We start from the raw sequence: 56,154 nt of genomic DNA on the forward strand, positions 1-56,154 counted from the left end.
TCATTTATAGGACAACCCAGGCAACACGCTTCGCATTCATCTAATCTTTTATTATGAGTTGCTGACATCCAGTGGCTGACACAAGTACCTACAAGTGGTCCCATAAAACTGGGAATAATTGCGTACATAAATAGGGTCTCAAAATGCCACCTCCAGTTGGTGAGAAAAGTTTATATATGCTCAGATCTAGCTACCAAAGTCTCCTTAAGTGTAGTTTGTCGAAATCTGAGAATTATTAATCTGTTGAAATGCATTTGTCTTGTACAGTGTGTGTGTGTGTTTGTGTGTGTTGGTGTGTGCGTGTTTGTGTGCGTGTGTGTGTGTGTGTGTGTGTGTGTGTGTGTGTGTGTGTGTGTGTGTGTGTGTGTGTGTGTGTGTGTGTGTGTGTGTGTAATCACCCATATCTGAATGTATCAAAACCTCTGGAGCATTTTTAAACAATCAGACCTTTAATGTTTACAGTCTTTAAGTAATTAAGTAAATCCTTGGAAAATGAACTTGCTCATTATTGAAGTGGTCAAAATAATTATAAGTACTCAAATATTTAAGAGGCTGGGCAAAGGTGTAGACAGGGAGTCAGTCACATATCTGTGAAAATTAATGCAAAGTGGTCCTTGCAAATCCTGAGACCATGTGACTTTGGATGTAAAGTTTGGCACCAACTCACAATCTTTATCTTAAAGTAACATGGTGTTTTTATTAATGTAGGCATAGTACTTTAGAGTGACCTTTATGCTCCATTACATGCTTAGGAAATGATATGGTGATCATGGGGATGTCAGACTGAAGCAGGTGAGTGGTTGAGCTTATGTAGCAGTGGTTGGTTAGGGAGTGGTTTGTTAGAATAAACCTCCTCATTCACTTCCTGGTGGAACTCTAGCTGCCCAAAAGTTGTGGCAGCCTACAATAGACTCAGAGGATCCAAGAGCAAAGCCAGCATCCAGATATGCCAGGGCTTCAGGATACTCCTCTGGTAAGTTACCTTTTTTTAGCACAAAACATGGCATCAGGTGTTGTTTAGAAATTTCTGATATTTTTCTTAAAATATAGCTATAAAGTAATAGAAAAGATTCAAAGAAGGAATCACATGAATATAGAAAATTAAACATAATTTATTTAGTAGACATAACATACAATTTTGAATTATTCATCATTAGTACATTGGTACAAAATGTAAAGACAATGTTTAGGACCTCTAGATTTATTTTATTATTGTCCAGTTATCTGACATTTGCTGAAGACACTTCAGACTATCTTCTCACAAAATATCTTATAACAAGAAAAAAAAAGAGTTTTTGTAAAAAACATCAAATAATGATGGATTTAATTTTTATACTAGTTAAATGATGTAGTGAAACAAGTAATTGCATATTTACACATGTTTTATTGTGTTCGCATGTCTGTTTCCTGACAGATTTAATGTATTTTCTATGTGTGTGTGTGTGACTTTTAATGCAAATTATTGTGTTTGCATGCTGCATTTTCTATGGCATTTCCCTCTCTAATTTTCCCCATCCCCCTAGTCAAATCATGGCCGGCTCCTGCACCTCTTTTCACACAACCACCCACCCACCAACACACACACACCCTCTCTCTCTCTCTCTCTCTCTCTCTCTCTCTCTCTCTCTCTCTCTCTCTCTCTCTCTCTGTCTCTGTCTCTCTGTCTCTCTCTCTCTCTCTCTCTCTCTCTCTCTCTCTCTCTCTCTCTCCTGACAGTGCTTCTTGTCTTAGTTAAAACGTAACTCTTACATACATTTGCAATTTAGTACAAAAAAAATTAAAATAAAGAATTACAATTGTAACAAGAATTGCATCACAGAATTAGATTAGAATATCATTATAGATGAGGTTCTATAGCTTTATGTGAGAGTAAAAAAATAGCAACATTTTCAGGCAAAGGTTTCACCTCTGCAGTGGATAATGAGTAGATGTAGAAGAGATAAATTCATTACATAGATATAATTATATTACTACAAATGAGTTGCTACTGTATATCCTATAAGGAATTTCCACTGATGAAACAAAAAAATCACATTAAATGATGCATTATTGCTGATTGGGAGTATCCGCTTGCTTTCTGATCAAAACTAGATTGTGTCTCTTGAAGTTTGGTGTCTATTGTTTGGAAATGTAAAATAACAATGAAATGAATGGCAGTCTTTAGGAAACAGAAGGTAATTGAATAAAAAGACCTGGCATTAAGCATGGTGAAAAAAACATCTGTTATAAACCATCCTGGCTTGAAAGAACCTGATAGTATCTGAATAAAACCTCGATGATTGAAACAAGATTAATCAGCACAGTCAGATTTGATGACATCAATTATATTGTTAACTGCCTCAGAGGCTTTTGTCTGCATTACACTTCTCTTCTAGACTTGTTTTACTATTACTCTTTCTGTCTGTGCCTCTTCAACCACATGAGGCAAACTGACCTAGAATCACTGTTGACCAAAATGCAAATAGTCAATAGCCGGCAATTACACTTGCGATTAATCATCTTTGCCTGCTATTTGCATTCTCCCTTAGTTTACATGTTAGATATACATAGTTTTACGATTGTTTTATAATGTTTATTCACATTTCCATATTCAGTTCATTTCAGGGTCTTTCCATTCTCCATCAATTTATCTCAAGTGGGTAAAAAGAACATAGGCTTCCCAGTTCATCAGCACCTCAACCTCGGGAGGGCGTTTTTACTTGAAGAGTGAAAATGAAAATAGTCTCTGCTTTATATAAAGACATCCAACAATTTAAAGTGCCCTAACCTCACTGAATAGAACAGCAGCATTTGCTAAAATTGATTGGACAGTGATGCAGATGTCATTTACTGCGATTCTGTCCCTAGGGGGTGTTACGGCAGGGCAGGAGATGTGTGCAATGTGGGGAACTGGTGAATGAGACCCAAGAACACAGGTGAAACTGGTGGCATCACTTATTGAAAAACAAAAAATCGTGGAAGTTTCTGCTGTGGGGTTGTGGTCTGCTCTGTAATAGATTGGAAGTATAACTACTTGTGTCACTGTAAATGTGCAGTTCTCTGAGAAGATGTCAGTGTTACGACCGTCTTACCGAGTCTGTTGTTCGTGTGGGCGAGAAGGGAGATGAGAGATATACTAAACCCCACTGGACGGCTGGACGTATGGGAGATATTGATTTTACCGGTACCAGTCGGACAAGAGGCAAGGTATGTTAAGACAGATATGTTTACATATAAATGTATCATTTGATAGACAGATATTTTTGGTGTATTGTTATTGTTCTTGATGAGTTAGTTATTGATTTATTTATTTGTCAATCTAGTTTGTCAGGGTGATCAGCTCCACAGATCCAGCTGAGATCTATGAGATTTTGACGAAGCAGTGGGGTCTTGCTCCTCCTCATCTGGTGGTGGCACTAGTGGGAGGTGATGAGGTGGCTCAGATGAAGCCCTGGCTGAGAGACACAGTTAGGAAAGGCCTTGTGAGGGCTGCTCAAAGCACAGGTGGATAAACTCTACTTGATTCAAAAATACAAAACCACAGCTCCTTTTTGGCTGTCTCTGACCTCTGACTTTTGACCTACATAGGTGCGTGGATCCTCACCAGTGGTTTGCGCTTTGGCATCACCAAGCACCTGGGTCAAGCCGTAAGAGACCACTCGCTCGCTAGTACTTCCTCCAAAGTGCGAGTGGTGGCCATTGGGATTGCACCCTGGCACATGATTCAGAGCAAAGAACTGCTGCTTTCTGCAAAGGTGACAACTTCCTAGTCAGTCCTTTTCTTCTCAAAAGATTTATTTTCTGTTCTGCCACATTTACATGATTGGCAGCATGTGGCATGTTAGCAGCACTGAGAATTTAAACGAATAGTTCACAGAAAAATCTCCCTCATTTTGTTCTAGACCCATATGACTTTTTCTTCCATGGAACACAAAATTAGATTTTAGACAGCATTTAATTCTTAGTCACCATTCACTTTCATTGCTGCGTTTTTTCCCCCATACAATGAAAGTGAATGGTGTATGAAGCTGTCATTTTGCCTTAAATCTCCTTTTGTGTTTCATGGCAGATAGAATGTCATATGAGTCTAGAACAAGATGAGGGTGAGACAATGATGACAGAATGTTAATGTTTGGGTGAACTATTCCTTAAAATATTCCTTGTCCTTTTAAATGGATAGTTCACCCAAAAATGAAAATTCTCTCATAATTTACTCACCCTCATGATATCCCAGGTGTGTATGCTTTTCTTTCTTCACCAGAACACATTTGGAGAAAATTTGAAAAATATCAGTAGGTCCTTAAAATGCAAGTGGATGTTGATCTGAATTTTGAAGCTCACAAAGCTTAACAGAGAGTCAGCATAAACGTCAACCATTCTACACCAGCTGTTAAATTAATGACTTCTAAAGTGTTACAATCGCATTTGGTGCAAAAGATCAATATTTAAGTACTTTATAACTCTAAATTTTCGATTTTGGTAAGCTTCAAGAGAGGGAAGAATTCAAGCAGTCTCTTGTGTGACGTATTCGAGTTGCCATGATACAGACGTAATGTCACATTCTCCACTCGGATGAGACATCCAGGATGAGCACACAAACGCACCATTGTGAGTAAAGAAACAGATAAATACAGATCTAAACAATAATCAACCAAGCTGCTTGTACAGCATTCCTCCTTCTCACTTGTAAACAATGCTGCTCTCCGGCTATGCCCTCAGTTCTTGCATGTTTCAAATGCCAGTGTGATTACATTACACATGCATTCCGCTGCTGAACAGAAGCATTATTTAAAGTTAAGAAAAGTACTTAAATATTGATATTTTTGCACCAAACTGATCGCGTCACTTTAGAAGGCATTAATTTAACAGCTGGTGTCGTATGGATGACGTTTATTAAAAAAGCAGATCACCATCCACTTACATTTTAAAGTCCTACTGAGCTAAGATATTTTTCTTCAAATGTGTTTTGATGAAGTAAACAATGAGATAATTTTCATTTTTGGGTGAACTATCCCTTTAAGGAGGCATGTATTAATGTTGGTTTATTAATATTTTTGTTTAGCCTGATCATCCAGCAGCATACCCAACTGAGGATCTCCCCCATGGTGCAATGTATTCCCTGGATTGCAATCATTCTCATTTCGTCCTTGTGGATGAGGAGTCCCAAAGACCTGGGGCCACTGCTGAGATGAGAGTCAAGATGCTCAAGCACATCTCTGAACAGCGCACAGGGTATGGAGGTGGGTTGAGACACTTTTCACTTTAAACTGTCTTTCAATATTTACCTAATTTTCTTCTTCTCATGGTCTGAGATGTTTATCAAATCTATTATATGTACAAACAGGTACAGGAAGTATAGAAATCCCTGTTTTGTGTCTTCTGGTTCATGGAGAGCCAATGATATTGCAGGTTACTCTTAACATGTTATTCATACAATATATCATATGAATTTATATTGTGTATAATGTTTATTTAGAGTTTTGGAGAAAATGAAATAGTGTTTATTGTTGCAGAGTGTGCTGTCAGTTTGGTTAAATCCTATTTTATTCCATTCTTACAGAGAATGTACAAGAACATTCAGAATTCTATACCGTGGCTGATTTTGGCTGGTTCAGGAGGAGTTGCAGATATTTTAGTGACCCTGATGACCAGAGGATGCTGGGATGCTGACATGGTCCAAGAGCTTCTGATTAATACCTTTACCAATAGCCTACACAGCGCTGAAATCCCTTTCTGGGTCAAATTGGTATTTGAGATTTTATACAATATGTACATTAGCACAATTAACATAAAAACAGTCATTTGTGTAAAGACATTTCATAAATACATTTTTGACCATTAGATCCAGAGAATATTGGACCATGGTCACTTGTTGACAGTGCATGACCCAGAACAGGACTCAGAACTGGACACAGTAATTCTGAAAGCTCTGGTTAAGGGTGAGTGGCCATGACTTTACAACTCAAGCAATACTATAAAACCACCTATTTATTGACATACATGGGAAAATCTTCCCTGTCTTTCTCGTTTGAATGCTTTTAGGGAAAATTGATTTCTGTATAATGATGTCAGTAAGTTTAATGTTGTTTTCCTCTTTGTCTGGGCTCAGCGTGTAAGAGTCAGAGTCAGGAAGCACAGGACTTTTTGGATGAGCTGAAACTAGCTGTGGCCTGGAATAGGGTGGACATCGCTAATAGTGAGATCTTCAGTGGAGATGTGTTATGGAGTGTGAGAATTAATCTTGTGTTTTACTTGTTTGGAAGGTGCTGTAAGCATTTCTGAATGCCATACATAAAATGTCCCTTCTACCTGACAGATATCACAAATGTGTGTCCTGAGAAATCACTCCTGTATTTGTGACAGACTTTTTAAACAGCCATAAAAAAGCCAATCAGAAAACCAGCACATCAGAAAAGCTCTCTGTCTCTGAATAATTTTGTACAGTCTAATTTGTTGATATCGGTTTTACTGACATGTCACAGGGTTTTGGAGGGGGTATGTGTAAATTAGATGAAGTTAACAAATGTGCTGAAATCGCTTACAGCACCTTTAATGTATGACAGATTTCACATCCTCGTTGCCTAATTGTGACTCTATTTCAAATTATGTGGTTTACTAATTTCAGCAAGCAATTATATATTAGCCTACTTTGAATTAGTATTATGTAAATATATTCTTTTTACTTGTTAATCTTTTTTATATATGGATTCTCACTATACATTTATTTTTTTCATGCTCCCTTAGCCACAGGATCTGGAGGAGGTGATGATGGAGGCATTGATTAATGACAAGCCTGACTTTGTGCGTCTGTTTGTGGATAACGGAGTGAACATGAATGAGTTCCTAACTTATGGTCGTCTTCAGGAACTCTACTCCTCTGTGTCTGAGAAAAGCCTCCTTCACACGCTGCTTATGAAAAAACTTCAGGAGAAACAGGCTAATTTGGCCAGTACACGGGCGTCTGGATACCCAAACACTGATGCAGGGCCTCGTTTCACCTTCCATGAAGTATCCAAAGTCCTAAAAGACTTTCTACATGACATCTGTAAGGGTTTCTACCAAAAACTTCCAGCGGTGAGTCTTTAAAACCTTTAAAGAAATGTTGTAAACAGCTTGAAATAAGTTGTGGATAAGGCCTGAGTGGCTCAAAATATATATATATATATGTGTGTGTGTGTGTGTGTGTGTGTGTGTGTGTGCGCGTGTGTGTGTATATTTCTTTTTTGCCCAAAACCATTCGAGTGGGTGAGCAAATACATATGTGATATAGCCAACTTAATACAAAACCCATCATGCAACTACATTTTGTGTAACTGCTACAGGAGAGGGTGGGGAAAGGCCGGCTTTTCCACAGTCAGAAAGACCTCCCAGACATGGACAGACGTTGTGAGTACCCTTGGAGAGACCTCTTCCTCTGGGCTATCCTGCAGAATAGGCAGGAAATGGCAAACTACTTCTGGGCGATGGTGAGGCTATAAAACAGTTTGAGTGATGAGCTAATTTTCATAAACCACGTCCATTTACATGTTCACATTTTGTTTTGTAGACGCCCATCTTATTAGGAAGCTAGTACCTGAAACCCAATAGTTACCATTACAGTCGTTTGACCTCAGCAGCAGGGTTTACAGATCAGACTTTATAAGGGTCAATGAACGAAGAGCCTGCTCTCTACTTCTCTTCTATAACTGCTGTTCCAATTTGCATGACCAAAAAGGAACTTCTTTTAATACACTGAATATATCAACTTTGTCTTGCATCTTTGCTTTCTTCCTGTTCATAATTGTGCTTGTTTATAACTTAGGTACAGTACTTATTCAGTGCATAATTCAGTGTTTAACCACTCTTTGTATGACTCAGGGCCCGGAGGCAGTGGCTGCTGCTCTGGTGGGCTGTAAGATTATGAAGGAGATGGCTCATTTGGCTACTGAAGCAGAGTCTGCTCGCAGTATGAAAAATGCCAAGTATGAGCAATTTGCTATCGGTGAGAATCACACCACAAACAGTTGTCTAGTAAACAACCAAAGCACTCATTACTCAAAGTGCATTAGCCAATTTTATGTCACAACACTTGAGAGGTGACTAGATAATCAGATTTAGATAATCTGAAAAGCCTATCATCCATTCTGATACCTGCTTTATTCTATTGACAGATCTCTTCAGTGAGTGTTATTCAAACAGTGAAGACAGAGCCTACTCCCTTCTTGTGAGGAAAACATGCTGTTGGAGCAAAGCAACTGTCCTGAATCTCGCCACTGAGGCAGATGCCAAATGTTTTGTTGCTCACGATGGGGTCCAGGTAATAGATTATATCTAATTCTTGCATTAGCATTCATCTACCTGCCATCACTGTTGAAAAGACCAGCATTGTTGGTCACCAACATATGCTGTGTTTCACAGGCTGGCTCCGGCATGAGTTTCTGGTGTCCCCATCAGGCTTCTAACTTTCTTAATCAGCAAGATTTACCTAGACCATGATAGAAATAGATGACTGTGGGAAGTGGTGGCTCAGTGGTTAAGGCTCTGGGTTACTGACTGAAAGGTTGGGGTTCAAGCCCCAGCACTGCCAAGACCACTGTTGGGCCCTTGAGCAAGGCCCTTGACTCTATCTGCTCCAGGGGTGCTGTTTCATTCATGACAATGTGCTCTGACCCCAGTTTAGTTGGGATATGTGAAAACAACTGCATTTCATTGGCTCTGTACACTGCACAATGACCATAAAGTTGAATCTCAATCTTAACTAGTATTCTAACTAGAAAAATAGTAGACAAGAAATCTGACAACTTGTTTGTTCAGCATATTTGTCATGCTTACATTTTATTTTGTAAGTCTTTTGGCTAAATGATGAGAGTTTATTTTTCCTCTAAACACTAGAGATAAGTATAAGATATTATATCCATGTGTTGAAATTAGATGCACACATAACTCAACACTTCACACACAAACCTCAATCACAGTGAAAAGCAACAAACATAATTAGGTAAAAATATTAACTCTGAACCATGTGACAAGTAACTAACAGTGACAATAAAAACAACAGCAGAAGCAGCATACATAAAGCCAGCCAACATTAAAACATTAATCCCGTAATAGTAATCACATAATTGAACTGAAATGTTGGAACTTGCACACCCATTGTGAAATTCATGTTTGAATAAGCTGGTCTTTTCAGAAAGGACATCCTCATGGCTGGCTTTAATATTTGTGTGTGGTTTGAATATTCTTGCACAGGCCCTGTTGACTAAAGTCTGGTGGGGAGCCATGAGGACCGACACTTCTATCTCTAGACTCATGCTCATATTCTTCATCCCTTTCCTCATGTGGACCCGTCTCATCAAGTTCAAGTGGGTACATTTGGCAATATTAATTCCACGTTTTAATTGCTAAACTGTTTTTTGATTAAGTGACCATCAATATGTATGTCTATGTGTCAAAGTGATAATGAACAAGAGAGTAAAGGTGAAGGGGAGCCATTTGATGAGCTAGACAGTTTGGAAACAGAGCAAGCACTGTTGCTCACAAATGAGGATCCAGTGTAAGTCGTTAGTTTATATTTGAATAGATACAATCTACATTAAAGTTCAAAGATCCTTTTGAAGACATCAATAAAACTATTTTGATCTTTCTTTCTTAGCACTGCTGAAGGTGGGAGTGACCCTGCAGCGCAGAGCTGCAGTGATACCTTTATTCGCGTTGTATTGCGGCGGTGGAACCGTTACTGGTGCGCTCCAGTCACTGTGTTCTTTGGAAATGTAATCATGTACTTTGCATTCCTCATTCTATTCACTTACGTGCTCCTCCTGGACTTCCGGCCCCCACCACCGCATGGCCCATCTGCAGCTGAGATCATCCTCTACTTCTGGGTCTTTACACTGGTGTTGGAGGAACTTAGACAAGTAGGATTAAATGTCTGATAACTGATTTTTTAATGTGTGTGTCTTTTGACAATATCTGTGGTATTCTCTTTTGATATAACTTAAATAAAAAGGTTATCTAAGAAAAAGTCACAGGATAAGCGGTTGACGATGGATGGATGGATGGATCTAAGAAAAAGCATAATTATGTTGTCTAAGAGAGAATTTCAGTTGTTGAAATTGCTCTAGACATTAAACACAATTAAAAATACATTGCAATATAAAATCCAATATACAATACAGTGCAATAAAACATACTCATCATACAATACGGTATAATACGATATGGCATAGTTGCCTACAATGCAGTACAATACAGTGCTGCATACTAAACACAATATACAATACACAATGCAATACAATTAGCCATGTAAAACACACATGCAGGGTGGAGTTTAGGGGAGAGAGAGTTCATCTGAAATAACAAATACAAATGCAGGACTGTGAAGTGGCCAGCGTGCTCAAGCAGCTGAACAAACAGTGCCAACAATAGGAACATGGTGTATATGCACTTCTGGGAAGCTGTTGTTGTTTATGTTGTTGTTGTTTATGAGAGTGACAGTCCAAGAGAAAATACTGCTCTTTTTTTATTTTGATGGGTCTGAAACATTTATTTGTGGGTTGAGATTCAAAGATGTGGTGGCCAGGGTGTGAGGGTTCATTGATGTATCACTTCCTAGATTTTGATTCATAGTCCCAATTACCCTTTCTGATGAATGGACAATGCAGAGGTGTGGCTTGTGGTGATGCTAGAAATGTCATAGCAGACAGTTGAGGATGAGGTGGGGACAGATTAAATGATAGATGAGTGGAACTGGTTCATCAGGGCCAGTGCTGTGTAGATTACTTCAGAATTGTAATCAAGTACTGATTGCTAATATTCTGTTGAGTGAAATAAAAAGGTACTTAAAGTGTCATGAAAAAAAACACATTTTAACTTATAAGAATTATGTATAAACATACATATTTAGAAGAAGAAAAACATTCATTTCTTATGGAAGTTTCTAGAATTATGGACAGGTTATTTTGGCATTACAAATGCCATACATATGAGGTAACAGATCAGGGCTGCGTTTCCCAAAAGAATCAAAACTATGGTAAGCCTATCAGATCAAACTAATGTCAATACACCACATTATCTCCCCCCTTTAGTTTAAAGGAAACTTAAAATATTGCTTCACTGGAAAAACACTACTACACTTTACACCACTACAGTGCATTGACAATGATCATTATTACTATGAATATCAACCTTATACACATGACTCAATTAACTTTACTGAATGCTGGTAACTCCTTCAAATATTTAAACTGTGAACCTGTAATAAACCAAATCAGCAATCAGTCTCTCAGAGCCTCTTAGCACCATACTCAGTCCTGGTAATGCTGCGGCAACTTTGGGGTACGTTGAGAGCGCCTCAAAGTTACTGAAATGGGGTCAGGTGGTTCAGGTGGTTTTACCAGTTCTAATGCTGAGGGTTCTGCTCCAGAACAGTCCTCTACCAGCTCTGGCAGTTGAGTTGTTTCCTCATCAGCCCGTTGATCAGGAGGCCCTGGAGTGCGACCAGCGAGGTCTCAGCTGGTCTCCGTGGCGTTGGTACACTTGGTCAGATGTTTCCCCTTGCACCTTGTATGACACCGGTCCAGTCTGCTGCTTTACTACTCCTGGAATCCACCTTGGAGTTTCTCCTGCTGTATTACGCAGATAAACATGTTCATCTACATCAAACTGTCTCTCAGCAGCCCGCTTGTCATGTTCTTCCTTCTGCTGATACTGCTTCTTCCTCACAGCCTCTTTGATGCTTGGTTTTAGGAAGTCCAATCTAGTACGCACATGTCTCTTCAAGAACAAGTCAGCAGGCATCTCCCCAGTTGTGCTGTTGGGAGTTGTGCGATAGCGCAGCAAAAAGTGAGAAACTTTGTCCTCTATGCTTAGATCTTCCATTCTCAGCTTTTTAATGCCATTTTTAAATGTTGCAACATATCTCTCCGCTAAGCCATTTGTGGCTGGGTGTCTCAGAGCACCTGTTGTGTGCAGGATTCCATTTCTCCTTACAAACTGCTGGAACTCATCTGATGTAAAAGTTGATGCATTGTCTGTGACAATTTGCTCTGGAACTCCATATGATGCAAACAACCTCTTCAATCTTGTGATGGTTGCTGTGGAAGTTATTTGGGTCATTTTGTACACTTCCAGCCATTTTGAATATGCGTCAACTATGATCATGAACATGCTACCCATGAACGGCCCTGCAAAGTCAACATGAAGTCTTTTCCACACATCCCCAGGGAATTATGGACAGGTTATTTTGGCATTACAAATGCCATACATATGAGGTAACAGATCAGGGCTGCGTTTCCCAAAAGAATCGCAAGCTTAAGTTGATCTTAGAGACCATTGGTGCCAAGGGTTTCTACGATCTATTTAGGCTTACGATGCTTTTGAGAAATGCAGCCAAGACATATTTGTGAATCAGAGTCACAAAAAAAGGTTTCGTAAAAGCACATTTATTTACATTTTTTAAGCTAACCCATTTTTATAAGTCTGATGGACAAACCCTTTCCAAATATATAGTGGCTCATGGTTCTATGACAGAGAGGATAATAATTAAAATGTGTTAATCAGGAGTTGGTTAGGCATGTACACCTTCAAATGTTTCAGTAGATCAGACACAGAAGTGGACAGGATATTTACCTTTTTGATGTTTAAATTTCTCAGTAATGTTTTTGTCCAATGCCTCCTTAAAAGTAAAATAATTTTTGTCAATCCAGTGGTCAAATGCTGAGAGAAATGCGCCATCTTCAGTGTTATAATTACCTACTGATACTAGCCAGTGGCTAGTATCAGGCCTGTGTTTGCAATTCTACAACCCTCTTCCGAATACACTTAAGGATTTACCGAATATAAATCAGCAGCAGGCTGAATTAGAATGGAACATTTTAATAATAAGAATTAGGGGAATCGATATATTATGAACTATTTACTGCCATTTTCTTAATAACACATGATCACGTAATCCAAACAAAGGTAATTTTAATCTGATTTACAAGTATTTTTAAATGCCATTTACTCTAATTATAAGTGCTTGATTTTTGTAATTTTATTATGTAATCCAGATTACATGTAATCAGTTACTACCCAGCAATGATCAGGGCCTGTGGAGGATTCTTTCTGTGATGTAATTCTAGTGTTTGCTTCAGTGTTCCTAGAAACCCAAAGGATTCAATCATAGTGGCAGTTAAAGGGATAGTTCAACCAAAAAAAATTAGTAGGGGGTCTATGATAGCTTGAGGTAGGCCAGCACATGTTACAATCATGGGTCTGAAGTTATCAAGCTTGTTTTTTTCTCTTTTGGGGGGACTGGAACAATGGTTGAAATCTTAAACTACGTAGGAACCATCCAGAGATCAAACAGTAGGTATGGTGCAAATTTAATATGCAATTTATCAGTTAAATGATTTTCAACACTCTCTGTAACACAGAGCTTCTTTACGGATGAGGACATGAGTATTCTGAAGAAGTTCAAGCTTTATATGGAGGACAACTGGAACAAGTGTGACATGGTGGCCATCTCTCTCTTCGTGATGGGGGTGTCATGCAGGTATAATAATTAAATGGTGCTACTGTATGAGCAACATCAAGAGTAGCATTGCACTTCATCTTAATCCTCATTTTGTCCATAGGATGGCAAATAGCACCTACGAGGCTGCACGCACAGTTCTCGCTTTGGACTTCATGGTTTTCACCATGAGGCTCATTCACATTTTTGCCATCCACAAGCAACTCGGGCCCAAGATCATCATTGTGGAAAGAATGGTGAAACTGAACATCATCTCATTCAAATATATGAGTCATAACCATAAGAAACATATTTTAACCCCATGTGTTTCTTTATGGTTTTACAGATTAAAGATGTGTTCTTCTTCCTTTTCTTCCTGACCGTGTGGCTGATAGCGTATGGAGTGACCACGCAGGCCCTCCTGCACCCAAATGACCCACGCATTGACTGGGTCTTCCGCAGAGCACTTTACCGCCCTTATCTCCATATATTTGGACAGATTCCTCTGGAAGAAATTGATGGTACTACACTGTCAATATTCCTCTTGTTTTAAGCACAATGTTTGCAAGAAACAAGCTGTATAAATAAGGCTTAGTTTGCTTGAAGCTAGTACCAATAACTGTTCCAATTTGCCCTAGATATCAGTTGTGTTTAATAGTTAATTAATGGAAAATGTTGTGGTCTGTGGGCCCAATCAGACAATTTCCATCAATGGACCCTTTTCACAGTCTGTAATGACACATTTCCACCTTAATTTAGCTGGGTAAATCCAAAAACTTTTTTTATTTTAAAACTATTTTATGTACTAGCTCATTTTAATCAGTGCAGTTTGTGTTATATTACCCTGGCATAAAAGTCAGCACTGTTGCCATGGGGATGGGAACGCAAATGGGAATGCAAATATAATATTTGCTGTGGTCAGGGATGGGCATGTATTTGAAATACGTATTTAAAATACAAAATACTATTTGTACTTTGTATTTTAAAGTCTTTGAAAAAAATCTAAAATAATTTGTATTTAACTACATTTAAGTTTGGTATTTGTGTTTTCAAAATACATCAAGTATTTTGTGCCAGTCAACCTCTTTGTTAGGGTGCTGATTTTCTGTATCAACTAGTTCAGGTATGCCCCCCACCCCAACCTTCAAGCATGCCAGCTGCAGATGTCAGAGAGAACGGCTCCATCTAGCATCGGGGTGAGCGAAATTTCTGCATTCCTGCAGAGAAATATGGAGTCATGCTGCATTACATTTAACTCGGATGTGGGATATTCCTACTTGATATCTCCGATCTCTGACCATAAAGGTATTCCATTGCCAGATGCTCAGAAGATGACGCTCCTGTTAAATTGCTGTTCGACTGTCACCAGAGGCGTTTCCTAGCAACCTAATTGATAAACAATGCTGCAATGCTAGCATTTGTGCTGAAGGTGTACAGTTATCAGAAGATAGTTTATTATACCAGGTTTTATACACCGGTTTCTGCAGGTGTTTGTTAAACAAGCTTTAAAATCTTGTAATGTAGAAACGTTGACTCAGTTATTGATATTACTTAATAAAAGTGAATGTTTATCACTTACTTTGTAGATCTTCCCTGGTGCCGACATGTTTGTGTTACATCATGCACTTGCATCTCGGTGAAATCAGTTGCTGCCTTCAAGTGCACCTAGTAAGCTCTTACCTAAGAGTTGTGCATTCGTTACAACGACATGTCACGCTTTCATGTGGGAAACAATATATGGAAGAAGCCAAACTTAACAATTACGCAATGAACAACAGCAAATTCCCATTTTCTGTTGTACTGATGAATTAACATTAGTGAATAAACCTGCATCACTTATAAATGGCATATACGATTTATTAATGCATGGTATCTAACATATTATTAATTAATTTGCTTAAAACAAACCATGAAGGGTGTGTGATTAGTTGACTGTCATATATAACAAATTAATATTATTGAAATAAATTACAGAAGTTGAAATAATTTAGCTAAATCATTGCTTTTCATCTTCTTTCATGTCAACATTACCCTTCCAACTCAAAAACTCTCATCTACAATTCCAAGTTTCCCAGTTGTTAATACATCTTCTTAGGGTCATTCATGTGCTCAGAACTCATTTACAATATTTCCGACTCCACTTGAAGGGCACATGTGTTGAAAACATTCCGCATGAGTTTCCTAGCTGGAATTCCACTTTGCTTTTTTGGGGGGGAACCCAACTTGATGTGATGGTCAATTCTATTGTTGCAAAAAACAATAATTGCTGGCAACTGTTATTTAATTTCCATTAAAATATTTAGGTAGCTATAATACTTCTCGACAGCCAATGCAATGCGTGCCAACAGTGAGGAAATCAAAACTAGTCAGCAGCCAGCTAGTAAGATCAAGTAATAAGTTTACTAGCTATCATTAACTAGATCGTTAGCTAGCAAGCAAAAATGGAACATCATTCAGATTTGCCTTCAGTTAACATGAAAGAATAAAAGAGCACTGGCGAGGGGAAAATAGTGTTAGCACTAGTACTGGACATTAGCGCTAGTTTTACATGTATTTTGTGTATTTTCAAGTTTCTTTTATTTATTTATTTTTTATAATTTTTTCCACTCAGTATTTGGTATTTTATTTTGATACATTTAAACTGAGGTATTTTGTATTTTTACTTTAAATACATTTTCATGTATTTGTGCCCATCACTGGCTGTGGCCTCCCATGTTCTTCTATAGTAGTAGTTCACTTCCACTTTCCAAATACAGGAATGTGAAAAGGGTACATTTGTTTTTCATTCACGTGAATTTCTAGATATTTTATGGATTTTACCTCAAGGTGTAGCTATTGCACTTGCAACAGGAATAAATGTACTCTATTTTACTGTTTATCTTTACAGCGGCCAAGATGCCAGATGGTAACTGCACTAATGACGTGGAGGAGATCATTTCAGGCATTCTGCCACCCTGTCCAAATATCTATGCCAACTGGCTGGTCATACTGCTGCTTGTCATCTATTTGCTGGTCACGAATGTGCTGCTGCTTAACCTTCTAATTGCCATGTTCAGGTCAGAATGCCTTTGTGTACTGTGGTATATTTTCATAAACGAGACGGCTGCACACGTTTTAGACTTTTACTAACAAACACCGTTAACACAGCACTTACACAGGCATGCTTCATACTACGTATATTCAAGGACTAGCACCGTACACATTAACTCAAAACTACGGTAAGCCTATCAGATCAAACTAATGTCAATACACCACATTATCTCCCCCCTTTAGTTTAAAGGAAACTTAAAATATTGCTTCACTGGAAAAACACTACTACACTTTACACCACTACAGTGCATTGACAATGATCATTATTACTATGAATATCAGCCTTATACACATGACTCAATTAAATTTACTGAATGCTGGTAACTCCTTCAAATATTTAAACTGTGAACCTGTAATAAACCAAATCAGCAATCAGTCTCTCAGAGCCTCTCAGCACCATACTCAGTCCTGGTAATGCTGCGGCAACTTTGGGGTACGTTGAGAGTGCCTCAAAGTTACTGAAATGGGGTCAGGTGGTTCAAGTGGTTTTACCAGTTCTAATGCTGAGGGTTCTGCTCCAGAAAAGTCCTCTACCAGCTCTGGCAGTTGAGTTGTTTCCTCATCAGCCCGTTGATCAGGAGGCCCTGGAGTGTAGCGAGGTCTCAGCTGGTCTCCGTGGCGTTGGTACACTTGGTCAGATGTTTCCCCTTGCACCTTGTATGACACCGGTCCAGTCTGCTGCTTTACTACTCCTGGAATCCACCTTGGAGTTTCTCCTGCTGTATTACGCAGATAAACATGTTCATCTGCATCAAACTGTCTCTCAGCAGCCCGCTTGTCATGTTCTTCCTTCTGCTGATACTGCTTCTTCCTCACAGCCTCTTTGATGCTTGGTTTTAGGAAGTCCAATCTAGTACGCACATGTCTCTTCAAGAACAAGTCAGCAGGCGTCTCCCCAGTTGTGCTGTTGGGAGTTGTGTGATAGCGCAGCAAAAAGTGAGAAACTTTGTCCTCTATGCTTAGATCTTCCATTCTCAGCTTTTTAATGCCATTTTTAAATGTTGCAACATATCTCTCCGCTAAGCCATTTGTGGCTGGGTGTCTCAGAGCACCTGTTGTGTGCAGGATTCCATTTCTCCTTACAAACTGCTGGAACTCATCTGATGTAAAAGTTGATGCATTGTCAGTGACAATTTGCTCTGGAACTCCATATGATGCAAACAACCTCTTCAATCTTGTGATGGTTGCTGTGGAAGTTATTTGGGTCATTTTGTACACTTCCAGCCATTTTGAATATGCGTCAACTATGATCATGAACATGCTACCCATGAACGGCCCTGCAAAGTCAACATGAAGTCTTTTCCACACGTCCCCAGGGAACTCCCAGGGGTGTAGCGGAACTTGGCATGGCATGCGTTGCTCTAGCTGGCACGTCTCACACTCTTTGCAGACATTTTCTATGCTCATGTCGATTTTAGGCCACCAAACATATTGTCGTGTGATTGCCTTCATCTTTACAATGCCAGGGTGACCGCTATGGATTTCTTTTAACACTGCTGCTCTCAGTTTTGCTGGTGTAATCACTCTGGTGCCCCACAGAACACACCCTTGCTCCACAGAGAGTTCATCCCTCTTTTTGTGATACACTCTCAGTTCCTCAGGAATTTCTTTTGGCCATCCTTCCATGATGTACCTGTACAGCTTTGAAAGCTCTTTATCGTTCCTTGTGGCTTTGGCGATCTGTCTTGCACTCAGTGGCGCACCCTCTAGGTGCTCGCATATCAGTGCGTCGATGTAGGCTGACATCGCTTCTGTTCCAGCATCTTTGATCTCAGACAGCGGTACGCGTGACAGCCCGTCAGCGTTGCCATGCTTTTCTGATTGGCGGTACTCTATGTGGTAATCATACGCAGACAGTATGATGGCTCACCTCTGGATACGCGCTGCCGCCATGGTAGGAAGTCCCTTGTGTTCTCCAAACAATGTCAATAGTGGTCTATGGTCTGAGATCAAATTGAACTGTCGTCCCCACAGATATTGGTGAAACTTTTTTACGCCATACACTAGGCTCAATGCCTCTTTTTCTATCTGCGAATACTTCTCTGCTGGGGACATAGTTCTCGAAGCATAGGCTATTGGATGTTCTTCCCCATTTGGCGTTGTGTGCTGAATAACTGCTCCGATTCCATAAGCAGACGCGTCACATGCAAGGGTAAGTGGCAGGTTTGAATCATAATGCACTAACACTTGGTCACTTGTCAACAGTTCTTTGCATTTTTTGAATGAATCCTGCTCAGCTTTGCTCCATCTCCAGGTGGTTTGGTCTTTTAGGAGTCTATAGAGAGGCGCCAGCACTGTGCTCTGCTGTGGCACAAAGCGGCCATAGTAGTTCACCAACCCTAGGAAGGCTCGTAGCTCTTTGATATTTGTGGGAGCTGGTGCATCATGTATAGCTCTCACCTTGTCTTTAGATGGGTACACCCCCTTACTATCCAGCACATGGCCCAGATATTCAATTTTGGTCCTGCCAAACTCACACTTGGACTTATTCACTCTTAGCCCATTTTCTTGTAGTCGCTGCAGAACTCTGTCTAGGTTTCTCAGATGCTCAGACTCGTCTTTGCCCATCACAAGGAGATCATCAAGATAAACCACAACGTTGAGGTCCTTCATTAAGTTCTCCATGATTCTCTGGAAGATACTGACAGCAGAGTTTACACCAAAACAGAGGCGATTGTACACAAATAAACCCTTGTGAGTGTTGATTGTAGTGTACTTTTTTGAATCTTCATCAAGGAGTACTTGTTGGTAAGCTGAAGCCAAGTCTATCTTTGAAAACAACTTCCCACCACTGAGTGTCGCCAGCACCTCTTCAATGCGTGGTAGTGGGTATATATCAGTGTTAGTAAACTGGTTCACTGTTACCTTGTAGTCACCGCACAAGCGGATTGTACCATCCCGCTTGATTACAGGGACTACTGGAGCGGCCCACTCGCTATGCCTTACGGGAGAGTTGATATTCTCCTTTTCTAGTCTATTTAGCTCTTCTTCCACTCGCACTTTCATTGCAAATGGCATGGGGCGGGCTTTGTGGAATCTTGGAGCGGCATTGGGTTTGACTGAAATTGTTGCTTTAATGTCCTTTAATGTTCCCAGTTCATCCTTGAAAACATATCTGTACATTGCCAGCAATTCCGAAATGGACTTGGGAGAGGGCACTTTTGTGATTTCACTGACCATTTTAATCATTTTCCAGTCCAATTTAATTTTTTCAAGCCAGTTCCTGCCGCAAAGTGAAGGTCCATTACCTTTAACTATAATTAGTGGCAAGTCAGCGGACTGATTTCCATAGGCCACCCTGGCTAGGAACTGTCCTTTTACTGGGATAGCCTGGCCTATGTAAGTCTTTAGCGTGACACTGCTGCCCTCTAGTGGTATATGTGCGAATGACTTTTTGTACGCAGCCTCCAAAATAATGCTAATGGCTGCTCCTGTGTCTATTTCCATCGGAATCTTTTCTTCATTTATTTCAAAATTGACTTTGAATGCCTTTGAATGCCTTTTGAATGCCTTTGTCTGTCCATTTCACTTACACTAAGCACCGCTTCGTCTGCATGAACATAGCCTGTGACATTTTGCTTGCTTTTTCTCTGCTTTCCCCTTTTGCCATGCGCTGGCTCGCCAACGCTAGCCCTAGACGCCTTTCGGATATGCCCAAGCTTATCACATTTATGGCATTTACTGTTCTTAAAGTAGCATTCATTGGTGCTATGATTCTTGCCTTTGCATCTGTAACACTCCGCTGATGCTGAGTGAAAATTTTTTTGCTTGTGGAATACCTTATGAACAGAAACGGCAGGATCCTCACTTTGTCTCAACTGTTGTGTATCTCGGTGAGCCGTTTCCAAATTAAGCGCGATCTCAAGGGCTCTTGCAAAAGTCAGTCCCTCCGTTGAGAGTAATTTGCCCCACTTACAAAGCCATCGCGCAAAGCCTCATCCAGCTTTTCCCCGAAATCACACCGCACAGCTAACTGCTTAAGCTCGGCAGCAAAATGAGTCACTGTTTCGTTACTTTTCTGAACACATTTCCGAAACCTGAAGCGTTCAGCTATGACCAACGGTTTGGGCTCATAATATCCAGTCAGGACATCCACGATATCTTTAAAAGTCTTGTCTTTTGGCTTTTGGGGTTGAACCAAGTTACGCAAAAGACTGTATGTCGAAGCACCCACAGAACTCAATAGAGTTGCTACCTGCTTATCCTCTGCAACATCATGTGCCACGAAAAAGAGTTCCACACGCTCCACGTAGGCTGACCACTGTTCATTTTCAGGCTTGAACTCGTTGGGTCTAGCAAAGTTAGCCATCTTCACTCACTTCACTGCTCACTACAGTAAAATCCAATTTTCCTCGTCGCCAATTATGTGGTATATTTTCATAAACGAGACGGCTGCACACGTTTTAGACTTTTACTAACAAACACCGTTAACACAGCACTTACACAGGCATGCTTCATACTACGTATATTCAAGGACTAGCACCGTACACATTAACTCAAAACTACGGTAAGCCTATCAGATCAAACTAATGTCAATACACCACATGTACTAGTATGTATGTGAGTATACTTGTGCTATCATGTGTTTCTGTTTTGTCTTGTTTGTTTTTTCTCTGCCTGTTAATGTTTTGTTGTAAATTTTCAATAAAATTAATGTTTAAAAGTGTTCTGTTCATTAAGAATGACATGTAATTTGAAATTGAACCATGTATATAAACCTCTCCACAGCTACACCTTCCAGGTAGTGCAGGAGAATGCAGACATCTTCTGGAAGTTTCAGCGTTATAATCTTATCGTTGAATACCACAGCCGTCCTGCCCTGGCCCCACCCTTCATCATCATCAGCCACATCTCTCAGGCTCTCCTCAGCCTTGTTAAAACGACAGAAGCCAAGCATGATCTTTTGGGTAAGGCATACTGCCTGTATAGCTCCTGCACTGATTATTATCTTTTTAAAGGTTTCAGATCATGAAAAGTCAAATTTACCTTGATCTTTTAAGATGGTGAAAGTTTGCCTTACCTTGTGCTATTTCTGGCTGCATGTAGCATCTGCTGCTCTGCAAATGCTCCTTAAGTATCCTAATATTAGAAGCTAGACTTTCTTTTAAACTGATCATTGTAGTGTGATCTTATTGGTTTGTGTGGCAGATTTCCCCGCAAATTGTTTTGTGACCCTGTAAGGTGGGCTTTGCAAAGAGGCTGCTATTGAGGGATGGGGCAGTTAAATTAATTGGACTGGACATAAAAGCAAACTTGCAGCCAGTGTATATGTGCACTGTAGAACAGCCCTATTTTAATTTTTAAATATATATATATATATATATATATATATATATATATATATATATATATATATATATATATATATATATATACAGAAACAATGAAAAATGACCTGTCAAAAATTACAAACTAGATAAAAAACACAGGACCGCATGGGACAATATGGAAAAAGGCAGGAAAGGCAAAGACAATATTTAAAAATTTGTGGTGAAATGTTTGTTCCTCTTTTCTTTGTGTTTAGAGAGGGAACTGCCAGTTGGCCTGGACCAGAAGCTAATGACATGGGAGACGGTGCAGAAGGAGAACTATCTGGCTAAACTGGAGCGAGAGCATAGGGAGAGCAGTGGAGAGAGACTGAGATACACTTCCTCTAAGTGAGTTTCAAGTTAGTCGGTTAGATATAGACCATTTCAAGCATATAAACAATAATGAAGGAATTCGAACGCAACTATTCCTGAAGCACTTCCGGTATCATTAACAGATCCTTTAAATAAGGCTCTGAGTTAAACTATTTTCCTCAAATAACATCAAACATTTACCTGAAGTGACTTATTCAGGCGTGTTGTTGATACTGAGCATCTACGCAATTAAATTGTATCATAGTTTAGATGCTAACAATTATTTCCTCAGCGGAAAGATCAGGAATATTGGATCGCTCCTATTATAAATGAAGCCATTCAATAAAGCTGTCTGCATGATCTGCGGACAAGGTAAGGATTTCTTTTTTTGTGTGTTCCTAATTTGTAAGTCATTTTGGATAAAAACGTTTGCTAAATGACTAAATGTAATAGTAAATTACTTGTGCAGCTTCATTCTTTATAATAGGAGCGATCTATAGTCACTTTTAGAGCTCTAACTATCTATCAAACTTACAATTAGTTGGCATAAATTTCGTTCACCTACCAGTGATAAGATGTGTGCTACAGTTGTTAGCTGCATGTATCCAGCCATCTAACTTCACTGCTGCAGTTCATGCATCCATTTGTCGTTGCTTCTTTGGACACCTGGGATCTCATTTCCATTAGATCCCAGGGAGCATCCAGCCACCAAACAAGATGGTCCACATTTTAACAATGACATTTTATGACATATTGTTAATGTTAGTAACGTTAATCGTCACTTTTTGAATGAGTTTGACAACTAGCAGGAAATGTTCAAGGAACAAAAAGACATCACTTCCTTAAACCATCTTGAAATGCTCAATAGGTGTGCAAAAAGGCTATTTGAGAAGATTAAGAGCGTTGTTGCGCTAAACATTATTGGGGGCTTTTATTATGAAAGGGCGACGCGCTCACGAGCTCAGAATAAAACAATTCCTCACAGAGCAAAGCATATCTCCTCAGATGGCAGTTATCCCATCTAAAGGCGCTGGAAAAGACGAATAACATTGGTTATCAGCCTCGGATCAAGTGTATATTGTGCTTCTGTGCGTCTTATAAGAGGAAACCACACATCAATACCAGCACAATTCGTATGTTACACTCCCATCAGATCAAGGCTTGGCACCCACTTATATAAGCAGTGACATTACTCCATTTCTTCGACCACATGTGCCTCTTGTGCTCACATCTCCATGATTGCTTGTTGGTTTGACACTATTCCAAGGACTCACGCCAACTATAATTTCCTCTGAGCTCTTTAAACACCCTGGATTGCGCTAAAGGAGGCCCGAATGATTGCAGTCCATAAGCCGCTGCCTCAGTCCCTGGAAGTTATTGATTAAAGTGTATGTTAGTGGTTGGCTCCCCCCTCCGATGTTCATCTTTACATACTTGCAATAATAAACTAGTTCAAGTTGATTACTTGCATCTCTGTCGTGTTCTGACCGACACACCTGGTACACTGCTAACACACCTGAAACCTGCCCATATCATCTTATAAGGTAGCCTTCACTACAATAGGCATGCACTTGATGCACTCGTGATGAAATGATAATTGTGCTAAATGTGAGTGTTAACTGCAAATGAATGAATGAGCTTGTGTATGTATGTAGGAGTGGTGGTGGCGTAATGGACTAAAGCACATAAATGTTAATCAGAAGGACGCTGGTTCGATCCCTACAGCCACCACCATTGTGTCCTTGAGCAAGGCACTTAACTCCAGGTTGCCCTGTAATAAATGCACTGTAAGTCGCTTTGGATAAAAGCGTCTGCCAAATGCATAAATGTAAATGTACAGTATATCCATCTCTTTTTGTAAATCCAGAGGTCAAATGCTGAGTGAGACAAGTTCAGTGTTATAGTTACCTGGGCAGTGGCTAGTATCAGGCCTGTGTTTGTAAGGAATACTACAAAATGAAAATACTGTTAAAATGTACTCACCCTCATGTTGTTCCAACCCCGTTTTAATTTCTTTCTTATGCGGAACACAAAAGGTGATGTTCTTGTTTGAATTTGCGTGGAATTGTGAGCAAGCTTCTCTAATAGATTTCATAAACGTGCAACGGACTAATATTTTGGCTGAAAAATTACTTACATATGTGGGTTCTTTCTTGACAAAACCTGTATGAAGGTATGACTTCAGAATACTTGGAATATGACACACAAGTTGCTTTCATGATGCTTTTGGGTCCTCTTTAAACTTTAAAGCGAGTCTCTATCCACTGCTGTTGCATTGAAAAGACAGAACAGAATATTCATTGTGTTGCACAAAAGAGAGAAAGTAATATGGGTTTGGAAAGACATAAGGTGAGTAAATAATGACAGAAATTTGGGTGAACTATTTCCTTTAAGCTCCTTTTTGTGTGTAACACTTCATAGGGTGCAGAGTTTGCTGAGGACTGTTGGGGTTTTGAAGGAGCAAGAAAAACGCATGGCAACAGTAGAGACTGAGGTGAAGTGAAGGTGTAGCACCTGATTTAATATCTATTGAGATACACAGCCAAATGACTTCATTTAATCTTGATCTGCAGGTGAGGTATTGTGGAGAGGTGCTGTCTTGGATGGCAGATTGTTTTAGCAGAAGTACTCTAAAGTGTGACAGAGATGCACCTAAAATCCCACGTGAGACTTCCTTTACTACTATGCTTATTTCATTCTCTCCCCCTCCCTTATATTGCCTGTTCCTCTTACTTCCTTTTCTCAGTTTCTGACTTGCTGTCTCTCTTAGGGCTGCTACACCCTAGAGCAAGATATTGTGGAGCATTTGACAGACAGTAATGCTAATTTAAATACTGTATTGATGATGTGAATAAAGCTGTGTCTGTTTGAAATAAAGCAGGAGTAAAGCGGAATGGATTTCACAAAAGCGGGACCTGCCTCTCTGACATTCTCTTTGATCAATGGAGGCCTACGTCCAGGGGTGGACTGGCTGTTGGGAGCACCGGGCATTTTCCCGGTGGGCCGCTAGGTCATTTGGGCCAGTCCATTGCTCTGCAAGTATGGGCCCGTCCTCCAGGCGATATATGCGGCCACCCTGGGCTTCAACATGCCCGCACAGACCCTATTACATATTAAATATTCAAAAGACTCTGAAAAGTCAAACTAAAAGAATTACTTTTTTTTTTTTGTAATTATTTACATATCGTAGCATGTTTCTGCGTGTGTGCAATAACTCTGAAGCTCGCGTGGACCTCATAATTTGACATACAAACACAATAATAGTGACAACCAAAGATAACATATTACGTATAAGATGTGCTCTAAATAATCATAAAATGGCATATAACGAATCGGTTACCTAACGTAACCTCGGTTCTCTCTAGATGAGGGAACGAGTATTGCATAAGCTAGCTTACGCTAAGGGAAAGATTAATCTTTTCTGAGATATTGAAGCCAAAAAATTATCCTTAATTTTGTATCATTTGTCAACGCAGTGCAGCAACTGCAGACCTTGAGCGGGCTAGCTAGCGAGCTCAATGGTTGCTCTGCGGCAACTGCTGCAGCCTATAGACGAACTTGGGCGAACTCGCGTCCAATGAGAGGCGTCCGCGCGCTTACTGCATCAAAGCCCGCCAAAATGGCCGTGGCTAGAGTGCATATAAGTGTAGTTCGTAGGCTGGAACCCTGGTTTTCATTGAATGAAGCGAAAGTCGCTCCTGGCGCGAGCACGGCCGGCTACGCAATACTCGTTCCCTCATCTAGAGAGAACCGAGGTTACGTTAGGTAACCGATTCGTTCTCTTACGAGAGGTTCTCTCGTATTGCGTAAGCTAGCTTACGCTACGGGAACCCATTGTCAACGCCGTGCGCGCCAAGCATCCACTGCATGAGCCCCTGGGGTGGGGGGACCCGGGGGAGCCCTTGTGAGTGGGGAAATAATATTTGGCCGGCAAGAGTGCGGGCCAGTGTGTGTGTGTGTAATACATACGCACATAGTGGGAAGGGAACGACAGAGCGGCGGTGCCGGTCTGTGTGGAATGAGTCCCATCAGTGCAGCTCACCAGGGGAGCTGTAGCGTATTAAACCGCTAGTAGTTTTGCCTGCAGGGCGGGCACTTCCAGATTGTAAAATCTGACAAAGGTGGAGGGGGAAGCCCAGCCCGCTGCCACACATATGTCGTGAATGGAAATCCCGCTGGACCATGCCCACGATGAGGCCATGCCTCTAGTGGAGTGAGCCCTAATGCCCAACGGGCATGGCAGGTCTTTTGACACGTATGCGGCAGCAATAGTGTCCACTATCCATCTAGACAGTGTCTGTTTCGAGGCGGCGAGACCTTTGGTGCGCCCTCCGAACGAAACGAAAAGCTGCTCAGAGCGTCTGAAAGAGGTGGAGCGCGCAGCATACAATCTCAGTGCTCTGACTGGGCAAAGGAGATTGGCGTCGCGTTCGCTATCGGATGCTGGCAGCGCCGATAGGGAAATGACCTGTGCTCTGAAAGGAGTACCGATCACCTTGGGAACATAGCCGTGTCTAGGCTTTAAAATGACCTTGGAGTCACTTGGTCCAAACTCAAGACACGCAGCGCTGACAGACAGCGCGTGAAGGTCTCCCACACGTTTGACTGATGACAGGGCAGTCAGAAAAACGGTTTTGAGTGAAAGGTATTTCAAATCCATGGATTGAAGCGGTTCGAAAGGGGGGGGCTTTCATAGTTTCGAGAACTATAGAAAAATCCCAGATAGGAACCGATGGGGGGCGCGGGGGGTTCATCCTTCTAGCTCCCTTGAGGAAGCGGATGACCAGCTCGTTTTTTCCCAGTGACTGGCCGTGCAGGGGTTCAGCGAACGCCGCGACGGCCGCCACATACACTTTGAGCATGGATGGGGATCTGCCCTTATCCAGCAGCTCTTGTAAAAACACGAGCAGCGACGACACCCCACATATCCGTGGGTCCAGGTCTCTGTCGGTGCACTATTTTGAAAACACAGACCATTTTGACGCATAGAGTCTTCTCGTGGAAGGGGCTCTAGCGTGTATGATGGTGTTTATTACCCCTTCTGGCAGAGCGACGGGTAGTCGTTGATCACCCACGCGTGCAGCGCCCAGCGCTCTGGGTGGGGATGCCAGATCGTGCCGCGAGCTTGAGAGAGGAGATCTGCTCTCACTGGGATGGGCCACGGCGCTGTCAGTGACAGCTGCGTAAGCTCCGGGAACCATGTCTGATTCTCCCAACGTGGGGCTATGAGGAGCACCGAGTGACGCGTTTCCCTGATCCTCTGCATTACCTGTGGCAATAGCGAGACGGGAGGGAAGGCGTAAAGCGGGCGGTTGGGCCAGTCCTGGGCCAGCGCGTCCTCGCTTTTCGAGAAAAATATTGAGCAGTGAGAGTTCTCTTCTGACGCAAGAGGTCTATCTCTGCTCTGCCGAATATGCGCCATAACTTCTGGACTGTTTGAGCGTGCAGGGACCATTCCCCTGGAGGAATATTGTCTCTGGACAGTCTGTCTGGGCCGTCATTCAGGTGGCCTGGCACGTGCGTCGCCCTCAGCGAGCGCAGGTGGCACTGGGACCAACTCAGTATGCATTTCGTCAGATGGAAGAGGTTACTGGATCTGACACCGCCCTGACGGTTTAGGTAGGATACCACAGATCTGTTGTCCGAACGGACCAGGACGTGGTGACCCTGAATGACCGGGAGAAAGCGCACTAGCGCGTACTCGACCGCTATCATTTTCAGACAATTTATGTGAAGGAGCTTTTCCTGAACTGACCATAGGCCAAAAACCGGAGAGCCCTCGCAGACCGCGCCCCAACCTGTGTTGGACGCGTCTGTCGAGATGACTTTTCGGCGAGATACAGCTCCCATCGTCACTCCCCGCTGATACCATTCGGCCACTGTCCAGGGCTGCAGAGCTGAAATACAGGTCTGAGTCACCTTGATCGGCCGGCGGCCTGTGGCCCAAGCCCGGCGAGACGCGCAGGTGTTTAGCCAATGCTGAAGCGGGCGCATGCGCAGTAAACCCAGCTGAAGTACTGCTGCGGCTGAGGCCATGTAACCTAGCACTCTCTGAAATTTTTTCAGAGGCGTGAGGCTGTTCATCTGAAAGGACGCGGCTAGTCGCTGAACACGGCGCGCGCGCTGTGTAGATAAGCGAGCCGTCATTGCCACGGAGTCTAGTTCTATTCCAAGGAAGGAAATTGCCTGACTGGGCTGTAGTGAGCTCTTGGTCCAATTGACTGCAAGACCCAAACTGTTCAGATGGCTGAGGAGAACTGTTCTGTGAGACAGAAGCTCCGTATGTGACTGTGCCATAATCAGCCAGTCGTCCAAATAGTTCAGAATTCGCAAGCCCTGACTCCTGACTTTGAGTGCAGGCAAGCGGGCAGTATCACCGGCTTGTTGGCTGCTGAATCCACCACTGTAGTAGCCTGAGAGAGGGGAACTGACAGGGGGCGAAGCTTTGACGGTGGTCCGGCAAAAGCTTTGACGGTGGTCCGGGACTGAGCCGTCGTTTTTTCAACAAGGCTAGGAGGACTTCGGTTGCTCAGGTTTCAGCGCAACCTTAGACCGAGGCCCGCGGGGGGGGCGGCGGTCTGCGGCGGCTGTCTGAGCGCGATCGAGGGCGGCCGCCCTGTCGACGCTGAGAAGTCTGACTTTGTTGAGCTGGGCGCTGTGAAAAGGCTCGTGCAGGAGGCTGGTCACGTGGGCGGCCTGCAGAGGAGCTAGCGCGACGCGGCAGGAAGAGGTTCATGGCTTGGGTGGCTTTCTGGACTTCTGAAAAGCGGTCAACAATGCCACTCACCGCGGAGCCGAAGAGACCGGTCGGAGAGAGCGGTGCGTTGAGGAACGTGGAGCGCTCTGCTTCTCCCATGTCGGCTAGCGTTAGCCACAGATGTCTCTCGGTCACAGTCAGCGAGGCCATGCACTTCCCTAGAGCTTGGGCTGCAGCTTTGGTGGCGCGAAGGGCGAGGTCCGTCGCGCTTCTTAGATCTGTAACAGCCTCTGGGTGCCTGCCTTTCTCATCCCACTCCCGAAGAAGGTCCGCTTGGAGGATCTGTAAGACGGCCATGGAGTGCAGAGCAGATGCGGCTTGGCCGGAGGCGGAATAGGCGCGGCCAACATAGGCGGAAGTCGCTCTGCAGGCCTTAGACGGGAGCACTGGCTTAGACCGCCATCTCGCGGAGGGCAGGCAAAGGTGTGCTGCTACCGAATCCTCGACCAGGGGGATGGAGGAGTAGCCCTGGAGTGTGGAGTTCCGGCAGGAAGGGAGCGGCCCAGGCCGCGGGTGTTGCGCGGCAACGGCTCTGAAGAAAGCAGCCGTCGAGTCTGTTGGGAGCCTGCTCAGGGGGCAGTGACCACTCGAGCCCGAGGCGGTCGACGGCCTGTGTGAGGAGGCGTGTTAGTTCCCCTTCGACTCCGGCGCGGGTCCTGCTGGATTCCTGGGCCGAGGAGGAGGCGTGGGAGCCTGACCACTCCTCGCTGTCCGAAGCCATGATGGAACAGCCCTTATCCTCCGCCTCGTCCTCCAAGATGGCAGCAGTGCGGCCGCTGGGCGGCAACTGCGCGTCCCGGGGGGGCGGGGAGGGTGAGAGCGATGCTCGAGGGAGAGGCTCCGGCGAGGCAGTCGCTTCTATCACTGGTTCTGGCAGCCTTTGGGAGCGGCACTTTTTCCTGCGCGGCAGAACGGAAGGTGGCGCGGCGGCTTCGGTTCTGAGCGCTTTGAGTCGAGCCCGCAGGGTCGACATCGGAAGCTCTTCACAGAGGTCGCATCCGCCTTCAGCGAGGGCGAGCTCTGCATGCCCCAGTCCCAGGCAGAGAGCGCAGATGATGTGGCGGTCTCCGGCGCTGAGAGGGGCGCGGCATGAAGCGCAAGTGGTGCGAGGCATCTTAAAAAAGACGCTTGTTACTCTTTTGTGAAGTTCGTTAAGAACTAGCTTGCTCTAAAAAAGGATACGTCGCCGGATGGCGTAGCTCGCAGGATGGCTGAAGGTGGCGGAGACGGCCGGCTTCTTCGAGCGCTGTCCAAGCTTGCTAGATGCCCCTCGAGCATCCCCGCGGCTTCCAGTTCAGAGATGCGAAGAGCTTCGCTGAAGAGATGAAAATCAGGGTTCCAGCCTATGAACTACGCTTATATGCACTCTAGCCACACCCATTTTGGCGGGCTTTGATGCAGTAAGCGCGCGGACCCCTCTCATTGGACGCGAGTTCGCCCAAGTTCGTCTATAGGCTGCAGCAGTTGCCGCAGAGCAACCAATGAGCTCACTAGCTAGCTCAAGGTCTGCAGTTGCTGCACTGCGTTGACAAATGATACAAAATTAAGGATAATTTTTTGGCTTCAATATCTCAGAAAACATGAATCTTTCCCGTAGCGTAAGCTAGCTTACGCAATACGAGAGAACCTCTCGTAAGAGAACTGCAATTTACAACAATAACAGCAACATATATAAAATCTGCAAACAGTAAAGCTATGAGCAGTACATAGTCATTTGCATAATTTATTCATACCACAGGGAGCTGAAATGCAGCTTGCTGAATAATGCTCACGCCTAATAAAAATGCAGAACATAAGTCATGAAAAATATTACTTTGTGGCTATTTGAGTCTTTGAGGCATACATTGTTTAAAGGATAGCAGAAACAGCACTTGTCAAAGCATAAGACTTTTCACTTTTTTCAAGAATAATCTGGGGAAGGAATTAAAATACTACAGAAATAAAGATACAACAAACTCACAGAGTGAGTATATGTTAATCTGCAAAATATTTGCAAAGTTCTACACTTTAAGAGTCATATATTTATATTTGCTTATATTCATATATGTGCATATTCTGGCCAACTTTGTTTTCAAAAACTGTTTTTAAAATAAACATATACGCATACTTATGTGAAGAAATTACATGAAATTTTAGGCATTGTCACCAGTGTCCTTCTGTGTGACACTTCTGTGTGGCACTTTCTTCATCTATTTTAAACATTTTATATTCTTGTATAGCTATATATACACACTTTATATAATATACTTTTATTATACTTGTTGTTTATTATAGTTTATTTGCTCTTCTAAAAAAAATTGAGAGGTGATTAAGATCTTTAAAAACTTTGAAAAAATGCTGAATTATCACAGCACCTAAAATGCACACTTTCCCTTGTACTTTCATGTACATTTTAACCTAGCATCTGTATGCTAGCAGACATGTTATTTGTCTTAATTATGAATTGTTAGTTATAAAGTGCTTATTTTAGTGCTTTCTCTAAAAAGAACCCACTCATCACATTTACAGTGGTTTTATATATTTTAAAGTTATGAACTGTGGGGCCTGTCATAACTAGTTTTTTTTGTTTTGTTTTTTTAAACACAAACATTTGAAATTGAGCCAGAAAATTAAAACAATGAGCTTGTATCTTATGGTGTGTTGCGGGCCGGGTTTGGAAGGCCGCTCTGGGACAGAAAGTCCAGGGCCACTTTTTAGTCCCAGTCCACCGGAAGCAACAGCCCTTTTGAGCTGTTAGAGTCAGTCGTGCTGAAAGCCCTCTCCTTGAAGACGGCCCTCCTGATTGCGCTTACCTTCATCAAGAGGGTTGGGGTCCTGCAAGTGTTCTCTGTCAGCAACACTTGCCTGCAGTTTGGTCTGGCAGATTCTCGCGTGATCCTGAGACCCAGGCCAGGCTGTGTGTCCAAGTTTCCCACGTCCCCCTTCAGGGATCAGGTGGTGAGCCTGCAAGTGCTGCACCGGGAGGAGACAGACCCAGCCCTGTCATTGCTGTGTCCAGTGCATGCTTTGCGCATCTACTTGGATCGCACGCAGTGCTTTAGACGCTCTGAGCAGCTCTTTGTCTGCTTCGGCAGACAGTGGAAAGGGAACGCTATCTCCAAACAGGCTTGCCCACTTGATCGTGGATGCCATCGATTTGGCATACCAGGTCAAGGCTGTGCCTGCCGCTTTGGGAATACAAGCACACTCTACAAGGAGTGTGGCATCCTTGTGGCCACTGGCCATTGGCACCTCTCTAGCAGACACCCAAAAATATTGGGTGTTGCCCGGGCTGGGCAATACTCAATACCTTTGAGAGATTTTACAATCTCCGGGTTCAGCTGGTTTCGTCCCGTGTTTTGTCAGGTATGAACAGGTACGTTTGGAATTACGGAACAGCTGACCGGGTGTATCGCTTGTGTATAGCACCTTTCCCCTCCATGAGGCGAAGGTGTGTGCTGGTTCTCCCATGTGAGTTCACTGGTGAACCCTGGATGTGCTTTCTCCCTAGCCCTGTGGCTTGCGAATTGGGCTAAGGAATTTTCAGCCAGACCCACTACATTTGCTAATATGCCCTGTACTGGGATAGGTGGTGCCGACAGGTGCCGACTACTCCGGTAACCCCCTGTGATGTATTTTCAGCGGTACGGTCTCCCTGTTGGCAGACCTGCGTCTCCCTTGGGCAGAGCTCTCTTTGCCCCTGGCCACTGTGTTTGTAGAGCTCCTCCCCTTCGAGGTAGGGCCTACCACCTCGCCTCTTTCATGTGTGGCTGGTGAGCCCACGTGTCGTATTGCCACGTTACCTCCCCTTCGGGCAGGATATGGCCTCCATGGGGACTTTTCCCCCTGAAAGAATAGGAAAGGAAAAGAACACCTTCCCCAATGTGTATAATAGTGTTAGATGGCCCCAGCCGAAACATTGAGAGAAAAAGCCTTGGCTGGCACGGCCTGCTCACTTCCGCCCCTCAGGGTTGTGGGGAACTACATGTCTTGTGGGGCATTTGGGGAGGTTGTGTGCCGACTGATGCACCTGCTGTTACGCACGCAGCAGCTTGCTTGCACCTGCATCGGCAGTTCATGTATCACAGTTCAGCTATTTTGGCGTTTTTCTAAAGGGACCCCTAGTCTCACTACATCGACACAACGTCGAGTGAGTGACAGAAGGGGAACATCTCGGTTTATGTCATAACCTCCATTCCTTGATGGAGGGAACGAGACATTGTGTCTGTACTAGCCGCTGAAATGGCCAAGACCTTGTCTCGGCTCCTCAGCACAAAACCTGAATGAGAGTGGGCATTCCAGCTCCTTTTATACCCGTATGTCCGGGGGAGTGGCATGCAAATTCCACTCGCCAATTCTCACTGGCCTTTTCTCAAAGATCTGAGGTGTTTTGGGGCTCTCAAGAGCGACCCCTAGTGTCACTACATTGACACAATGTCTCGTTCCCTCCATTGGGGAACGGAGGTTACGACAATATCCAAGACGTTTTCAAACATAGTATAAAGTCTAGTTTGTAGGCTCCCTATTCTGAATGAGTTTCCTATTTCCATTATCAATTTTCTATTTCTCTCAAGGTAACATCATAATATCTGTGTTTCACAGGGTCAATTGCCAGCTCCAGAAACGTACAACCTCAAGAAGCTAGGCGACAGCAACCATCAGGACAGTCAGCGTATGGTGCAGAGAAGAAACTACCCTACATTGATCAGTGATCAGACAATATTATTATGCAAATGTTTTACAACAGAAATAGGATAATTAAAGATAAAATGAAGTTGTGCAGATTATTATTTTGATTTTGCAGTGCTTCCATCTGCATTACATTTTCTAATGTTGTGTGCCTTCTTTTGTACCTAATTACTACATAATAATTCTAAGGTAATTTATAATGTTTGCTATACAATAAAATATTTAAAAAAAAATATTTATACTTTGTTAATGTACAAGTTTTTAATAATAATTTTAATAATGTGTATTTTTCAGTTGTTTTCTCAATTACATTTTTGTTTCTTAATATGATGAGATGAATATGGAAGGTAATGTTAGATTTTCATTATTTTTTATTGTCTAAATCCTGTTCAAACCTGGTTTAATATTTATGAATCACCATTGTGTAAAGTGAACTATGTTTGGAAGTCTTTGAGCCCCCAACTTTCACCATCGGGTTTCCTCATTTCCGTAGGTTTTCCAGTAACACTTTACAAAGAGGTTCCATTTGTTAACATTAGTTAATGCAGTAGTTAATATATTTTTACAGCATTAATTAATATTTGATAATGTTAGTTAATACAAATACAATTGTTCATTGTTAGTTCATAGTGCATTAACTAATGTTAACAAATAAAACTTTTGATTTTTAAAATGCATTAGAAAGTTTAAATTAACATTAAGATTAACAAATGCTTAAAGGTTTTGCTCATTATTAGTTCATGTTAACTAGTGTTGTTAACAAATGGAACCTTGTTTTAAAGTGTTGCTAAAGTGTTTTTACTTAATCTTGTCATTTATAGTGTAAATCTCACAGTTTCTCGGGGTTTTCAGACAGGAAGGCACAGATTATTCATTATCAGGAATGGCCAATACTGTTCACATAGCGAATGAATCAGTAACCAGTTGACTAGGCAAATTTACACAATATACGTAAGAGAATCAAAACCAGCCTTGAGGGAAAAAAGGATTTTCACACTGTACAAATGCATCAACTGAGGTGTTTTGTCTCAATAATGCAGAGGAGACAATAAGGATTATTTAGTGAAGGTGAAAGGAACTCTGCTGATGTAATATTAATCTCTGCACTACTTTGTGATGGACAGGCTTGGTACGTATTACATGTGCATTGTTTTAAATTTGTATGCAAGTGAATATTGAAGATTGTGCACTTTTTGGATTTAAGATGTTTGTAGTTTTTTGTGGTGAATTTATACATGTGAGCAGCAAAAACAAAATTACCATAGATGATTTCATAAAATTTATTACACTGTATATTTTGACAGAACAATGAATGAGAATAAAAATAGTTTAGTGGAAAACTGATCCTATTCTTGAAACAGTGTGTAAGTTGTGTATGTGTGTTGTGGAAACACAATTTATAATTACTATGTTTTGAAAGAGTAGAGAGAAGCATCAGATGGATTATACTGTTAAACAGAGTTGCTAAGTGGAGGTCTCTGCCAGCTCCTGTTCACCTCATTTTGAGTCAAATGGGCATTGGTGACTGAGGCTATCAACTTTGATGGCCCTTGATGTCTCCATCCCAATCCCTAAATTGAGTCAAATGTAAAGACAGTGCTTTACGTGTGAGCTTTGTCTATGATAATGAAGTGGTCTAAGTGATATAGCTATGATGATTGGATTAAGGGCTGGTAACACACCAGGGTATGGGGTGGGTTCTTACAACTGTTTACTTCCTTTGCATACTTTGTTAACAAGTATTTTGTCTTTACTTGAAGGACTGCCCACCAAAATGTCTATAAAACTACAATGCATGTCTCACTTAGTTGGACTTGATGATTACTGTGCCACAAAGCACGTTCTCAATAAAGAATTCTGCTGAAGATATAGCCAAGTCTCCTGGTCTTCACTTCTGAATTTCCTACAGTGTGTTTGTAATGGCATGTGTATACATGCATAATTTACACTAGATTGTGTTTGTATAACAGAATATTTATTTTCAAACTTGATGCATTGATGTTCAGTTTTTTGGAAATAATTTTACTGTATCGGTCTTAAATGTTGTCATTCTGCCTGATCCTCAGATTCACATGATTCAATGTGTTGAGTGAGTTGATTTGAGGTTTATGAGTGAACAGATGTAAACAGAACAGGACACTTGGTAGCAGGAAGTTGGTGCACCACAGGAAGTAGATACTAGAACAATAAGTTGTCAGATCCTATTTTCATATGGTTCTGAAAACCTGGAAATGAGCCTCTGAGTGCTGTGAACAGACACAAATAGCAGTCGTCAATCTTTTATTCAGTGAGTCTGAGTCAAGTCATTTCAATTTGTATAGCGCTTTTCACAATCAAAACATTGTTTTAAAGCAGCATTACAGAAAGTCATGCTGTAATGTCTTAACTGTCTAAACTCCCAATTGAGCATTTTCTTTGAAGAATGTATTTGAAAATCATGACTTAAAATTGGGCCAAAAGAAAGAGCTGCCAAAGGCAAGGATAATCTCCATTAGATGTTATTGGAGAGAAGAAAAAGAAAACTTGGAAGAAACCAGGTTCAGCTGGGGAGTCAGTTCCCCTCTGGTTATAGCCTACAACATGAATAAAATGGCAATATTAATTAGCTATGTATAATACATGTCATGTATTTATTCTTGTAAACTAAGTAGATTTTCTGGTAGGCATGTCTTTGAGGTCCGTTCTGAATTGACTCCAGGAGTGCCTACTCTTCAGGCAGTTTTCTATCCTCTGCAGGTTGACACTGCCTTTTGACATGTTTTCCCAATGTGTTCCAACATGGTCTGCAGACTCTACACTCACTTGAGACATCAAATGTCTTACAGTAAGCCCAGAGATCACAAATAGAAAACTTTCTCACAATCAAGAGGCTGGAATCAGTGTTTCTTGTCTATTGGCTAAATACAGATCCACTATGGCCAAAAATATGTGGACACACCCTTAATTAACAGGTTTGGCATTACCAGTAATTTTTGTGAGGACAAATCTTGAATGCTACACCATTCAAAGATATTCTAGAGAATTATGTGCTTTCAACTTTGTTGAAACCATTTGGGAAATCCCTGTGAAATACCTGTGCACAAAACAAGGTCCATAAAAAATATATATATTTTATATTATAATATATATTCAGGGGGTATCCCTGTCAATCAACTTGCAAACGCGCATGCACATTAGCTATACAAGCCGGGAAATTTCAGAATCAAAATCAGAATGAGCTTTTTTGCCAAGGAATTTGTCTTGGTAACAGAAGCTTCCAGTGCACAAACAATACTGCAACAATAAAAATAAAAAGTGGATCGAAAATAAAGTATATATAAAAGTACTCAAATAGACAATACATCTATATATATATATATATGTGTGTGTGTGTGTGCGTGTGTGTGTATATACATACAGTCCTGCGCGTAAGTGAGGATGTCTTCAAAATAATGCCATAAATAGTTTTCATTTATCAATTAACATCATACAAAGTCCAGTAAACACAAAAAAGCTAAATCAATATTTGGTGTGACCGCCTTTGCCTTTAAAACAGTACCAATTCTCCTAGGTACACCTGGACACAGTTTTTCTTGGTTGTTGTCAGATAAGATGTTCCAAGTTTCTTGGAGAATTCGCCACAGTTCTTCCATCTATTTAGGCTGTCTCAACTGCTTCTGTCTTTTCATGTAATCCCAGACTGACTTAATATTCGGTGGGGGGCTTTGTGGGTGCCATACGATCTGTTGCAGGGCTCCCTGTTCTTCTATTCTAATCTTTTCTATTTGCAAAATTCATGTCTGAGAGTCTAAAATTTATTTTTCCTATTGACACACTAAAACTGAAGATATAAATAACCATCTTAAGACAAATGTTTTTGTAAAACATCTTAAGTGCCAAAAACATTTGCACATTACTCTGTGTGTGTGTGTATATATATATACATATATATACACACACACACACACACACACACACACACACATACATACAGTACACACACACACTGGTGGCCAAAAGTTTGGAATAATGTACAGATTTTGCTCTTATTGAAAGAAATTGGTACTTTTATTCACCAAAGTGGCATTCAACTGATCACAATGTATAGTCAAGTCATTGATAGCGTGAAATATTACTATTACAATTTGAAATTAGTTTTTCAGAACTTCTTAAACTAGCCTACTTCAGAGTTCTCAAAATATCCTCCACGTGCAGCAATGACAGCTTTGCAGATCCTTGGCATTCTAGCTGTAAATTTGTCCAGATACTCAGGTGACATTTCACCCCAAGCTTCCTGTAGAATTTGCCATAGATGTGGCTGTCCTGTCGGGCATTTCTCATGCACCTTGCAGTCTATCGGATCCCACAAAAGCTCAATAGGGTTAAGATCCATAACACTTTTCCAATTTTCTGTTGTCCAATGTCTGTGTTTCTTTCCCCACACTAACATTTTCTTTTTGTTTTTCTATTTCAAAAGTGGCTTTTTCTTTGCAATTCTTCCCATAAGGCCTGCACCCCTGAGTCTTCTCTTTACTGTTGTACATGAAACTGGTGTTGAGCGGGTAGAATTCAATTAAGCTGCCAGCTGAGGACATGTGAGGCGTCTATTTCTCAAACGAGAGCCTCTGATGTACTTATCCTCTTGTTTAGTTGTACATCTGGCCTTCCACATCTCTTTCTGTCCTTGCTAGAGCCAGTTGTCCTTTGTCTTTGAAGACTGTAGTGTACACCTTTGTATGAAATCTTCAGTTTTTTGGCAATTTCAAGCATTGTATAGCCTTCATTCCTCAAAACAATTATTACAACTGATGTGTTTCTAGAGAAAGCTGTTTCTTTTTTTTTTTTTCATTTTTGACCTATTATTGACCTTAAGACATGCCAGTCTATTGCATACTAGTCTGTGGCAACAAAAAACAAACACAAACACAATAATAAGCTTCATTTAATGAACCAAATATCTTTCAGCTGTGTTTGATATAATGACAGGTGATTTTATAGTCCCAAATTATCAATTTGGCATGATTACTCAAGGATAAGGTGTTGGAGTGACAGCTGCTGGAAATGGAGCCTGTCTAGATTTGATCAAAAATGACTTTTCTCAGGTAGTTATGGAGCTGTTTTTTTACATCTGTAATGTACTGACTATACAATTGAATGACACTTTGGTGAAGTACCAATTTCCTTCCAAAACAGCAAAATCTGTACATAATTCCAAACCTTTGGCCGCCAGTGTGTGTGTGTGTATGTGTATATATATATATATATATATATATATATATATATATATATATATATATATATATATATATATATATACACACACACAGTGCATCCGAAAGTATTCACAGCGCTTCACTTTTTCCACATTTTGTTATGTTACAGCCTTATTCCAAAATGGATTAAATTCATTATTTTCCTCAAAATTCTACAAACAATACTTATGTACATGTGATTTTTGTAATTGTTTAATTTTTTATATTTGAAAAGATTTCAAACCAACTTCTTTCACATTGTCATTATGGGGTATTGATTGTAGAATTTTGAAAAACAATGAATTTAATCAACTTTGGAATAAGGCTGTAACATAACAAAATGTGGCAAGTGAAGCGCATTGAATACTTTCCGGATGCACTTTATATATACATTTTTAATTAAGTTAAAATTTAAACAATTCATTTTGTTGGATTTTAGTTTTGAAATTCAAATATGTAAATCTTAATATTCAAATATTTTTTGACTACTAGCCTCAGTAGATTTCTTTATGGACCTCACTTTGTGTCTTTTGTTATTGTCATTCTGCAGCAGATAAAGTCCTCCTCAAACAGCTGCAACAAAGTTGGCAGCACAGAATTTTCTAGAATGTCATGGCATAATATTAAGATTTATCTTCCCCAGAATTACTTGCATATCTGTAACTTAGAAGGGGGTTTCCACACACTCTTGGACTTGCAGTGTACCTGCATGGGGAGAATCTGTAAAAGTAATACATCATTTTGTATGTTACTGTGTGTAGCCTATGTAACCTGACAGCCCAGCAGTCAGTAAAAACTGAAACCAAGAACCATGCCAAGGAGAATATAACATCACAAAGAATGTTAAGTAGGCTTTAGAAAGGGGAAGTGTAAGCCAGTCAATTTAAAATAGTCAAGTTAGATTAGGCATAGTGTATTTTCTTTTTTTACCCACATGGTTAATTTAATTATGGTATATTTTAGAGTTTGTGTGTTGCGCTTGCATGAAATGTATTCTGCTTTTCTCCCTCTGTCTTCAGGGTCAGGAATTGACAGACAAAATGATGGCTCTCCTCCGCTTCAGAGATCTAGGGGACATGCTGCGCGAGAACTTGTCTGTCATCCCAGCATCCATAAAACAGATGCTACTTGTGATACAGGTATGCGTTAACTACAAGCTCATGCTGAATGACCATCTGTATTACCATTTCCATTATGTCCTTTCAGTATGTGTTCAGGGAATCCAGGAACCCAGAGGACCCTCAAGGGAATATTGCAGACTTGAGAGTATTGTGGCTCTTGCGGTCACACCTTATCTATGGAACTGCAGGCATACATGTAGGAAACTGCAAATTCAGGACTGCCCAAAAATGTTATTAGTCGGTCATCATCTCTGCATACTTTAACTTATCAACAGTCACGTCACTACCCCATCGACAAAACAATCCTAGAGTGTAATATCTAAAGCAAACAGACTGATGATCCTTAGATTTCATTCCATTCAATTACAAATCAATGACTTTCTCACATTCTTCTACTATGCATTGTACAAAGCAACCCAAGATCACAAATCAACCACCCTGAGAAAGGATTACTCATTACATCTCGGTAGGCTCTGCTGTCTCCAATAGTGGAACAGGAAGGGGAAGTGTTTCTAGAGCAAGTGGGAAACCTACGATGTCACAGCATGGCAAATGCCCATTCAGCCATCCAGCTTCAGTAGGCTGTATTCTGGGATTGGTGATAGCTAAGAATATTGATGTGACTAGGACAGATCTGACACACATGTTCTGAGGTTTTGGATGGGCCTTTTTTTTTGTCACAAATGAAGCCAGAAGCAAAAAATATCTGACAATTATTCATCACATAAATTAATAAATTAAAATACCAAAACAAAAGTACATTTGTAAATTTTAAGGAAAAGCATTTTGTCAGATTTCCAGTGTCAACACATTGTTAAATAATCTTATTTGATCTAACCATGGTTATTTGAAACAACTGAGGTTATTTTATACCCAAATAAGGGCATTTTAAGCTAATACACAGTTGAAGTCATAAGTGTACATGTACTTAGGTTGAAGTGATTAAAGCACATTTTTTTTAACCACTTCACAGCTTTAATATTAGCAAACTATAGTTTTGGCATGTCGTTTATGACATCTACTTTTGTGCATGATATGAATACCGCTCAGGAATGAGATGCATTCTGTCTCCTAGAGTTTGGTGTGAAAAGGGCAAATCAAGGAAGAGGCCACTGCTCTAAATCCACCCTAAAAAAAAGCCAGGCTACAGTTTGCAAGTGCACATGGTGACAAAGAGCTTACTTTTTAGAGAAATGTCCTCTGGTATAATGAAACAAAAAATTACTTTTTGGCCATAATGACCATTGTTGTGTTTGGAGGAAAAATGATGAGGCTTGCAGCTGAAGAACACCATCCCAACCATGAAATATGTGGGTGGCAGCATCATGTTGTGGGGGTGCTTTGCTGCAGGAGGGACTGGTGAACTCTACAAATAGATGACATCACCAGGAAGGAAAATTATCTGGATATATTGAAGCAAAATCAAAAGACATCAGCCAGGAAGTTAAAACTCATCGCAAATGGGTCTTCCAAATGGACAATGACCACAAGCACACCTCCAAATTTATGGCAAAATGGCTTAAACAAAACAAAGTCAAAATATTGGAGTGGTAATCACAAAACCCTGACCTCAATCCGAAAATTTCTGGGCAGAACTAGCATGTGTGAGCAAGGAGGCCTACAAACCTGACTCGGTTACAGCAGTTCTGTCTGGAGAGGAATGAGCCAAAACTCCAACAACTTATTGTGAGAAGCTTGTGGAAGGCTACCCAAAACATTTGACCCAAGTTAAACAATTCAAAGGCAATGCTAACAAATACTAACAAAGTGTATGTAAACTTCTGACCCACTAGGAATGTGATGAAAGAAATCAAAGCTGAAATGAATCATTCTGTCTACTATTATTCTGACATTTCATATACTTAAGTGATCCTAAATGACCTAGGACAGGGAATGTTTTCTTAGTAAATGTCAGGAAATGTTAAAAACTGAGTTTAAATGTATTTGGCAAGGTGTATGCAAACTTCTGACTTCAATTGCACTGTATAAATCTCATGAATGGTGCGTTTGTGTGTCATTCAGTTGAACTCCGAGTCTGAGTGTCACTGACGGACCTCAACCAGCGCCTGTCCTGAAGAGCATGAAGGGCTCTGAATCAGAAACACAAGTGGGAGTTTTCAAACTTCTTGAAAATATAAACGAACAAGTAAACTGCTATTTAAACTATGCAAAGCGTTCCGGTTTCACTTTATTAATGGCAAATTTTCCTACACAAACTAAAACATTTTGGTTTTCTTACTGTGTGTCTATATATATTTATTTCACACGTGTTTATTACACATAAGTGTACAAAAGTATACTGCATATACTTCTTTGCAATCTTCCTCTAAAAAAACAAAGTGAAATATATATATATATATATAGTCACATTTATTTCACACGTGTCTATTAAACATAAGTGTACAAAAGTATACTGCATATACTTCTTTGCAATCTTCCTCTAAAAAAATAAAGTGAAATGTTACAACGTGCCCAGCTACACTTTGTAATAAGACCAAATGACAGCGTTGATATGGCAACAAGCAAACAAATGAAGTTACGTCACACCAGCGTGTGTGGAAAACGTTTAACCACGTGTCTAACCCCGCGTTAGTTTGTGCCCCGCGCTCACCTACTTTATTTCTGCTGGGTGATGCACTGATGAAACGAAATCTCTCAAATGTTTAGCTGAGAAACAAAGGCCCTTAGGTTTAATCAGAGTATTAAAGGAACGTGTGGACGTTAAGAAATTGCATATTATAACAAAATATGATATAAATATAATAATTTATATGAATACTTTAAATAAAAATATATAATGTAAGATATATTAGTTCAAATAACAAGTGTAAATGTAAAATTGACCAAAACTAAAGTTGACCAAAAAGATACATATTTTAAGTGTTTAGAAATATTTTGTTATTTAAAACATTATTTGTCATGTCATTCATACGTTTTTAAAGCCTTAAAAGGAAATCACATATCCCTATTTTATTATCTGATTTTATGTTTCAAGTTAAATGTGTAAAATGACTTTTTAAGGTGTATGAAGCACACATTCAGAAAAAAGCACACCTTAAGAAATGACAATTTGTATGATAATTAATCGTGAAAACCCTTAAAAAGACAATTAATCATCACAGCCTTAAAACAGACATCGTCATAATCACAATTATTTGACAATTAATCATCAGCCAAATTTCATAATCGTGACAGCCCTACATGTGAGCAATGTCAGGCACAATGTGAGCAACATGTGACAAATTAAGAAGGCACAATAAATTAAAGTGAATGAATCCTATTAAATCATCATGGCAACCATGGCTTGGTACAAAGGCTAAGCTTATAACATACCTATTTGAAGAAGCAAACATTTAGTGGAACTGAACATTGTTGTTAAAACTAAAAAGAAGAATGTGAAAGTGGAGATGGTAGTAAAAAAGGAGTTAAATATTGATCTGTTTCTCACCCACAATTATCATATAGCTTCTGAAGAAATAGATTTAACCAATGGAGTCATATGGATTACTTTTATCCTGCCTTTATCAGCTTTAAGAGCTTCAAATATTTGGAACCCATTCACTTGCATTGTATGGACCTGCAGAGCTGAAATATTCCTCTAAAAATCTTCAATTGAGTACACATCTTGGATGGCATGAGGGTGAGTAAATGATGAGAGAATTTACATTTTTGGGTGAACTATTCCTTTAAAACTAATCCATTTTAGCATTGTTCAAAGAATACGATGCACAGGATTTAGTAAAATTGCAGTAAACTGTGATGCTCTTTACTCATTATGCTTAAAATTGTCTGACCTTGTCAAATATGACTAAAAGTCATGTTTTCCAGCTAAAATATATTGCAAAAAAATGTTATTTGAGTCTCAAACAAATAACAGAACCTTCTTTTAAGTTTCTGGGACAGGTGAGATTTGCAATTAAATGTAGTAATATGAAATGAAAGGTAACACTAAGCAAAAGCAGCACCATTCATGATCTTCACCTAGGAGCTTGGTTTATGAGCAATTCAGTGATTTTGCCAATCATGCAGGTGGTTGTCTATTGATTGCACTGAAATACTTCTGAGAAACATATCTGTATCAAACACTTTTCACACTTGTAACTATGTAAGGACATCATTACTGAGCCTGGTGTACCATAAATGGTCTAGAAAGTCCTGGTTTTGTCACATATTCCTCGTTTCAGCAGTGTGTGTGTGTGTGTGTGTGTGTGTGTATGAGAACTTAAAAAAATGCAGGAGGACAGTGCAGGAAATCAAAGTGAGGGTTCTGGGCCCCGAGGTTGCACTCCCTCTCTCCTGAGGCTGGCATCGAAGCGTGGTGTAACCTCACAGCGCACTAACAGCACGTCCTCTTTCACAAACCCACGCTGCTTCAATGCCTGTAGGTGCAGGAAAGTGACATAGCCAAAACCCTTGGGGTTGCGCTGCACGGTGGGCCTTTGGAAGGCCTGCAGGTCCGGCTTGGTCTCCATCACTTCCAAGTGGTGCTGCCCCTCGACCTGGTCCAACACTGCCAGCCGGATCATGCCCTGGAAGGGCCAGGAGAGCTGGCTGTCAAACTCACCCTGCATAGTGTGCACAAAAAGGGAGATGTAGTTGGAGCAGCGGGGGGCGCTGGGGGTTTGCAGGTGTAGCCGAAGGCAGAGTTTGTACCCTGGCCGGCCCGTGTAGAAAGGTGGGCTGTGGAGGACTATGGGTTGACCGGCCTCCTGGTTGCGCAGGTGGGCCGAAAAGGTCTCCAACCGCCACACGTAAACACCTTGGTACTGCTGGGCTTCCAGCTCTCGGGTGGCCTCCTCCAATGAACTCAGCTTACGACGTAGGTCTGTGAGCTGGGTTTTCTGCGTGTCATTGTGAATACACAGTTCGCGGATCTGTTGGTCTTGACGCACCAGCCTGCCTTCCAGCTCCAAAACTGTCTCCTGCAGGTTAATCAGCTCCTGGTTGCACCGGCAAGGTTCTGCTGCCCTGGACGAGGCACCACGTTCATCTGACGAGGAGTGGCCGGCAACTGATGATGTAAGACAGCTATTCGGAGTCTGGCTGCGCAGAAACTCAGCCATGTAACGCATATGCATCTGTGTAAATTCCTGCATGTGCTGTGCCAGTTCATTTCTCAGCATCTAAAACAAATACATGTGCAAATAAATCACTCACATTCCTAAATGATATGGAGTGACAACAGTGTTCTGACAAGTTAAAGTGGTACTGCACAGAGTACTAAAAAGAAGTTGTCTTGGAACAATAATCACATGCCCCACCTTTTCACGACAACCAAAAGTGCTGAAAGTACAGGCTACAGGAGCTTTGAGACAATCTGTGTCACAGTGCGACGCCAACTGAAACCAATAAACACAAATTACATTCAGCTACATAGTTCAACAATGCAAGTTTTTTTTACTCATAATAAAAAGACTAAATTACTGTTGTGTCTCAGACACAATTTATAGTGGCATATCCTCTGACGCACCCGATCCCGAATAAGCACCATTTCACAATAGTCACACACTGTATTGGCGAAAGGACACATCAGCTCATGAATCTACAAGATAGAAAATAAGACACCAAGTAAAATTAACCAAACACAAAAAAATGCTACTTTCAATAAGTGCATTCTACTAAAATTGAATCAATTAAAATTAACAACTTAAAAATGCCTACTGATCACATAATAACCAAGTTATTAGCCTTTATTTTCAAACTAGTTTTAGACAAATCCAGTATGTGAATATGAAAGCTTTTCACCTGTTTGTCAGCATATACAAAGCTCCGTACACAGTCAGGGCAGGTCATGATTCGCCGTAAGCACTGCTGGCTCTTGTGTTCATCCAGATGGCTCTTACGAACGGATTCCTGACACTGAAGGCAAGGCACTCTGGCAAACTTACACAAGTGTTTCTAAGGGAGAAATAACAACACAGCTAAAAACAAAACCAAATGACACTGCTCCCATTGCATCAATGGTTCCTATTTACAACGTGTTTAAGCAGCGGTTGAGTATTCTAACCAATCACTAACATGTCCATTGAGCAATGAAATGGCAATGGCCAATCAGAGCCACTTAGATTAGTCCTCCATCCTATTTGAAATGACAACTGATACTAATGTACAAGTTTTAAATCATGTTAATGCCCAGATGCTTGCTTTATTTTCTTGCTCTGTTCGCGCAGCACCTGACACTTGAAAAGAACCTTTAGATTTTGTAATTATTTTGGATTCATTGCATATTGCACCTCTCGCTTTGAACGTAGATGTTAAATACACTGCAAATAATAAAAACAAAAACAATCCAGTTCTAATCAAGGAACAGACGCAGTGTAAATTCTTGGTTTATTATGCTGATTAGACAGCTTTGTTTTTAATGAGAGCAGAGAGAGTGCAGAACATTGTGCGGAGCGTCGCGCAGCTGGTATAGCTGGTACACAAACTCTGATCGCAAATGACTGTTTTTAATTTCCAAGTGCAACCACTGAGGCCACAAATGATCTAACGTTGATCTTACATGAACAAGATCACCATTGAAGATCTAACGGACGAATGGTCCCCTGTCTATCCACCTAAGGGCCTAATGAACGCAGTAACTTTTTCGATTTAAATCAGTTGTTAATACGTTTGCATATTGAATATGCCATATTATTTACTGTACGTGGACTAATAATTTAAGCAGTGATTTAACAATAATTTTATTTATTCCATACCATAGATATTAATTTACAATAACTTTCATTTGCCTTACCTTAACAAACATTATTACAAATAAATAAAATACAATACAATATAATGCTTAAAAGAAACTGGAACGCAGCTCATTTCCACCATTGAAATCTGCTACTGTAAAAACCCACACAATTGCTTACTTTGTCATTGTAATTTAAAATGTTAATCGACATAACTACTGCAATTGCAAAAGGTAGTTCAAGACCACTGACTAATATGATTTAAATGTCTAATGTGAAAGGTCTATTTGTGAATTGTTCCATCAATTTGATTCACTTTGACTCAGAAATACATTTTGTGTTTTATGCACTAAAGTAAAAAGGAAAGCCTTCTAAATATATAATTATGTTTCTACTCCAAACTGCTGCCAATATGTAATTAACTAGAGGAATAGTTCATCCAAAAATGAAAATTCATCACTCATCATTTACTCACCCTCATGCCATCCCAGATGTGTATGACTTACTTTCTTCTGCTGAACACAAATTAAGATTTTTAGAAGGATATCTCAGCTCTGTAAGTCCTCACAATGCAAGTCATCAGGGTTTAAAACTTTTAAGCTAAAAAAAGCACAAAGAACAAATCTGTTTCTCACCCAGACCTATCATATCGCCTCTGAAGACATGGATTTAACCACTGTAGTTGTATGGATTAATTTTATGCTGCTTTAATGTGCTTTTTGGAGCTTCAAAATTTTGGAACCCATTCACTTTCACTCTTACAGAGCTGAAATATTCTTCTACAAACATGTTTGTGTTCCACAGAAAAAAGAATATCATACACATCTGGGATGTAAATTATGAGAAAATTTTAAGTTGGGTGAACTATTTCTTTAAATGTTGGCTAAGACTTTCTCTTTACTTTAGTGCATAAAACTCTAAATGTGATTCTCATCAAAGTGACTCAAAATAGGGGGGCCTGGAGTTCGCAAGTTCAAATCCCAGGGCGTGTTGAGTGACTCTAGCCAGGTCTCCGATGCATCCAAATTGGCCTGGTTGCTAGGAAGGGTAGAGTCACATGAGGTTAAATCCTCGTGGTCACTATAATGTGGTTCGCCCTCGGTGGTGAATATGGTGAGTTGTGCGTGGATGTCACGGTGGATGGCGTGATGCCTCCACACGCACTGTCTCCATGGTAACGTGCTCAACAAGTCACGTGATAAGATATGCGGATTGACGGTCTCAGACACGGAGCAACTGAGATTCGTCCTCTGCCACCCGGATTGAGGCGAGTCACTATGCCACCAGGAGGACTTAGAGTGCATTGGGAATTGGGCATTCCAAATTGGGGAGAAAAGAAACTAAACAAAAACCAATTTTGACTCAAAATTATGAAGCAGGTCACTTTTACTTTTTGTAGATGCAGTGCTTTTATTTGGATTTATTTACAACCCACTGAACATGTCCAGGGGATTAAACAACAAAAAAAGTTCACCTCCAAATGCCGCAACTCCATTTTATCAGTGCAACCAATATTAGGGCACCGGACAGTGAGTGACAGGATCTCTCGATTGGCAAAGTTATCAAGAAAGAGCTGATCCTCTAGCAGCAACTCATTGTCAACTGGACATTTCTGCCCTGTATCCCTAACAGGCAGAAGAAAGAAAATTAATAAAAGACAATTTTGAAAGTGCACACACTGGACAAATACATAAATACATTTAAATGGCATACACTAAAACTATTCTGTGAAAATAAAAACAATGCAAATTGCTAACCTGATGGACTTCTTGATGCACGAGTTGCAGAATCGATGTCCACATGGTGTCTGCACTGCTGACCTGAGACCCATCAGACAGATAGGACATTCATATTTGCTCTCTAGAGGAGGATCAAACTCCTCATCATAGCCTTGCAAGTCTACTAGGATACTAGAAGAAACATTGATGGTGGAGGGGTTTTCGGTCGGGCTGAGAAACGATTCCCCCGCTTTCTCCATTGCCACCGCACAACTGGAGTACTTGCTGTCATAGCAGGCATCATCACCAAAGCTGGGCTTCTCCGTATCACTGCAAGCCATCTGTAATCACATCAAGAGAATGCGAAAAAGAGTGCTATGTCGATGAGAGAACATATGAGCCATACCTCAATATTCATACCCTTAAAAGCAGTGGCATGCACAGACCTTAGCAGGGACAGGGATGGAAGGATAATAAAAGGGCATTGTTTTTTTTTGTTTTAATGAGTAATAATTAAAAATACTTACCAAATTTCTATGTTTTTGAGTATTAACCATTTTCATATATACACACACACAACATAATTTTCAGACATGGTCTGTGATAACCCAGTGTTTTTGACATTTTTCATAGAAAAATCATGGTATTTTTTTCAAGTACCTTGGAGAACCATGGCACCTATCATGAAATGTGAACACGATCAATCATTCAGTATCTTAACATTACCTTGGTGACATGGTGCACGTGCGAAGGTGCGATGAGAAAGTGTGAGTACGAGGAGATTGGCTGTGTTCCGCGAATGCTATGTGATCCTTGAATAATGTACCTATAACGTGCAAGGACGGGTGCCACCCGTCCTTGCACGTTATAACCACTGGAGTCATATGGATTACTTTTATGCTGCCTTTATGTGCTTTTTTGAGCGTCAAAGTTTTGGTCACCATCCACTAGCATTATAAGGACCTACAATGCTGAAATATTCTTCTACAAATCTTTGTTTGTTGTTCTGCAAAAGGAAGCCATGCACATCTGGGATGGCATGAGGGTGAGTAAATGATGAGATAATTTTCCTTTTTGAGTGAACTATTCCTTTAACTGCGTGGGTGTCTTCCAGCGAAAGTGAAACAAGTCTGGAGATGACAAACCGTTGCCTTAAATGATTTATTCAACATTAAACTGCACTGTTTCATCTTGCACACTGCTGGGCGGGGAGTCGTGGGAGAAACTCTTCTCTTTTAAGTAGTATGTTATTCCGAAATGTATTTTTACCTCATAATGCCCGTATAGAACGGCGCAAAAGATATTTAACTTGAATTTTTAAAACCTAAAGTTTATTTCCCACGTGAACAGAGATAAATTGGGTTAGCAGGCGAAATAAGCCAACCAGACACAACAGACGGCAAAATGAACAAGTCCAACTTTCCTGTTGTAGATGACACAAACAAGTCTCACCCCGACGTTATCAATATTCTAAAACCATACACCTCTCGATATGATATACTTTTCGCTTTGGACGTTGTACCTAAAAAAAAATGCATACCTTAACTCGGTCCGGCCTCGCTGTCAACGAACCTCTTCCTGTATTGACTCCAAACATCAGAGCAGCGTCACGCGGTCAGGCCTCCTGTCATATCTGATCTCAGATAAGCTCTCAACAAGAGAACCCTCGTGAGCATCAGCGCAAACACATGAGGAGCTCAGTGGCTCATCTGGTCTGGGATCGGCGGATACCAGGGCATTTGTTCAGCAGATTTTGAAGTCGCGTTTTGTGATGAACGCTACCAAATTTTTTAACATTGCAACCCACCAGGGAGTGCTGTTACCTCTGATTTGACAGGAAAAGGGGAAACAGACCTTTCTACAAACGGGAGGAAAGAAACGTCTCTTATGTGATTTTGGTAACACTTAATATTGTATTAGTAGTTAACAGTAACTAAGAATGAACAATATTTTTTCTTCTTCAGAAGTTAACGTTATTTTCTTAACAAATACTAATAAATATTTAATTAGATTTTGAATACAGTTGAAGTCAGAAGTTTACATACACTTAAGTTCAAGTCATTAAAGCTAAAAAATTTAACCACGCCACAGATTTAATATTAGAAAACTATAGTATTGGCAAGGCATTTAGGACAACAGAGCTGAAACATTCATCCAATAAACGTTGTGTTCTGCAGAAAAATAAATTCACACACCTGGGATGGCATGAGGGTGAGTAAATGATGACTGAATTTTCACTTTGAGTGAACTATCCCTTTAACTTATTTGTAAAAACCCAACTGTTAATTTAGTTAAAGGGATGCTCCGGGGTCAATACAAGTTAAGCTCAATTGACAGCATTTGTGGCATAATGTTGATTATCCCAAAAAAAAATTAGACTTGTCCCTCCTTTTCTTAAAAAAAAAAAAAAAAAGCAAAAAGATAATATCTTAATACAATGTAAATATTTTCCAGATAATAAATAGATATTTTCTATTGGTACAATATCAATTTAAAAGCCAATTATATATTTTTTCCAAAAACATCTCTATAGTATCACACTTATTATTTTTCTCCCACAGTATGGATCTTTATACGTTAAAATATAGATGCCTTTAGATTTTTGGAAGGGGTCCTTTGCTTTATGTTGTGGCATGCTAGGGTACATCTGAACCCCACGGTACATCTGAACCCCCCCCCCCAGAATGTGGATAGGTGGGGGTCACAGGGAGCTTCTATGTCACTTATAAAAAGCACATTTTATAAACAGCAAGGTCAACAACCTGCATACAACAAGGCTTCTTATTAACCAGACTCAGGATGCTGAGCACGCCTTCTTGTTTAAACATAAATTCTTGCAAAAATATACACAGGCCTTTTCTTTTCGCAAACATCCAGTTTTGTTTTGAGTGGGTGAATGCAGTTTGAGAAATCATGATCTTGATCTAAGATATGGCACAATATCCTATTATTCTAAGGAAATAGAAAATGAGAATGAAAACACATATACATATGAATATGACCCTAAATGTAGTGCTGACAGCTCTACATTATTCCTGACTCAACATTTCATAGTTTATTATTAGTTTGTTTGGATTTGTTGCTGTCTTGTTTTTATATAAATTTGTTATGTATACTATAAATTCCAGTGCCTAATGACAGCTCTAGAGTATACATTTAGTACCAACTAATCACCACGCAACCTGAGGTTTTCTGTCTAGGCTTAGTGTACAGATGGAAAGAGCGTGTGCTGTGCTTCAGTTCTCTAACAGCCGCTCGCTATACTTGCTCACTGTGTTGACAAAAGCAACTCTGTCTGACCACACTTAGGAACCCAGCTTACATATGTTCCTTATTTAGTCAAATCAGGAGTGTTGAAATAGTACTGCTGATTTTGTTAGGTGGACAGAACAATATATTCCATCATCAATGTTCCCTCTTCTCTACTTTTTGATAGTGGTATAATATCAACATATTCATCAATGCAAGCTTTCTAATCTACAACTGTTGATGAGTGCTGGGAATGAAACTTCATTAGGCATTAGCCTTCTTATCCGTCTGTCTCATGGGTTTGCTTTCAGAAGCCGTTTTTGTTTGAAGCAGCAGACCAGTTCAAACTCAACTAAAAGAAAGTCATAATCAAGACAAATACCAGATTTGTAGCATTAGAGAACTTAAGACAGTGCTGATTTCTTAACCTTTAAAGAGCTTTGCCTTTTACTACATTTCTCTCCCTGAATCCAAATAAGGACTTCAGACAAAGGCATTGGCTATGGCTATGTTAAGGATGTTACACTACTTACTGTAAAGAATGCATCCCTTCATCCATCCATGTTATGGTGACTGTTTATGAGGATTATACGGTAAATTGAAGAGCAATTGAGGTATAATTTTTCAACATTCTCCAGATAATAAAGTAATATTACTTCAAATTGATTTAAGGAGATAAAAATTCTTCAAGCTTCAAGAGTCCATACCGAACACACAGTAGCTTGTGAGATGTGTACATACATATGGGTATGTGAAACATGCTGTGTCAGCAATGACCTCAGCTGTGGAGCTCAGCAGTTGAGTTGCTTCGAGAATAATGTCAGGTCTGTTCCTGTGGATATTGGAAATACTGTTCTACTTCTTCCCTTAAACATTCACACACTTAAGAAAACGCATGCTTGCATAGGAACTGCTGCATCTGCTCCAAATTCCTTATGGGATGTGGGGACAAGGGTGAATTAATGCAGTCACCATCTATCTGACAAGGCTGACTTATCAAAGTTTGTCTTGACAGTCTTTACTTATCTAGTTTAAATGTGCCAATGGCATGAGGTTCATAGCAACAATAACATTACATCAGTGTGTGACACACAAAACAGTGACAATTAACAGGGCAAGTACAGCTGTTTTAAGTGAAGCATGTAAATGAACACTATTGAGAGAAAGCTGGCTCTCTCTCCTCAGCTCAGGGACTTACACAGTACTCTCTAAAAACCTATGGCACACAATGCACTGTTCAGTTCCAGCCAGAAAAGAAAATGTTCTGCGCTGTCCAAATATACCATGTGAAGTTTCAACAGGCACTGCCTATGAAAGAGAGCCCAGTTTGAGAAAGCTCTGCTTTCATGAGCAATGAGTGCAAAATAACATGGGACAGATTATGTTAGATAGTGGTAGAAAAACTAACCGATGTCTCCAGGGGGGATGGGGGAGAGGTAACCACGTATAAACATTGGCCTATGTATAAACTAAATATTTTTGGAAGCCTCCAACGACCAGGGGTGCATCTCATTTCTGAAATTGTGCATCCTCGTTTCTTTTCCTTGCTTCCTTTCCTCGTTTCCTTGCTCCACCCACATAGGAAACGAGGACAGAGGAATCAAAGGAGGAGAGGAGAATTTGTGCGTTTGTCAGGTGCTTCAACCAAAAAGTGTTCCGCATAGGAAGCTCCTGTGTTTCTCACTCAAGCGTCCTTGGTGAGCTTCATCGGTCCTCGATCCTCGCTTCCTCATGGTGCATTTAGCGAACTGATACATCCTTCATGATGGCGGACATTGATTGTTTTCTGGGACAAAAGCTTGAGGGTGAAGGAACGAGGAAGCAAAATTTAGGAAATGAGAAGCACGGATAGAATAAAAAAGCAGACACCTTTAATGATTATAATGATCAATATTCATTGAGCTCATGATTTGGTTGACAGGCTTCAGTCCTTTCAACATACAGTATATGATGATGTTGGCACTTGTTTACATTTACAGGAGAAAACATTACGTAAAAAACGTACACTTTCGATCTAACTGTACACTTTCCTGTGTATTCTGCCCGGTTTCAATTTCAACATACACAAAATATATAAGATATTAAAATTAATACATGTATGTTTTTCCAGCCTGTTTTATTAGTATTTATTTATTGACCCTTATTCATTTTAGATACAGTTATTGAATATTGTTATTTACATATCATTAATGAAATCTTGTTTTATTGCATATAGTATTTCAATGGGGATATAATTTACAGCTAACAGTTCTGTGAGAAAACAAGGTTTGAACATCAACTGTAACAAGATCAAATTGAAGTTCACAGCTTTTTAACACTTCTGTGTACAAATGTGAAGGCTGTTTATTGGATCAATAGTTAAATGTCATAATATTTGACTACGCATTACTTTACGGAGAGCTTGCGACCTTTAGTTAAGTCTTGCCATAAGAACAGGTGGTGCAACCAAATTAAGTACTGACTTATTTAACTTAAGTGAGACCTTATGCACAACCCTACCCTGCTGTTCCCAACTCATTCTGGAGTTGAATATATAGAAAACTTGTTTTGTAGAATATGTGTTAAGTGAATATAAGACAGAGACACATAACCAGACACATTACCAGTGCTCAATTGTATGTCTTTTCAAAGAAATGTCTTTCTGTATTGGAGGGCAGGCAGTTCTTTACCTCTTTTTTTTGGCAGTTAGAAGGGCAATAGTCCATTGCCACCATGCAGAAAAGCAGAAAGCACCTGGAGTAAGGAACTGCGCTCAGGAATTCTGTTTCCTCACACAGGCTTGTGAAGAAGCTTTTGCATCTCTCTTGAGACCTGAGTTTTCTCTTTCTCTGCAAAACAAGATTGTCAGTCAAGAGAACGCCTGATGTCTTTCAAGCGTTTGGCCTTTTTAATGAAAAGAGCCCTTCAGCCACTGAAATGTCCACATCAGGTCCCCTAAGAGTTTACTTGAAACTGTGCATGCGGTCAGCATCGATCAACAAACATAAACCTGGTTGCCTACGGATATAGGTTGTCCGTTGCAATATTTCGCCATTGCTTTTTCTCTGAATTATTTGACCTTGTGTTCAGTTAAATGTACCAATGCAAATTAATGTTTTATTTCACATATATCACAACAATTACAAATAATTAAAAATATACTATTCTTTAAAAAGTATTTTCTTTTAATTAATGCTTTCTGAACGTAATATGAATAAATACGAAATATTTAGCACTTTAAAAAGGCTTTAAGGTGTTAAGATGTTTACAACACACCTGGCCTGATTGTCATACTGAAGGAATAATGCCTACCTGTTTGGCTTTAAAATGTGAATGGATAAGATGTCCAAATGGTACTACACAGCGCGAAAATCGAACCAGGGAAAATTTTAAACATACCTTTGCATCTCATTTCATACACAGTACACAGACTGCAGAATAAAAGCATAGAGGACAAAGTACTCTCACGACTTCAGTGGGAAACTCCTCTTTGAAGTCCATTCCAAGCAGTTCAGTTACAGTTTATAATCACCATCCAAAGCAACAGAAAGAATATGTCCTTCCCCACCTAAACTGAGCTTAACCCTTCTGCTATGTTTAAAAAATAATAACAACTGTGATGTTTGGGTCAAAAATGACCCATATAGAAATACATTTTCAATAGATTTACAGCACACTCATCTGTAAATTTTGAACATAAAAACTGGCATAGGCTTACCTTTCTCACAACACAGTCAAAAGTAGCATTTTAACAGGAAAGAGGTACCACTCGTGTACAGTAGATACACAGAAATTCTTTGCTTTACTGTAAGAATTTACTGTACTTAAATGTCTGTTCATGCTTGACTGGATCTCACTGTAGCTCTTTAGTGTGATCAGTATGATACACCGTTGGAAAAGTTAAGAACATACAGGGAACATTTACATACACATGATCTCATATAGGTCACAACAAAAACCTTCAGGAATATTGTGTTTTGAACTGCTAAACACATATCAAGATTGACTTGAACTGTCATGGTGAAATTGTCATCTAGTAGTGTAAACTGTTGTATGATGCTGCTTTTTTCAGCTCTCTGAAGCAAAGTAAATAAAGTACACTGTACTCTGTTGAGAACATTATTCTTTGGCTTATGTCTATGAGACATTCTTATCACATTTAGAATGGTTATTCTATTCAATAGGATATGTTGTCATGTTCCTCTGAGAGGAAAGTTTGAGAGGAACAACGGGGTGGGCCAGAGAGCTGAATGAAGCCTTGTGTTTCTGCTTTACGGCAGTTGCTCGCTCCAGCACACTAATTCATATGATGGATGTTTGCAACCAAGAGACACAATGAAAACATTATTCTCGCATTTTGGGAAGAATATGAAAAAACAAAATCTCCCCAAAAATATTTTAAAACTCTAATTAAAATATATGTATGTACAGCATAAGTATTTTGAACACATGTCATTTGCATTTTTTTAAGCTAATGCCGGGTACAAAAAACTACGTCAAGTGCCATTCAGACAGAACATGTTCTTGCCCTAAAAAAGCAAGACGCAGCCAAAGTCTGTCTAGCAAGTCAGTACACTGTCGGCCATCTTTAGA

General features: G+C 40.5%; 2 protein-coding genes across 2 annotated transcripts; one reads left to right on the plus strand and one right to left on the minus strand.

Moving 5' to 3' along the window:
- Positions 1–838: 838 nt before the first annotated feature.
- On the plus strand, positions 839–35,370 carry LOC127660211 (transient receptor potential cation channel subfamily M member 5-like). Its single transcript, XM_052150370.1, has 26 exons — positions 839–973; positions 2,848–2,915; positions 3,036–3,186; positions 3,303–3,483; positions 3,568–3,734; positions 5,042–5,219; positions 5,324–5,388; positions 5,540–5,725; positions 5,822–5,918; positions 6,089–6,207; positions 6,724–7,053; positions 7,302–7,445; positions 7,837–7,960; positions 8,130–8,275; positions 9,208–9,320; positions 9,413–9,511; positions 9,611–9,872; positions 13,374–13,492; positions 13,575–13,707; positions 13,797–13,971; positions 16,338–16,506; positions 21,269–21,447; positions 22,065–22,197; positions 24,583–24,655; positions 24,735–24,825; positions 33,500–35,370. The coding sequence occupies exons 1-26, from the start codon at positions 947–949 to the stop codon at positions 33,607–33,609; spliced, it is 3,639 nt and encodes a 1,212-aa protein (XP_052006330.1). The 5' UTR covers positions 839–946; the 3' UTR covers positions 33,610–35,370.
- Positions 35,371–42,854: 7,484 nt separating this feature from the next.
- On the minus strand, positions 42,855–49,940 carry LOC127661378 (TNF receptor-associated factor 6-like). The gene is made up of 7 exons (XM_052152075.1): positions 49,874–49,940; positions 48,373–48,674; positions 48,090–48,240; positions 45,684–45,836; positions 45,409–45,480; positions 45,200–45,277; positions 42,855–45,061 (listed from the first exon to the last, which is right to left on the minus strand). Exons 1-7 carry the CDS (start codon positions 49,928–49,930, stop codon positions 44,192–44,194), a joined length of 1,683 nt encoding a protein of 560 aa, XP_052008035.1. The 5' UTR covers positions 49,931–49,940; the 3' UTR covers positions 42,855–44,191.
- Positions 49,941–56,154: the final 6,214 nt, after the last annotated feature.

This window comes from Xyrauchen texanus, chromosome 1 (assembly GCF_025860055.1).
Source record: "Xyrauchen texanus isolate HMW12.3.18 chromosome 1, RBS_HiC_50CHRs, whole genome shotgun sequence".
Taxonomy (NCBI): Eukaryota; Metazoa; Chordata; class Actinopteri; order Cypriniformes; family Catostomidae; genus Xyrauchen; species Xyrauchen texanus.

Coding starts and splice junctions, on each gene's coding strand:
- LOC127661378 (XM_052152075.1), bottom strand. CDS start 49,930: ATGTTTGGAGTCAATACAGGAAGAGGTTCGTTGACAGCGAGGCCGGAC. Junction 45,278..45,408: donor TGGTGCTTATTCGGGATCGG/GTGCGTCAGAGG, acceptor TATTGGTTTCAG/TTGGCGTCGCACTGTGACAC. Junction 45,062..45,199: donor CTTTTGGTTGTCGTGAAAAG/GTGGGGCATGTG, acceptor TATTTGTTTTAG/ATGCTGAGAAATGAACTGGC.
- LOC127660211 (XM_052150370.1), top strand. CDS start 947: ATGCCAGGGCTTCAGGATACTCCTCTG. Junction 5,726..5,821: donor TCCCTTTCTGGGTCAAATTG/GTATTTGAGATT, acceptor TTTGACCATTAG/ATCCAGAGAATATTGGACCA. Junction 13,493..13,574: donor GTGATGGGGGTGTCATGCAG/GTATAATAATTA, acceptor TTTTGTCCATAG/GATGGCAAATAGCACCTACG.